Here is a 72,089-nt window from a genome sequence, read left to right as displayed (position 1 = left end):
TAAAAAGTGTAAAACAAGTTTAATTGGTGTTTGCAAAGAAAAGTTAAGTGTAAACCAGTTGGGCACATCTCAGAGACACAATAATGTCAGAACAGTTTTAGCAAGACTGCAGCCCTCAAAGTGAGACGTTTTAAACTAATTTCACACTGAATGAGGTTTTCTTCTTCTTAGTTTCTTGGTAACAGTGGAATGAAACTATGAGATTAGATTCAATCTGCTAAACTTGTAAAGGAGACAGCTTTTCCCACTATAAGTGGATAGCGCGGTTGCTGTTTGAGATTGCTTGGTATACGATGTTAGTTGACACAAACCACAATGTAGTTGCAGTGATAAGCAGTAAACGATAACTGAAGTATACTCGTACTTAAAAACTTTAAAACCTTAGTGATATGGTGGCGTATTCTTAGATACCATGGAGCGAAAATAACCTAAGTAACTATAGACCATGGACCTAAAGTTAAAGCCTCCTACACTCGATTTAGCATGCTGGACGTTCGGCTAGTTAACTAGCACGATCCTAGCGGCTCGTCTAGCATGTTCAAACATGTATGTGCCCCAATGTAGCTCGGCATGGCAGCACCACACAGCCTAGCAACATGCCGGCAAGTTGGATCTTGTGTGGTTAACCGACCTGCCGCTAACTGACTTTAATGTTCACTCAATTGACGCGAGAGTTGCGCTCTGCATTTTTGTGCAACAGTGGTTTGATTGGAATTTGCATCGTATCGTATTGTTTTGTATTGCAACGTAGATAAGATGTCTTTTAATGATCATAAACAATTATAGCCTGAATTTATTGAACTTTACAGAGAACATCGTACAATGTAGACCATTACAACAAATCACAAAGTTTATTTTCCTTTTTCTTCAGATACAGAAGACCAGCAACACAAATAGCAAAACTCACCTCGATATCCATTGTACATGTGAAAAAGCACGAGGTCACAGGCTCGATAATTGTGGCAGGCTGGGGGGTAGCTTGCACGATCGTGTGTGGGAGCCTTCATATGCACGTCTGAGGCTGAAACTACACAAGTGTCACTTGTCTTGGGACAGTTGGCACCTCCTGAGGTTATAATAGTAAAGAAAGTGTTTGATCAAGTATGTCAAGACACAAATATGTCAACTCTGTATAAATGGGTACCCCCATATTCAAACCGGAAGATTTTCTAAGAATTTGAACAGATCAGTTTGGAAGGGCCTAGGCTATGTTTTCTGCAACCCTCATTGAAACATTTTTGGTTGTATTGTTCTCTATTCACGCATATACCTTCTGTGTATCTGCAAACTGTGAGACTTCTGAATACGATAACGTATAAAAGATTCATTCATTTAATTCAGACTCTCTTCAGTTTATCATATATATCATTGCGATGATTTGGTATGTATTGATACGGAAATTATCGAAAGGTTTTCCACCTTTATACTTAATGATAAGGATATAAAAAAAACTAACTATTTGGTTAGTTCACTGAATTTGTTTAGTCTATCAACCTTGGTTTATAATTTGAAGTTAGTGATATTATGTTGGTAAAGATGAATCACTACACTAGACCTAAGCACTGTAAATTCAATTTAGAAGAGTTTTAGAACCATTTGAATTATAGAACCGTAAGAGAATTCCCTCAGGCCTGAAGGAGTGGGTTGACAAACGTATTCTAAACTATTATTGTAGATATTGTGTTATAAAAAGTTTATCATCCCCCCTCGAATATTTCTGGTTTGCTGTTTAAGAGGATAAAGAAGGTAGATCCTAGCCAACTATCGATAGTTGAGTTGAGCCTTACTATGGACAATACCTAATTACACAGATCTTCATGTAAACGTATCAAACTAAAAAACCCCAAATATTGTGAGTAAATATATAACTAAGGACATACTCAGTTTTATCCCAGAGACTATTTACCCTCGGTGTAACTGGATTTTATGTTATATTGACAAACGAGATTTTGTTCTCAACTCATGATGCAAAGAATAGTTCATAACTTATCATAAAAATACTGTCGTTACTTTATGGATTTGAATGACACAGAGGTAATTTAATAACAGCAGTGTTTAATAATAGTCATCTTTTATAAATTCAAAAGCTAAGTTAAGTATTCACCTAACAAAAATTTCGAAAAAATCGTTAAATAAGGCTAAAGTTCCAGTAGAAACTCGTCTAAAAGACAGCGCAGACAATTTAATTGATCTCAACAACGCAAACATTGGCGTGAAGTAATAACCGATCTGATAGCGCGCAATGTTGTGTCGCGTTGGAAATGTGGAAACAAGTATTGCTTCTGCTATTGCTCTCATCCCGAGACGGGCAAACTTTTGTTGTAGTTTCTTCAACAAGTTTTAATTGCAATAATGTCGAGTTTGTCACCAAGGCAGAAGTGGTTCTTACAGTTTCATTATTAAATTATTTCCAAGATTAAAAATTGTATAAAAAACATTTTTTGGAAAATCTTTCTGTTTTTAATTTGACAGTATGCGTTTTTATAGATGGCAGGGAAAATTCTACTGTCTTTTATGTAAATTTGAAGTAACTAATATTTAAATGTATGATAAAAAAATCTATGTAAATTAACGATAGAATGCCATTATGTAAAGTTATATTAAAAGAATATTGTTTACGTAGAACAAGGTCTCGTTTGCAAGTTAGATTAAGTACCTATATTCGTAATTTATTCTTTTACAGACGCCATAACTTCATATATACATATATACATATAAACAATATAATAATATTCTCTAAATAACGCCAGTTACCTATCAAGATGTAACTATAGAATTCGGTATTGTTATGGTATACAGTACTAAACCACGTGACCTTTTGTTGCTTAAGGAACCTCTTTAACGAAATACTGCAAAAAGAAGCAACGCGAATATAACGTATAACTATGGTATAAAACAAGTTTTTTTTACATTTTATACTACCTTCAAAAATTGAGTGGCATCGATATCTAAATAAAGTTCTATCACATTAATTTTTTTTTAACTTTTTAGTTTCTTTATTTTACTTCTAACATTTTTATAGGATTTTGAAGTCGAATCATTTTTATTTTGATATTTGTATAAATAGACCAACTGACGTTGCTACTAAACAGCTAATTGTTGATATCTGGGAATCATATAAAAATTTCAAATCACAACTTAAGACATTTAAAATTTTTAATTATGTAAAAATTTCAAATGTGCTCTATTTTATCTTTAAACTGTAACCTTCTTTCTTAAATTTTGAAAAGTGAAGCTGTCATAGGTAGAGCTCTGAAATCTGAGGTCACACCTATACGTAGAGACCCAAAATAGATGGAAACAGCAAGTACCTTCTTCACGTAATGTTGAAAGTAGTTATCATGTCGTTGTGGCTATAATCTTGAACCTTGAACGCAATAAAAACAACAGGGTCTATAATTAATGGTCCAAACCGTGAGTTATAGCTTGAGCTCATATCACAGCCAGGCGGCGATAAGACGTTCTGAACGTACTTGTAAGTGACACGGACTGTACGGCGACTGGCTGTACTCCCTCACTAAGTGAGTTGGACTATTGAGGCTACCCTCTACACGGTACAGGGAACTGATGGTTCGTCCGTCTTCCTGTACTTAGTGTCGCATTACTGCATAGTTACTTCAAGCAATATCAGAGATACAGCTGTACCGATCATCTTCTTTTGCAGTATGGGCTTTCTAGCAGAAGGTGAAATCGAGCAAAATTTCAACTTTTACATTGAAACACTCTTTCCACCAATTGCTCGCGGTTTTCCAGCCATTTTGATTATATTTTGTGTTCAGTAACAAAGTCATACGGATGAGTCAAATTTCTTTATTATGAGAAATATTACACAACTTTTTTATTTAATTGTGTTTATCAATGTATTGAACTGTAGAGAGTAGTATTTATTTTATAATATTATACAATAGTAAAAACATCAAATATGGTAATTTACAATAGCACTGTTAAATGTTACTGCACTACAAATAATCATCTTTATTTCGTACCATATTTATAAATGAGACACATTAGGTTTTTATATGAAAAATAGAATTATTTTACAATTGTAAAGAATTTGAACATTAAATTTTTAGCAAAGACCATAATTTTGGACTTAACGAGAAAAAAATTGTAATTTAATCTGTATATATATATATATATATATATATATATTTATAAGAACGTATTTTATAAATTTTAATATGAATAAATACTTTTTTAATTTGTTGGTTTAATTTGGAATCACCCAATATAAGATATTGGCTTTTTGTTGCTTTTAAAACATTCAATTTACTTGATATTAACTTATTTAAAACTATTGAAACAGAACAGTGTTAAAGCAAAGTTGAAAACTCAGTTGGAGTGCTAAACAATACAATGTAGACCAGCCTGTAAGAGTACGTATGCTTTATAACTGATAGAAATAATTTTATATTTTGTCGTATTCACATTTCACAGAGCGAGACCGAGTACAACCATTTTAAAGTTTCGCCAGTGGTTAATATTCAGTTTTCAACTTCTGTCAAAAAGTCGGGGTTCTCCCATCGTTGAAAAAAGGCAACTTTTACAATATAACCACCATTGGGCTTGTGGATTTATGCTGCTTTTACAAATATGGGATTCCTGCTGATTCCAATTTTTTTTTAGATTCACTGCCTTAATTATGTCGCATAAAGATTTTATGCTGTCTTGGTAATGTTAAAAATATAAAACCTACGTACTTGGTGTATGTTTTAAAAAAGGACAAAGCTTTCATAAATGTTAAGCTGTGGCTGTATTAATATTCCCAGTTTCCCAAGTCCTATGTATTTCCAGTCACTGCTTAACAAAGATAAATATAGTGTACACATTCTAATAGTTTGGACGTATAAATCCATTCCTCCACTTTTACGAACCTAAATTATCTTTGCTCTGAGTGATCTAGAACAGTTTTGTTCTAAAGATGCTACAAAAATAGCCTATTATGAGATAGTAAACATTCCTTTTGGAAGAAAATTGTGGTTTGGCTGCGCATAATTGTAATTTTAAAGAGCATTTCGTGTCGAAAAGAAGGCAGTCAGAAGTACTGCAAATTTAAAATTAATTGAGTCATGCAGATAACTCTTCATAAGTCGGAATTACTGACTTTGCCTTCCCTGTATCTCCTGGCGGTGTCCCTGTATTGTCGACACAAATGTGAGTTGATATAGGACAGTGACGTCGTAGATAGAGTAGGGAATTAAGGACAACTTGAGAATTCAGTCTCACACAACTGCCCCTTTTGAACAACTTCCCGCTCAATTTGATGTCAAAGTGATCAACTGTCTATGTTGGGAAGGGGAGGGGGGATTTATCAAAGAATTGGCAACAGAGAAACGTTTCAAAAACAGTTTAAAGTTTATTTTAGCGTGGATGCGTTTTATTTAATTGACGGTACATGCCAAATCTCTACGATTAATACTACGATTATATTTTTTTTAACTCTGTTGTCGAAAGAAAGAAATCTAATTTTATTTGTTTAAATTAATGAAATTAATTTATCTTAAACTATTGAACATAGTTCTCAAAATAAACATTCATAATCATATTATACATAGACTACACTATACGACCGTCGAATTCAAAACAATTGAAAATATTGTCTATTGCAATAAAGAAAATTTAAACTTAAGGTTTTATAACCTCCACGACATCATACTGGTATTTACGTATATTTTTTAATACATAAAGAGGCAAAATCTTTGTTTCAACCAGAACGAGATCGGGTTTATATATTTAGTTATTACCAAAATGTAATTAAATAGACTAGGTTATACCTTGTTACATTTAATAGAAGAAAACAAAAAATTAATAAATACGTAGCATTGACAACAGGCAGATTTATTTGAATCGGCTGTAGATCATTTATACAGCGAACAATTTTGGGATACACTCATACAAATATTTAAATAGTACTGTTATTTTGTGTTAGTATATATCTAAAAACCAGTAATACTCAAGGAGAGTCTGGATATGTTAATGCAATTATTTAAATAGTACTTTTCTTATGGGTTAATCTATACGTAAAAACCAGTAATACTCTAGGAAAGCTTGCCACACCAATAATATGAGTCAGTTTCTATCTACTGCAGGATAACTAAAAAATAATTATTTTGCCTCGTAAATGGATTTTTATAAATTTTTAGTGCATTAAAAATTATATTATTTTCGCTCTTTTTAAAAATGTCAAGCGCGCTGGGTCCCTGATTCTTGCACAAAGAGTTTAGAAGTTGCGCAAAACATAAAATTGCACAATGTATGTGCATTGCGCAAGACTTGTTATACTTACCATATAAGGCGAGAGACTGGGGAAAATATGTAGTATGCGAACGTCATCAAAAACAAAAAAGTTTAGCACTCACAGTCATATGTTTGAATTATTCATACGAGTATTTTACATTTTACGAGTCCATAGCCATATATATTGATTTGGTCTTTACTTGAGTGTTATGAGACCTGAAGAAGATAATAGATTCCAACCTCCGAAACGTAGTGGTCTTCTTTTAACGATGGAATCAAAATCCTGTTATGCGTTCAAATTCTCCATTATTTTTTAAATAGAATGCAGTATTCTACAACTTTCAAAACGTAAAAAAACACGGTGTTCGCGTTATAATGCTTTGCCGAATGTAACGATTTCACTTATGTCTTACTTGATACCAAATTTGTATGGTACACAAGGCACCAAATTATAAACCATCTTTTCAAAGCATAAAATACGGCCATGAAATAAAAAGTAAATGGGCAGTTTGGGCAACACTAAGGTACGATATCCTGATCTCTCGGATATAACCCATTACCTCGCAAACAGCTCTGCTAGATGACGTCTGCATAGAGATGACTTCAAAACAGGACATAAATATTCATACGCCATTCTGTCATTACTTCTACCTGAGATATGCTTAAAAGGCATTGCTCTTGTGAATATATGGTACTACTGTATAAACTACTACATTAAACATAGGCATACACCTTTCGCCTTTTTTTTGAAAAAAATAACAAATTATGATTTATTAAATATAACTGTATTAGATTGTTGAAGACATTATTTGAATGATATATAAACACAAAAATTTAACCGAATTAGCAGCTATCCGAGAGTTAAATGGGGTGGTCGGTGTGATGGATATCGACATGATGCTGCAGATATTTCCTCATCTTCGATGACCTTTTACATTTACCAAAAAAATAGACAATAACAAACTTCTTCTATTTAAAAATATATCCGCTTCAACTTTTAAGTACTGATACTATTCATATACCTTTCTGCAAAAAAACATTTTATTTATTTTCAAAATCTATAATAGATCATCTTCATTGAAAATATCTCCAAATAATTTTAAAACAATACAAAATTACTCCAAGTTTTAATCTGAAATATATTATTGCAGCTAAGTTTTTATTGGCATTAAAATTTAAAAACTTTATAGACGGGGAAAAGTCGCAGAACATCACTTACATTGTTTGTCACTTTGTACTGGAACTCGTCCAGTTTATAACCTCTAGTCCTTCTTCAGTTCTTATTCTTAAGAACTCCTGATATGTGTACAGTTTCAACTTGACATTGATCCCAAAATATGTACCGCATGCACTAATATATTCAGCACCTTTTTCAGGTATATTTGCTAGTTTTCATAGTTCATCTCTTGCACAAGTCGACTACCTGTCGGTATATGACTAGCTTACACGTAAAGAAATCAAAGAACGAATTTGTAAAAAACAAATTAGATCGTTTGTATAAATTATACTAATAATAAGAATGGTTAAATTTTAAAAGGAAGAACTAGAAGTTTTAGCCAAGTATCTATTAATTTCATGTAAGAATAAAATTATTTAAAGGAACTTATTAAAATGACTCGTAATAAACAATATTATAATTGTCCTAAGCGCACTTCAAAGATTTTTTTGACAAATTGATAAGGACGGTAGACGACCAGAAGAACTTATTTTATCGGTTTAAGATATTTTTATCACGGCAGATAAAAATATTGAAAAGTTTAAAAACTAAATAAGTACATTTTAGGAGCTTTTATCTTATTGGATTTCAATAATTAATTTGAATACACATTTAAAAACCAGAAAGTATTTCTAATTTTTAGGTAAAAAATTAAATAAATATTTAATTGTATTTAATTTTCATAATTTTTGTTCTTCTTTATAAATATCGTTTCGTAACGTGCGAGGAATTTTTTTTTTAGAATTTATTTCAATACTTTTAATTTAGAAAAAAAGAACGGTGTACAGTTTAATGTATATGATTTATTATGGCCGATCTTTATTCTTGTTGATATTTTAAACATGCTTTATGTTCCTTTAATTTTGTAAACTTCCTTTTTGTTTGAGCAAATTACATTTGTAAAAATTAATACGATAAATCCCAGATTTTTTATCATCCCTTAGTTTATTTATTGGACATATCATCGTTTAATTTTATAATTCAGAAAAAAAATAATATTGGCATGTTTTTGAAATTTTTGTAGTTATAATTTTGTAGGATACACATATTTATCCATTTTTCAGGTTCTTTACATTTGGTATGATGGAGTAGTTTTAAATTCTTTTCAATAATTCTTTTATCATATCATTAATATTTAAGCTTAGTAACCATTAAATAATGCAATATCTTTAATGTTCCTCTATTATTTATTATACATTATTTGTTGATAAAGAAGTACCTAATACCCAATTAATTAAACTGTAACAAGCTCTTTTTTGTGAAGGGTGATACAATGAATCACATGGATGAATCTGACTTTTTTTGTAGATTTTCTGTATATATCAAATTTAAATTGGCTAGTTCAATTTATAATTTGTGCTCTATTCGATATATAATTAATAAATCTAGAAATGTGAGTTGATTATTACGTTCTATTTCATAAGTGAAATGTTTAGAAAATAGTAAAGTGAGTTAAGAGAAGTAATAATAACGAAGATTTTTTTTCTTGGCGAAAAATGTTATGTAAATATTGTTTCTAGATTCTTGGAAAAATCTACTGTTTCTTTTGCATGGATTTAAAATTTAATGAGTGATTCATTGAAATATACCACTCAGTGGTGTGACATAATTTATTAATTTCTGTACTTCATGATTTGTCTTTCTATTTGTCTGCAGGACATTTATAGAATGAAATAAGACTAACAGATTTGAAATATTTAAAGCAGCATTCGCGAAGCCTGTTACTTGACACTTTGTATGTTTATTTCTAAATCTGAAATACGACGGATTTAGAAGATGAATATTAAACATTAACTGTCAGAACCTAATACATTGTTTAAACAAATTTTGTAGAAAAACTTTAAAACATAAATATTACGATAATATTTGTATAATAAGGGCAAACAATCGAAACAAAAACAAACTATTTATATTGCTATTTATGTGTTATTATTTTGAAAAGCAAATTTTCTTATGTACTTCTCAGTTAATGGTAGAAGTATGTAGTTACAATCTCTGTAGGAATCTTCAAATTTTAAAACCAAGTAAATAAATATCATTAAGGATTGCATATACATTCTGAATATTTTGTTTCTATAATGTCATTAAGAGTTTCATGGTACAATAAATAGCTAGTTAATTGCTATTCTTAGGTTAGGGGTGCATTTCAATGTTTAGTCCACTTTAACAGAAGACAGGATTCTAAATGCACGATAGCATTATATAAATGCTGGCTTAGATCATAACGTAGCACTGACTTAATAAAATGGATGTGATGAGCAACTTATATTTTGTTAAACAAAAGACTAAACCACTCATCAACCGAGCCGCCATATTGTGCAAAGTTACCAACTTTGTTCTGTTAAAAGTGGTTCTGCAGTAACTTTTAAAAATTAAAATTTCATAGGAATCAAAGTTTATTCCTCACATCATCTCGTGAATATAATAACACCTCTATTTAATATATTAGTCCAGCTAGTTTGATTTTATATTTACTGAAGGGTAATAAGTTACTGTACCTAGATATACAATTTTACTTTTAATGAAGTCACCCTGTTTTATTCTGATTAAAAATAAACTCATGAAACTTTCAAAGTTTGCTTCTATATTAATGTTAGTTTTGAAGGTGTAGTAAATAGTCATAAATTCCTTTAAAGGAAGAGTATCATCGTTTAAATTCGTGACCATTTCAAACTCTATTGTTCTAGATATCTAAATAGGCTGGGCACGCCACAATGTGCAATACCTGTTAGTTACCCTGGTACTTTGTGTTTACAGACGATTTTGTGCATCTTGTTAAGTACTTTTATGTAAAAGATTATTATATTTGGCATGGACATAAATATTATTTCTTTTGTTGGAGATATACGTATGACAAAGAATAATACATATTTTATATAAGAATAAAGTAATATTAAGAGATTTTTGGAATGAAGAATATGAATGATAAAGAATGATGTATTTACCATATTTATATATGTTATTTACACATAAGTGAACCGAATTTACTCTTTAACTGTCACTAGTTCTGTCTTTAACACTTGAAAACCTAATTTTAGCAATAATATTGGGTGTTTATAATTCAATTGTGGTAATAATAATTAATTTGTTACATATTATTAAAATTTATTCATTACATATTTGTTGAATATGGTAAAAATACAAAAATCCTTTTCAAAATAAAGAATTAGAAGCCATATTCACTTAAAAATAGTTTAAATGTCAAAGAAAATATACAGATGGTCCACAAAGTTGTCACAAACGTCCTCAAAGTACATTGCTGCTTAGAACCAAAAGCTAACGACTTTGTAGCATATGTGTGACACAGTTGATTAATTCTTGAATTAAAAACAAAAATGTATTATATTTTTTCTGTAATTTATGTCTTATTTATCTTTAAAAATAATTATTTTCTTGATTTATAAAATTTAGGAATGTAGTTTCATTATTTTAAAGTTCATTTATAAATGGATCTTGTGTTAAAAAATACAAAATTTATGTTTGTACTATTCATAACGAAAACAAGCTATTATTCACTGCATGTTTACTTGCAGCTTGTTTCTAACGAGGATATTGTATCTACAGCCCCAGAAAAGAAGCCGGAGGTACATTAAAGGGAGGCACTTGTTACAAGTGCTCAACCAAAGTTTACTTCTGACCGATAGTTCACTTCAGCTTGAGTTCCCTGAATAGAGCACTCAGAGTTTCAGAGCGTTTCCAACTTTTACAATATCGTTGCAGTGGTTTCAGGCTTATTGCAGGTAGCGTTGACAGGTTCATTTGTCGAAAACAGTCTGAAACTTATCATTTGTGTTTCGTAATCGTGATGGTTTTTTTATTGCAAAGCGGTTCTTTTTTACTCTGCACCTCACAATTTATGAGTTTTAGTAAAATGTTTACAATTATGTTAAAGTTAAGTAGCATTCTTGGAACTGTTTCAAAAAAGTAATATCTTGTAATTAATGAAAAAAATATATGAGTAGTATTATATGCGTTCTTTCATAACAATCTCAAAAATTTGTTTATTAAATTTTTAGCATTTTGCTGATTCCTAGGAGAAAATAGCTAAAATTAAGATTTCTAAACGGCTCATTTATTGAATTTCGCATGAAATACAGAAACTGTCCTTGAAACATATAGATTAGTAACTTTTATACTGAAGGAAATGCATGCAAAATTTTCAACCTTATCTAATGAATAATATAGTACAGGAAGAAAACCATTGATTTGTGGCGTACTGAACACAATCCCATTGAATTTTAAAATTACGTTATTGGTAAAAATAACACTAACAAAATTAAAGAAAAATTTCTACAAAAGTTTATTATTAAATAATAAATTAAATTACATATTCCAAAATCATGTATTTTAAAATGAAATCAACCTGTCTGTGAATTGTATTTTTTTACTTTGTGCTATAGACATGAATAGATTTCAAACTACACTACTTTTTAATCGATTAATTTTCATAAAATAATATTTTATAAAGCCTAATGTAATTACTTGTAGTAATGTGGTGGTAGCTATTAATTAGTATTTAAAGCAAATGAAAAATTACCTAATAAAATAATTATTTTGTCATATAGCCCCTCGACCTTTCACTATTTGTGGTGACAACAGAACATAATTATGCAGGATGTAAAATTTCATTCTAATGTATAAAAAATAAATAAATATGTGTTTCAAAACAAATTAAAAAGGCATTCTTAAAACAAGATATTGTGAAGAAAACAATATTAACATGACACCGGTGAAAATATTGTTATTCCTGCTAGTGTTTTCCTTAGTAACATTGAGCTCTGCCAATAACTTTCTATTAAAACAGTTAAAAGGGTTGGGAAATAAGTAAATTTAAAACTTAAGTAACATTTTAGTAATTCCTATTACTATTAAAAATAATAACAAAGGATAGACATTCGTAACTGTCAGCCAACTCTTTAGGCGTGAAGAAATGTCCTCTTTTTAATAGGATATCACCAGTAACGAACCTATGCAGGTCTCAGAGAGGAAGATTTCAAATATTTTTGAAGATATTCTATTCACAACTAAGGCGTTTAGACTATCTCCCCCTTGTGCAAGGGAATACGCGTTTGTAAGAGGTGCACTCAACACGTGTTGTAGTAGCTTGAGTGTACGTCAACACCTCAACGTAATTGGCTCATTTTACGCTATGAGGGGAAAGCGGTAGCTACTTTTTTTATTTAAATGCTCTTATAATAAACACTAGTATTACTACTAGTAAAGATGCATCTGTATGACATAGACTCATATGTAAAATATTTGAGTATATTAGGACACTTCTGAGAACTATCCTAATAATATTACATATACGAAAGTGACTTTGTTGGTTTGTTTTGCTTGCGCGTAAACTATTCAACCGATTGTACTGAAAGTTTACGTGGACTCTCTTAAGGGTATCTAGCGTGAACATAGGACTATTCTTATTTAAAAAAAAATCCCTCCGAGTTACGCACATTAATCTCTAAATTAGCGTAAATTCCCATCTTGGTTTGCACGGATACCCTGTACGGATACATTGTATGGATACACTGCACGGATACATTGTATGGATACACTGCACGGATACATTTTATGCATACACTGCACGGATACATTGTATGGATACACTGTATGGATACATGTACGGATACGCTGTACAGATACAGTGCATGGAAGACTGTAGGATATACCTTAAGGATACACTGCACAGATACATTGTATGGATATACAGATAACAAAGTACAAAGTAAGAGGGAGTTCTCTCAGCATATCTATTGAATACAGTGTATCGGTACTATCTATCCATATAGTGTATCTGTTAAGTGTATCCATACAGTGTATCAGTACAGTGTATCTATGCAGTGTATCCGTGCAGTGTATCCGTACAGTGTATCCATACAGTTTACCGTGCAGTGTGTCCCTACAGTACATCCGTGCAGTGTATCCGTGCAGTTGTATCCATACAGTGTGTATGCATAAGGTATATCCTACAGTCTTCTATGCAGTGTATCTGTGCAGTGTATCCACACAGTGTGTACTTTACATTATTGTAGAATCTCAATTTAGTCATGTATATAACCAATTAATATCTTTTACTAATGCTTATTATAATAATATTACTTTTCCATCGCATACATATTACATAACATATTACATGTTGTACTGGGTGGGCAAGTCCCTGCACCATTATTAATTGTTTATGAACCTGAGGGATGCAAAATTTAACAAGTTTATTTGCTTGTAATTTATTTTATTTGTAGTACTATAGTTCTATGAAGTGTCCTAATTTACTTTATGCTTCATATCTATTGTATGTCATACAGTTGCATTTTTATAACTAGTAACACAGGAGTTTAATTATTAGAGAGATCAAATAAAAAAAGTAGCTATCGCTCTCGCCTCATAGCATAAGAGGAGCCAATGACGTTGAAGTGTTGACCTGCACTCTAGCTACTACAACACGTGTTGAGTGCATTTTCTACACGCTTGTCCCCCCTCACACATGGGGGTGAGAGTCTAAACGTGTTCTCCACAATTGTTAAAAATATTCCTGTCTAAAACCTGCATTAATTCGTTACTAACAATATCCAATTGAAAGCACGACAGTTTCTCACACCTAAGGAGGTGACCGACAGTTATTTTTATAAATTGTTATTATTTTTCAAAGTATAGTAACAGCTAAAACTGTTCTTACATTTGCAATATATATATATATATATATATATATATATATATATATATATATATATATATACTAGTGGCTTTACTCTCTTTAAATGTACAGTCCTTCAGATAACTTTGGTGGTAATAGCAAGTATTGTTTAAAACTAAATTATTTTTTGTAAGACCAGGATTTTAATCAACATGTAAATGAAGAGATTAATTGAACTGAAATAAATTTTGTGGATGTTAAATGTATAAATTGATGTAATTTTATGTACATGTTTATTTTGATGGTATTTCACCATGTTAAACTAGTAGTAGGTAGAAGGAATAGACTGGCATAATAACCTAGTAACGGCCTGGACTCCTTCATTCACTGGTGCAGTTGCATTAGAAAGTCCCAGTATTATAGACGATAGAAGGAACTGAGTTTGCTTTGTATGGATTATGCCGCGATGAACCAATTACATACAACACGAGAAAATAACGAAAACAAGTATGGATTAGTGATATTAATATTTGGATATGAAGACCATATTTTTGCTCCGTTTTGCAGAAATAGAGCATTGAATCCATTTTTACAACAGTCTTCTCGTAATGTACGTAAGTAACGGGCAGAGTGAATACGGTTGGGAATTTATTACAGAATCTTAAACTTAAAACAGTGTTATTTTGTTTATTCTCATGTAGGCGATATGTTATATATTTGTTTCTAGTATAAAGTATTAGCTATTATCCTATATGTTTTACAACTTGGTTTGTTATTTTACAATGAGATATTTGATTTCATTCAGTAACTATATGTAAGTTTAGATTCAAATACAACCTTCACAGAGTTCTGGACGATGCCGCAGCCAGAGGGAGGACTAACAGAAGTGATTTGTCAATGACAGATACACAGACAGACAGACAGACACTGTCACTTGACATTGACTGATAACCTCACTGACTTTGGAGTTACATCTGAAATGCTTTTGATTTTATTATTATTTTCATATGAATCGAAATCCAATATTTTCATTTATTCAGTTACATTTATTGATTCATATAGTATTCTATATTATACTTGATTGTTAAAATATTTAAATTTCTCGGAAAATTAGTATTATTATTTGTATATATATTCTATATTTTGTTATAAGGCTCATTTATTTGTTACATAGTTAATATTTGACAGGAGTAATTCAACATTAAACATATTTTAATGCGTGGAATTTTAAAGAACTTAACGCATTTACTTTTCATAAAGTACTCACTTCTAAGAAATACCATTATTTTCTTTTCGTGGTGAAGCTCAATTTTGCGCGATAGACATGGCAATGTTTGAGTCTGAATGCGTTCTAAGATACACAATCTTTGTTGCGTTGTTACTAAATCTAGCAGTGCAGTATGCTTACAATTATGTTAAAAACTACATAAAAAAACGAATTATTTACTAAAGGAGCAAATCTAACTAACATACAGTATGTAGAAAACAGTTAATCATAAAAACACGTTATGTCAAGTTTGAAAAAAATATTGAAAGGAAACACTTAACATTTCTTACAATATTTACCACTTATTTGCAGGCAATTGAATAGGCAATGGTAATTTTTTTAGAACATTAATTGCACTTTTAAAGTATACCTCTACAAAACCAAAGACCTTGAGTACCCATCGATAGTAGTACCATCGAAAGTACTCGTAGTACCATCGATAGTAGTACTATCGAAAGTACTCGTAGTACCATCGATAGAAGTACCATCGAAAGTACTCGTAGTACCATCGATAGTAGTACCATCGAAAGTACTCGTAGTACAATCGATAGTAGTACCATCGAAAGTGAAAGTACTCGTAGTATCATCGATAGAAGTATTATCGACACAAGCTGCAAAAACATTTTTAATCTGCCACTGTTCTCATGTGAGATAAAATTATTTACGAGTGTTCAAGGTTTTCAATTGATTGCGGCCTTCACGCTAACCATCTAGTATATACTATATGTTATAGAGTTCTCATGGTCTCATAAGGTGCAGAATCAGCTGCACTACGATGTTTAGACATGATCATAATACTGTGGGGCACAGCCCAGCAAGCATGTCACAGTTGAGATGTATCCACTAATATTGCTCCTGGCTTGTGCAAGCGTGCCTATAAAGTGTCTGGCTTATTACGCGTTGACGGATTTAGTTGAAAAATTACCGTTAGAATTGTTATAAAAATTACAAAATTTATTATACAATTTACAATATCTATTAACTATATTAGTCTAATTTTACTTTTACAATTAACAGGGGCCTTTTGTTAATATTACAGCAAATCTAACTATAAATAAATGCTTCCCTTATTTACCCTCTTTGTATGTTCAAATTTTGGTATCTGTAGGTTTAGAGATATTAACTCTTATTATAAAGTATACAAAATGTTGCCTTGCTGCTAAACGACAAATATCTTGACCTATCTTTGTAAGACATTTTTTTGGAATAATGAGTACTGTTAGGCACATAGCTTTGTGGCACTCTTTTGTGAACACCCGGTATATATTACAATGTATGATACAATTATGCATTCTTATAATATGTTGAACTAGTCATGCAACATATACTGCAAACTCACGCCTCCTTAGCTACATGTTAAGTCATATGAAGTTTAGAAGTTATTGAAAGGTATAATAGACTTGTATGTGACAAAATGTTACTTATTTACAGCTGTTAGGTTATTTGGCGTCCTAATTTATATTCCGTTAAAATTAAAATTACACCTAGATTTTTATAACACTAACTATGTATATATGTACACAACTACAGTTCACTTACCAAAAACGAAATCTAAATCCAGGACAACAGTTTACCCTCATAGAAATAACAACCAGAAGAGAAGCAGACTAAGCCGAAGTCCGCAGATTACAAGAGAGGCCGCGGCTCACCCGCCGGGGTCGTTGCTGTCTCATTACACTCTCTTTAATCACGTCTCCGCAAGGTTTCGTCAAAGATATTTTTCAATTTCCTTCTGCCATTGAAAATACTCTAAAGCCTCTTAAGTGACTCATTAGTATTATATTTCGCGACTTGCAGAGGTCGTGTGGACACGTAGGTGAATCTGAAGCTCAACCCACATGACAAAATAAAATATACACTGAGCAATCTTTTGGCAATTACATAAACTTACTCCCGTAAAAGTATTAAATAATTGAGCTTTAAATGCATCTTTATAATTAAAAATGTTAAAACGATCGAAATTGGCACTTTATGACTGGAAGGTTGATGCGTTTTGATGTCATTGGGTTTGCTTACGTTTTTGTCTTGCCTACAACTTAAAAAATGTGTGAATCCCAAATTCTTGTATAATATTATTATCAAAATGATCTGAGGCATCGCTTGAGCAGTATTATTTTCGTGAAACGGAAATAAACTAGAGGTTTTATCAATCTTACACTCGTTGCTTATTCTAATATATAGTATCCATACAGATATGCTGTACCCATACTAGATAGATGGTAATGTCAATCTTACCATATGCAAGCTAGAGTTTAAATTTATCTTCTCAAATTTTAAACTCTGCGTAAAAACACTTTTTTACTTTTACTGTGTAAGGCAATTGATGTGTTTCTGCTGTGTTTTGAGTAGCATTAAAGTACCTTTTGATGACCGAACATGGGAATATAAGTAACGATGTAATCTCAGATAAATTTGAATACAATTTTATATTATAAATGTTAAAGTGCCTTTTGCTTTCACGCGTAGACTATTCAACAGATTGTACTGAAATTTTTTCATGGAGTCCATGTTATAAATATAAGCCTATTTTTGTTTCAAAAATCTCCCTGGGCTACGAACCACATAAATTTACTATACTATTGAAAATCATATATTGGTCTAAACTTACGAAATATTAATTCTAAAAGCCTGTTCTGTAATTTAATCAAATTTTCTGTGTAAACATTGATTTATGACGACACAACCATGATATGTTTAATTAATTTAACGATAAAACTAAGTTGGCATACTTTAAAATACATCGCCTTATGGAAGGCATAAATTTGATGAAATATTTTAAATACATTTCCAGTATGTGGTTTTGATGGGGATTTGCGTTTCCCCCCTATTATAGCATTATTCGTTCTCATAATATACGTTAAGGACACCTTAGCTGACTTCTGAAACTTGGAGTCATGTTCGTTTGAATAAAGCTCAAAACGAAATCATTACATCGTTTCGATATCAGAGACAACTAAGCCACACAATATAGTGTAATCTAGGTCAACAGGTATTCTTACTGTATCATGTTGTGTTCTAGGTTGTTGTAGGTATGATCTCTAAACACGGAGGAGCAACCGAGTTTTCTACACATAACACAATTTTGCACCTGATAAGACAATGAGAATACCACTTGACCTAGATTACACTATATTTTGTAGTCTAGTTGTCACTGACATCAAAATAATGTAACAAGTTCGATTTGAGTTTTTTGTTTTTGATATCTTCAGATGAACATGACTCCAGGTTCCAGGAGTAAAGTCTGTAATAGAGTCATATTCCAGACGCTGCACAAACAGGAAGGTGAACTCAAGCTTAACTCAACATTCACATGGAATTAACCCTTTCCCCCTACAGCCATGTTACGTAAATAGACACAGTTTGAATTAATAAGTTACTCCAATTAAAAACAGGTTCTAGCAAAGAACTGTTATGAAACAGGAATTTATTTTAAAGTAAAATAAAAATAATTCGCTTAGACAATAAATCTGAAACAAATTTTTAAGGAGAGAACAATTCTAGCAATGTAAACATAGAATAATGAAATAAAATCATAAGCTGAACTCAGTAATGGTTTAATAAAGGTTTGAAATATGAGAGTACTTTAGCAAGTGCCAAAACGCTGTGTTTGCTTCTTTACGTTGTGTCGCTCTATTTGTCTACAGAATTACAGCATTGTTTCTCTAAACATATTTCCTATATAGCAAACGTAATTTAAAATGTTGAACAATGGAAATCCTTCTCAAAAATCTAATAAGTTTTTAATTTTTATACATTATTTAGAATTAATGTTATTATTAGATTTAAGATTTGGTTGAAAAATACTACAACTTGAAACTCTGACTAAAATATTTTATGTCCGTATAAGTAATAAAATTGCAATTCCATTGATTTATATAAAGAATTTTGAAAAAAAAATATATATATATATATATGTATATTTCTTCAACCGGGGCTCGAATTCTGGTCTCTCTCAGATCTACACATTTTGAATGATTTGTGATTTCTCTTATTTGCCGCCATATTGATTTTACCGTGACGGTCACAATTTACTTATAGTTATTGTTCAGATGTCAGTTATTGGTTGCTGCAAAAATACGGATCATGGTCAGAATATTTTAGTTAAGTTAATACTAATTGTGCTTTGTTAAATGCACGTTCCGAAGATAAAGTACGTTGAATTAGCATACAATATATTTGTTGTGATTCCTAACATAAGTAATTTTAACCTAAATTTTAAGGTTAATTATCCACCTGAGGAAGAGATTAGATTTAAGACCTTGAAACGTAACGTTTTTTTATCATTTAGCTATGGCAAATGTCCAGAAAATCATGAAATGAAATGAAATGAAATGAAATGAAATGAAAAATGCCTTTATTTACAGAGGCGAAGTTAGGACTTAAAAGTCCTCTCTACCACTTAACCTCCAAAAAAAAAAAACAAGCAAAGTAAAATATTATCATACCTATTACAACATTGTAATTGACACTTAAACTAAATCACTTTAATAATTAATTACATATTGGATGTAACATAATAATGTATATATATAAATTATAATTAAAATTAACCATTTAGATTAAAATCTAACATAAATCTCTTTACAGGCAACTAATAAAACTATCCTATCCTAATCAGCTTTCATTCCCCATCCACGCATCTCACATACAGTTACCACAAGTGTGACCACAAGAACCACCAACCGTCACTCCCGCCGAGTCCGCAGCAGAAAGGCCCGAACCTCCGCCCCAAAGCGATCACGCTTGTCAATAGTTCTGATGTTGTCTGGGAGAGCGTTCCACAATCGACATGCGGAAACAGTGAAAGATTTATTATATAAGGTTGTCCTATGAATTGGAGTTGATAATAAAGATGCACCCCTACGAGTTCTACGTGCACTAATATCAGACATAAAAACGAAACTTTGGGCCAAATAACTTGGACAACCATTGTGGATTAGTGCGTGCAACAGACTAAGTACATGAAGATCTCTAAGTTCTTTGGATTTTAATAGGGATAATTGCTCAAAGTAAGGAGATACGTGATCATCACGTCGTAAGTTGAAAAATAAACCGAATACAATAATTCTGTGCACGCTGAATTTTACTAGAAAGGTCAACAGTCATGTCATTGATCACCACGTCACAGTAATTGAAGTGAGGTAAAACTAGAGTTTTCACCAACATCACTCTAACATCCAACGGCAAGTATTGTGCAAATCGCTTGAGGCCATGTATACAGGCAAAAACCCTATTACAAATTTGTGACACCTGATCAGCCCATCCCAGGTTTTTGTTGATAGTTATTCCCAGGTTTTTTACTTTTTCATTGTAAACTATTTCTTTATTGTTCAGTATCAGTCTTGGAGCAGTATTAATGTCAATTTTAGTAATAAGCCTTTTATAGCCTATTAAAATACAGTTAGTCTTGGTTTCATTAAGTTTCAGTCCATGTCTGCAAGTCCAGTAAGCTATTGAATCAATATCAGAGTTCATTACCTGTACACAAGTGTCCATCTCATTAGGTGAAAAGTGGCGGTAAATTTGTAAATCGTCAGCGTACAGATGGAACTTTGAGTGTCGGATGCTAGTAGTTATGTCATCATGTTAACTTTTATGACATAATTAAAAATTTTATTTAAATATGCATTGAGTCACGTAAACGACACAAGATCATAGCCAGTGTAATATTTTTTTATATTATTGAAGCTTTCCTAAACTGTATAAATCAATCCACTATCAAATGATACTCAAGCAAAATACAAATTAAAAAATAAATTATCCAAAAAAGCCTTGAGTCGGGGTGACTATTTGAATTGTTAATATAAAGATTTTTTATCAGTCATATCTTTGAGGATAACACAATCGCACTGAAAATAACTGAAACTTGCCTGATGGTGAAATGATGGATTTCGAAAAGCCTAGTCATAAAAATGAAAGTATTATTGGGAATGCGTTTAACTTCTAGTTCGTAAGGATACCATCTAGGATATTCTGATCTTGATGGATCAGATTAAAATATTTCATAAACCTTATAGTCTATTTGCCGAGATCCAACGCTCAATGTGCAAGCACACAAACTGGTTTTTATTGAAATCTGAGGAGGAGCTTCTTCTGAGAAAGAAATAAATTGCCAGCCACGCTACGCAACCAAATGGAAGTCTTAATAAGAGGGAATAGAAAGCGTAAAGAATAAGAAATCATACTTTTTTCTTCAAATATTATTTTTTCAGTGTCAAAACTTTAAAACTGACTGTCAGAAACGTTTAATAATAGACATAATAATTCAGACAACGCGATAAAAAGAATGAAAGTTCTAAATGGTCTATTTATGACTATTGGGTGCTGAATTTATATTTATTTATTTAGGTGATGGTTAGTCTTGGAATGCATTATCACTTCATACGTTTAACCTATTTAATTTTTCCCATTTTATCCTTTACAAAACTAACACATTTGATAAAATGAATACCATGATACGAAATATCAATTACACATAAAGTTTGTACACTTCTAAATAAACACTTTTTTAAGCACAGTAAGCAGGGGTATACAAGATTTAAAAATAATCCTTACCTATCATTATAAAAACAAAACAATTAACATGGTCAGTCAAAGCTATTGTACAAAGACATGTACATCTTGAATGAATCTCAGATGGCAATGCAAACGGACAATCTTCATTGATAACAATCTCAAATACAACTTTACATAAGGCAAATGCTGGATACAATTTAGTTAAAAAAAGTATTTGCATATTAATAAATGTAGTTGTAGTAGTATTTATGTAGTTATAATATAATATAGTATATACATATGTATTTATGTAGTTAGTTTATAAGTATATAGTTTATTAATAATATTTCCACCAAAAGAAACAATATTTATTAGGCCTACAACAAAAACAAAGTTTACGACATTATTTTGTTTTATTTTGTTAAGAAATCATAAGTTAGGAGCGTAATTGGAAATATGGCTTTGGGTAACATTTGGTATACGTTTTATCGTTATTTTTCGGAATTAAAGCTATTAAGAAGGCGGTTATATTTGTTTTTTTACTCATTTAAACGACTTTAAAGTTTAATAATAATACAAAAAAGTTACATAAAATAATAACAATAAGTGTTTAATGAGATTCAGATGAATACATTGAACAAATGCGTTCTTAACTCTACACGAGTTTGGTGAGTAAAATATTATATATATTTTTTTGCTGTGTTGGAAATTTGGGTTAGAATTCTTATTTGAACTTGGTAAGGTCAATTTTACTTTAACTAATAATAACTCGGATCTAGCTTGTATAAATAATAATAACTCAGTGTTTCAGACTAGTCATCCCTTCAACAATACAGAAAAGGCAATCAAGTAATTGGAAGTCATAGAGCGTCTATGATCTAGTGAATTACTAACTTACCTCATATTGATCTACCACCTACTGTATAGTGGATACCCAGTAACAAATCCTCGCGTGTATTTCATATTGTGATTCAATATTTCAAAATTGAATGTAAATAAATAATACATAAAACTGACAGAATAACATCCCGAAGACAAGTAAAAACAGGGATACAGAGTTGGACCGAAGCCCTTGATCCCTCCTCCACTCTCGGGACATATCTTAGACTTATATGGCAGGTCACTTTCCTTTCACTATATTTTGTTTTTCTCCCAGTTTTTCTTCTTCTGGTTATTACATTTTCCTCATACTGAAACTATTTTCCAGTCTATAATAATGCCTAAAAGCTGGTAATTATTACTTATAATTGACATATATTAGAAAAAATTATTTTGACTTGTCCAACTTGATATTTTAAATTTATGTAAACTTTTGAGATCATTTAAATTCTTGATTATTAAAAAAATCTATTTTCTCTCTCTCTCTCATTCTCAATACACAAATCTTGTTTTCCTTGTTTGATAATATAGTACTTGTTCGATCGCCTGTGTTTTGACCCAGTGCTAAGATCTATTATTATAAGTTAAACTATATCTTCTGCGTTTTTCCTTAAAGTATCCATTAATACTGATAAATTGTATCGTATAGACAGCAATCTATTATTTCACTCTATTTCTTAATCTGACACATGAGACGTAGTGTATGTCTCTTTCCGTTTCGTATTACTTTCCAATCCTTTCCACCTATCCACTATACTCTCCTAGATTCTTACTCTCTCCCTTATCTATTTCTACTTCTCTGTCTTTTTTTATCCTTTCTTCTTTCAAATAGTGTAACCAAATATCACACACTATTAATACTTAAACAGTACAATGTTACATTAAAAAAACACTTGGCACTATTTTTGGATATTTCACTAATTTTGATTTTTTTCCAGTTTCTCTCGATATCTCATAAATGAAATATTATCAAATCTAGTGGCCATGCAGCACGTATAATCGTATGAAGTGTTCATACATCCTTTATTAACTTTCAACAGTTATTTTTCTCACAAACACCTTTAAACTGTCCATTTCGCATGCAACATAACAATCGAAATTCTCTCCTTTCCTGTTAAGTATTCTAAGGAGCGTGTTTAATCTTAACTTGGTATTATTATTTCACTTATAAAACAAGCATTAGCATTTATACTATTATTTCCTACAACAGAAAATCACCCTATTTTCTTAAAAACATTTCCTTCCATCTCTTTACCTTTTTTATATTCCGAAGGCTCTATCACACCTTTACAAACCACTTTTGCTCACAAAATACTTTTCACTAGAAAAGTAACATTTTAATACAAGCTCTTGATATTTAAACGGCAAGACAGAGGAATAATGGAATACAATGTTTTATTATATATGAATATTATAACAGGGTTCTTTTTAGACAACATTTTTTATCATTTCCATCCCTTAATAATTTACTGCTCTTAACTTTTACTCCTTCCCGCAAAATCTATAATAGTGCTGTTGAATATAAATGAAATGTATATTCTTATGAAAAAATATGGAGTTCATATGAGAAAATTCTGAACTAAAAAAGAAAAGGGAAGGAACTAGTGCAAGAAGAATGAACTAGAAGTAATGACCTATAAACTCTCGAAGGGTTAGATAAACGTTCTACCGGGAAGAGGAAAACGAACAAAGTAGTAAAAACGAAACTGAGCAAAAGGAGAGTGGCTGGAAGTTTAAGATTTACTCCAAATATGGAAAAGTAACTAAAGGCTTCGTTCTAACACTTGAATCTGTCGTTTTATTTGTTTTAAGAAATTTGTTCTACTTACTTGTTTCATGAAATACTTATAAAAATTCTACATGGCATATTTACTTAAATTCAAGATGTTGGATCATTAGTTGGATTAACTATAATAGTGACGTAAGTCATCATATAGCACTAGAAACAATTTTTACAGTTTTATTTTTGTATGGATATTAAAACAAAAGTTTTTGTTATGTAAACCTTTTATTATGACTACTAAGGTTAAGTATAGTTCTGGATATACAAACGCCACATGGAGCCATATTTCGGATCGAGGTTCAAATTAAAGTCTCCGAAAAAATAAAGAAAGAATAACACTTTCGGTACGAGACACAGTTGGTTTATTTTATGTATAATGTAGACTATACTTATAAGAAAAGTAAAATATAAACAGGATTTGTCTTATGTAAGGCTGTACTTGAGTTTGTTAGCATTGCAGATTGGCCGTTTGCATCGAATCAGACGTCTGGAATTTAGTAAAGATGTATATGCCTTAGTTCAATATCTCCGTCTGCCCGCATGCTATTGTTTTGTATTCTTTAGATGGTGCATGTGGTTATCGGTTGGGGCTAATTTCATGGTATCAAACCTAATATTTTGTTATGCAGGATATTAAAAATGTATCAATCGACAAGATATAGCACATATTCAAAGTAGTCATATTAGATTATGCTCTAGTCAAGGTCCACGGAAGTAACTAAAATATAATTAAATGTATTTTAATTAGGTTATTATATTATTATTTAAATCATGAATTAAATTAGGGGTTGTATTATGTATTTATGTTTTTTGCAAATTATGATATGTTTCAATTAAATATAAATAAAGAGAATGTAGATATTTTACATATATCATGCTTTTCCTAATTGTCGTAATCTAACTGTCGTAAGTACTGTGTAAAATACATACTAATATCATCCGAATTTCTTTCCAAGTACATTTCTTTTGAATGGAACAAACAATAAAAAAAAATTTGATTAAATACTTAAAATAATTTAGTTGGCGTAACAATAGCTTTTTCAATTGTCCCTTACCCAGGGAAGGTATTGTGTAAAGGACTGTGTTATAATATGAAATAAATAAATATGTACACTAACTTTAGGATATGGAAATTGAAATAAAAAGTAACCCACTTTTAAGTTAGCTTATATATGTATTCAATCTATTTAGTAGAATATACAATGTCCAGAAGCTGAGGACTTTTGAAAAAGACTTTATTTTTAACAAATCCCTGAACTGATAAGTCAAAAAAGTGTTAGATCACATGGTCTCGAGGGTCAATCAGTTCTAAAGTTCTAACTTACCTTCCTATACACTGCCAGAGTACGTTACTGAGAAGTCATGTCGCTAAGTTCCTCCTAAAATCCTACTCGCGAACAAAAACCTGATCACCTAGCGGGGCACATTCTGACTACTAGTCGAGAACCAGATAGTTGCGGCGATACAGTCACCTAGCGGGGCATATTCCGACTACTAGTCGAGAACCAGATAGTTGCGGCGATACAGTCACCTAGCGGGGCACATTCCGACTACTAGTCGAGAACCAGATAGTTGCGGTGATACAGTCGCCTAGCGGGGCACATTCCGACTACTAGTCGAGAACCAGATAGTTGCGGCGATACAGTCACCTAGCGGGGCATATTCCGACTACTAGTCGAGAACCAGATAGTTGCGGTGATACAGTCGCCTAGCGGGGCACATTCCGACTACTAGTCGAGAACCATATATTTGCGGCGATACAGTCACCTAGCGGGGCACATTCCGACTACTAGTCGAGAACCAGATAGTTGTGGCGATACAGTCACCTAGCGGGGCACATTCCGACTACTAGTCGAGAACCAGATAGTTGCGGCGATACAGTCGCCTAGCGGGGCACATTCCGACTACTAGTCGAGAACCAGATAGTTGCGGCGATACAGTCGCCTAGCGGGGCACATTCCGACTACTAGTCGAGAACCAGATAGTTGCGGCGATACAGTCGCCTAGCGGGGCACATTCCGACTACTAGTCGAGAACCAGATAGTTGCGGCGATACAGTCGCCTAGCGGGGCACATTCCGACTACTAGTCGAGAACCAGATAGTTGCGGCGATACAGTCGCCTAGCGGGGCACATTCCGACTACTAGTCGAGAACCAGATAGTTGCGGCGACTCATTCGCCTAGCGTAGCCGGCCCATTTTTACACGTAATAATACATAGTGTAAATGTATAAGAGCTTTATAATTAAAATGTCACATTTTGTTCTTGATTGCTTGTCTACCTTATAAAGGTAGGTATGACAGCTGAACGCTGAAACTTATACAAGTATACAAGTGATTGCTCTTAGTAAAGGAACTATATCTTTCTCTAGTTACTCAAAATACAGTACTTTAAATAGTCACTCAATTTGGAAAAAACGTTTTTATACAGTCCATGACTATAAAAAAATTAGAAAAAAAATTGGGTATTTAAATTAGAGATTGTTGATATGAAAATATTTATAAAACAGATGTAATCTAACAAAATTATAGTTAGGTGATCCATCACTTGAAATATCCTTGAGTGTTTATTACAGTAGGTTTAGAGAGTGGAAGTGATGTCGTGATCATTACTTATTGTTCTAATCACAGTCATTCCAAGCACATTCAGTAATTGTACCTGTTTCCTTTTGGGTATTACGTAAATTATCTTATTATTTTTGGAATAATGATGTAGTCATATCAAAATACGTAACAAGACCTTTAAACTGTTAATTCGACAGCTCAAGTGATAAAAATAAGAAACGCCTGTTTATTTTATTCAAAATTGTTATAGTTATATAATTATTATTTTGCTTAGACCAAACTAATATATTTGAAGATAATTTAAGGTTAAGTTTTTTTTTTATCTACTTACAATCTTTCATACAAAATGTTTATACTGTATTGTCAAGATTGTAACATATATTTGAAGTGACAGTCTGTAAAATTTTTCTACAATAACAAAAAAAAATAAATCAATGAGTCTATCTTCACTCGAGTTTGAAATCACAATTTTACTAATATACAATGTAAATTTTAGAAATAAAATTAAAATTATATGATGTAAAAATAACTAATAGTAACATGCTTTGTTTCGAAAGAGAGAGAGAGAGAGAGAGAGAGAGAGAGAGAGAGATAGAACAAAAAAATTACGTTAGATTTCTGATTTGTTACGTATTAGACAATTAATAAACCTATTTACGGTTACAAAAAAATAATTATTTGGTATGTTTTAAATAAAGACATGAACAAAAAATTATTAATGTTATATCCAAAGCTGTGTTGTACCCAAAAATACAGTATCCAGGTATATGAAGCTGCAGTGTTTTTATCGGAACTACCCACTCTCCTGAGAACAACGATAAGGCAGCAGCGCTACAACAAATTGCGGCTTCACGCCTCACTGTACTTAGCCTCATGAGAAGGAAAATGTGGATAGTTTGTCATCTGCTCCCAATTGCTTCTAAACGCCTATTGTAGCATGTAAACCTCACAGCACGTTTTGTATATTTAGTTAAAAATAAAATAAGAATTAAAGTGCTGTCTTCTCATTTTTTCTTAATTAGTAAGTACTATTTAAGAAAACAATGAGAAGAAGACATTCGCCTGGGAAACTTTTACACTTCGTTGAAGATAATTACAATTGTAGAAAGCTATACGCTATTTTCCATATCAAGCAGTTTTCACCGTCTATTATGTTTAAATAATTATACCTAATATGTTATATTTTGACCAACATAAAAAAATAAATCATCTTAAAAGAAAAACTGTTTTTTCCGTGCAGAAACGCTCTTTTAGTTTCAAATGCACAATATTAAACGTGTATCATCGCTTTGAATATATTTTAACACGTGACCCATTTCAGCAAATAATGAATATTCTAATTTTTACCTCTCAGATCTTTAAAATATAACACCAATTTTTCGTTACTCCATCGGTATTGCTCTAAAATGTAAATATCTTAAAGTATAAAGCCATCTCCTTCATGAAACATTTAATTTCTTAATGTAACTTTACTAATCCCTCCCTTTTCTTGCCGACAGAACACTTGACTTAGTTCTAATTGCCTGTCAGAGTTAATGTTAACTGTCCTTCGCCAGAAAGGGAGAAAATTACTAATCAGGAGATATTTTTCATTTTTTCAAAGAAAATTGTAAATTTATTGTTTTAAATGTAGCTTGTTTCATTTATGAAAGATTCTTATTATGAAAATTGATTTACTAGCAGTGTATATCCTTACTGTTTGATGTAACTTAACATTTCCTTAACAGCGTCTTAACTAAATATAAATTAACACTAACCCATGGTGCAGCGCTGTTTGACTTCAGTCACAAATACATTTACCTTTATAAATACTACGACTATGTTTACTTTTAAGCGTTTCTTTGTTTGATGGAAAATGTATTTCCTTACTAAGGAAATAATTTTAAATATTGAGCATTTTTGTAAACAAATGCTTTGATTACAAGTTAGGTAATACATTACTAAAGTGAATTGCTTAAAAAGTTAAACGATGAAGGAATAAATATGTTACATTTTGTAATTTTATCTTGATATCTTTAGAGTAGTGTCTAAATTTTTAAGGACTGCAACTTTCATGTTTAAACGTTTCAATTGTTTGATTGTATATTTATTCTGTTTTCATACCGGGATTTACTTTTATAAACACCAGAGATCGATCGATTATTACAGAAAATTAAGTTATTAGTGTTGCCATAAAACCGCTTGGTATTCACCTAAACCCTGTAGCCTTGGAACCAGCAGGTCAGGTGTTCGATTTTCATGGAGGATAATAGAGCGTGTTCAAACAGGCTTGGACCATTCCGTCAAAAACTGTTAGCAAATAAAAGTGTCATTGGCTCAGAAAGAACTCCAATATAAAAAGGAATAAAAGAAAATCACCCAAGCATCAGTTGGCTTATTCCTGTCACGAATTATGTGATTCCTTATTTCCACCTGTTTAAGAAAATAAAGTGTGGTTAATGCCGTTGGGTTTCTTTTAAAAATACTTCTAGTTGCCGAGCTTACCCATCTTGTATGACTCGACAACCCAATTCACCATAAAACTACTAGCTCAGATAACAATTCATCTTAATATGTGATAAATGTTATATTTAAAGGTTAGGACACGATTTGAACATTATACCCAGTGCAATAATTGCAATAATTGTGCAATAAAAAGTGCAATGTCGTCCTTCTTAACCATTTGGCCTCCTTAACGCTCGATGACCTTAACTCATTCATGAATATATGTTGGACTTATTAGCTCTATAAACCTGCTATGAAAATAAAGAGTCTTTTCAGGAGTATCACTTAATAGTAAATCACACTAATAACCATGTTTCTAGTACATACATTTTGACCAGGGAATTGTAAAATACGTACGATTTTATGAGAAAACTTTTTAAATAATTTTGTCATATACAGTAATTTACATATTATATTCATACAGATATGAAATGGACTTATTGTATAAACATGAGTGAATTATTTTTCCTACGATAGTTAAAATATCAACCTGAATGTTGTAGACTGATTTCCTGTGGTGAATATTTTTCATAATCTCATAATTAGCCACTCTGAACGAACTATTAGCCTTCTCTCCATTAAAGGCTGAAGTGTAACTCCGAGCAGACGTTATTACAATGACGTCATCTCAGAAAGTAATAATGGTTCAGCTTCTTGAGTGCCGAACAATTAGTTAGATTAAAAGATCAAGTTTTAATTCAATTATTGTCCTACAACTCAAACTGTAAGTACCAAAAAGAAAATTCGTTGTTCAAAATCAATAAAACACTAATTAACTATGCAACTATCGTTAGCAATAATCCTTGAAATGTTTTGGATCAGTTTTCTAAACAATTCTCAACACTGGTGAACTGTAGCTAAATTCAGAATTCAAATTCAATCAATCCTTCATAACAAAGCTACGTTATGTGTAGAAAACTCGGTTGCTCCACTGTGCTTAGAGATCGTGTCTATCACAATGTAGTGCACTCAAATTGTGTACCTGATGAGACTGACACATCACCTATTTAGAAATGTCATTACCTAAACAATGTAAAGGCATTTTCGTAGCCGACTTTCTTCGGGTATCTTCAGACACACGACTCCAGATTCCTGGAGTCAAGTCTGAGGCAGCGTCAGATACCAGACGCTCCAATAAAAGGAAGGTGAACTGGAGCTAAATTCAACATTCAAATTATACGAACCCTTCCTAACATAGTTACGTTATGTGCACTCCCAACAGTAAAGTTTCAGAAACCTTGTACTCTAAAGCAACCCTTTGATGTTCAATATGTACTTAAAATCTAATAAATAAGCTTCAGCCGTACTGTGGTACACCAGTTCATTATACTGCTTTATTTTAACAAAGCACATCAGGTTTATATAATGCTGCAACTTGCAACTAAGTTTTAATCATAATACAGCCATAGTGATTCAATGCAGATGTCGAATGTAACCATTTTACCTTCGCCTCAATGCATTGAATTGACCCTTTCAACACAGTAAACTTATGTGTAGATGACTTGGTTGTTCCTCATTGCTTTAACATAGTTTCTAAAACATCCACTCAATTGTTCACCTGATGAGACAATGAGAATATTTATTTTGTATTCTAGGTGTCTCTGATGTCAAAACGTTGCAAAGAGTCCGTTTTAAACGTCTTCGGCGTCAGCCTTGAGACTGGACATATTATCAAACCCAATTAACGAAGTATTAGTTTTAAGTATGTGTTATATCTGGTAATTAAATATTATACTCACTTATGTTTTATATTTTTTGGTTTTATCTCCCATTTTTCTAAACATATAACAAATATGGTAGCCCTGAGGACAATATACTGTGCCCTGGTACGCCAGATTCTGGAATATGGATCGACTGTTTGGAATCCACACCAAAAGTACCTTTGTGATGATCTTGAACGAGTTCAGCGTCGTTTCATCCGTTTGGTGGGTGTCAGAAATGGATACCAATACCAACAAGTACCAATTGATGATATGTACGCCAGACTTAAACTGGAACATCTTGATACTCGCAGGACTGTAGCCGACTTAGTGGTTCTCCATAAGTTGGTGAACGGTGAGATGGTTTGCCCGGACGTCCTTCAACTCCTCAATTTCAAGACACCATCCAGCACTCGTTCCAATGACCTCTTCATCAGGCAACACTATGGCACAAACTATGCAGCAAACAGCACGGTGGCTCGCCTGCAGAGGGCCGGCAACAACCTGCCTATAACTGTCGACCTGTTCCATGATGGCGTGAGATCATTGAAGTGGAAAGTGAAAGGTGCAGTGCTGCCAACGTAAATGCCTCCACTTAATGTCTATGTTTGTTCATTTTCTCGGTTTATTGTATGTCATAGTTTGTCTATTTACCATTGTTATTTTTACTGTCTGCTGTTTTGAAACACTGTTACGAATATCCCTGTTATATTATTTTATAGTTTATTATGTTTTTTCTGTTGTTACTGTTATTAAGTTATTTCTGTTATTATGTTATTTCTATTGTTATAGTTTATTTATTGTTGCGTTCTTTCATTATGGTATTGTTATAGTTTTTAAAACATTTAAATACGTTTTTATTCTAGCATATATCATGCCTTGCATTAGAGTATTATGTAATATTTCCTTTCAGTCATTCACATGTTTTTGTTGAGGTAATTTTTTGGTTTAGGTTAAGTTGTAATTATTGATCTTGAATTATGGATCTTGAATGTAAAAATGGAGTATGTCCGTTGGAAATAAATAAATAAATAAATAAAATATAGATTATGTTTGGAGCAGAGTTACCAGCATGTCTCACAACGAAGACTGCAAGAGTATGTTGGGGTTGATGGGGGTGAATGAGGAGGAAACGTCCCTCCCCACTGGAGGTAATTGTCTGTCAAATTCAATTCCCGGTGCTGACACCAATTTGTGAGGACATAACGAGTCACTGTGACTGGAATACCACAGAATCCAGCTTTATACACTGGCCAATGGCGCAGTGTAGTGGGTACGGCGGTTATCGCAAGATAACCAGATCAAGCAACGCCGAGCGTCGCTGCTGCTTGGACAGGTGACCGCTGAGCTATCCTGTCCTTGCAAGCGGCCCGCTTGCCCGGCCATTGGTGGTGGTTCGGAAGTCACCTTTAAGCCGTTGGTCCCCAGGTTAAGTGTTAGAGAGGGCTTCTTAGCCCTAACTTCGCCTGGTAAAATAAGACATTCTTTACTTTTACTTTTTATATTTCACCGCAATAATTCTTGTACATTTGTACTGAACTTTTACCAAGGTGGTGTATTTCAATGAGATGTAAAGCATGTAACAGTAGAGATTTTCATAGCAAGGTGTTTTCAATATAATTAAGTTTCTTGATAGGTAGACATATAATATTTTGTTATGAACCATACTTCTTACAAATTTAAGTAGGTAATATTTTTGGTCTGAGGGATTTGTATTACATTTAAACGTGCAGAAGCTATGAGAACTGTAAGACTTTTCAGAACCGTAACCGGTTTGTCAGAGTTGTTTGCAGTTTAGGCTATCACAACTTGTTTGCAACGAGAACAGCTATTAGAGGACACTTCTCTATGCAGAAAATTGAGACCTGTATGAGAATGGCTGTTGAAGACAGTGTTCTACATGAAGCTGATAAATTGTAGTGCATTGACATGTACTTCTGCAAGAATTCATTCTTTACAATCATGACTGTACAAGATCAACGGTGCAAACAGCACCACTCTACTCTTGTCGCGTATTGTAAAAGAAGGTGGATGTATTTACGTTCACTGCACACATCCTGCCGGTTTTTGCTAGAAGGTTCAGCAGTTGTCCACTAAAAATTGATCTTTATTCCTGACCTATTAGAGTTTCTTGAAATTAATCCTAATTGTGATTCAATTCGTTATTTTGCTCTCCAAAACTAATCATTTAAGCATTGCAATGGAGACAACATTTCCCCATGAACAATTACCCTATCTAGTGATTTAGACTATAGGCACTAATTTGTCAGACGACTAATTAACTTGCTCGCGTCAATTCAAACTGCCTGACCTACTAACTAAGGAGTTGTAATAGCTTGATTGACAGTCCGATTTACATCCCTCATCGTCTTCCAGACGTCAGTACTGAATTTGGGAATTTATAAAAGACTTGCTTCTTTTAGTAGCAACATAATTATTGATATGCATTTTGGTATAACAATCTTTTAACGATAATTCAAAAGTTAATTAACATATTACCACTTGTATATCGATAAGAATACTCATGCCTTGCATTTCAATTGGAACAACACAGTCAGTAAAGGCAACAGAAGCATATAAAGACTAAAGTAAAGAGATGTGTTTACAGAATATTCTTTTCAATTAGCTTTACTAAGTGATTTTTAACTTTATAACCCACAAAGTGTTGTTTAATAACTATCTTAGTTTCTTAGAAGCTGCAATATGAAACGTGGCGAGGTCTTTGGCGTCATATTTCCTCGCCTTTTTGCTTAATTTTAACAATGTTCAAATTTCTCGTGAAATTTACATGATTAGAGTTACTCCAAAATTGTATATGCTATGTGGTTTGAATAGTGGTTTAAAATGTTTCTATTGAATAATTTCGTTAGTATATAATGCATTGTTTTCTATGGGCCTTGTATATTTAAATTTTCCTATAAATAAAATATAAAATAAAATATATTTTATAATAAATAAAACTGTAACTTACTGACCATTATTTCAAGGAGATACTGATAACAATATGCCAGTAAAACTTTCTTAATTAAGATAATAGAATCTCAGACATTGAATATCAAAATATTAACTGGTTTACAAGTGGATCTATTTAAAGTTTGTTATTCACGATGGATGATTTGAAAGGATAAACGGATTATAATTATTTTACATTTTGTATGTTACAAACATACATATACTATGTTTCAAGGATTTAAACATATTTTATGGTATGTCCATCCTTTTCCTGAGGTGTAAAAAAATTCTAAGTCGTAATATAAATCTAAGAAGTTTTGATTCGTGAAAAGGATACGTTTTCATCCTCGTAGTGTAGTGTTATATATTTAAAAAAAAATATCCGAAACAAAGTTATTCTTAGTATATGAGTATTTAAATGTATTGAACTGAAACCATAGCATATTGTTTGAGTGAGGAAAAAAGTGATAAGGATCAAATATTGAAACATTTCTTTAAAGCTCATTTTATCGTAGTTATGTACTATATAAACTAAACTATTTAATATATTAAATAGTGTTTTGTATATCTCATAACAATTTTATTTTTAATAATCTTTAACTCGCTATAAATAAAACTATTGTCAAAAATATTACTGTTTACTTTGCGAGTGATAACATTACTGACAAAAATATTGACATTACTAATTGGGTTCTCCAGTATTCTCTTCGTTCTACTAAATATACTTATAAACTAATAAATCTTTGTAAACGTTTTTTAATTTACTGGTTTTATTTTAATAGCTTCATTTTGGAAACTTGTGAAATATTAAATAAATAATATTATTGTTATCATAATAATACAACTTTTCGTCAATCATACATTCAAGTATAATATACTAATTTAACAAAATTTTTAAATATTTTGTTGATACAATAAGTTCAAGGATCCACTTTATATTTGTTTAAAGGAATTTTGTGGTAAGAGCTAACCAAGGTGTTACTGGCTCTTTGGCAGTTGTGCCGTTACATTGGTGGTCTGGACACGTGAAGCTGCCGAATTTATTTTATATCTGCTGAATTGTGTTCTCTGACTTCCCGTCAGACTTCTTGTGACGGAGCTGGAAACTGTTTGTGATTATCACCAATACGCGATAAGACTATTTATAGATTTTCTGCTCACATCTTGTTTCTTTCTAGTTTGTCACTGTTAAATTCTTATGCTTAGTGCATACTGTTTATGGATAATCGGTTATTGAGCCAACTGGAATTTGACAATACAGTGAGTTATTTTGTTGTTCTGACGCACTCCAATAGAGCGAAAATCTATTTCTATAAATCTGTCCATTTTTAGGTGTTCATTATTTTTCTTATTTGTGTGTTCAAAAGTTGGAATATGTTATAAGGTTACTATTCCACTAAATAAATATTTACTACTTTAATAAAAGCCTTTCTCCATATTTTTTTTATTTCTGGAGAAAATTGACGCTATATGGCATATTGTCTAATTATAAGCATTCCATAGGTAATCAGTAAGACTTCCAAATTGATCAACATATTAGCTCATCCGAATCAAATTTGTTCAATTACTTTGAGGTGATTATTCTTTTATACTGTCATGTGTTTTACCACAGAAGAGTGTAACTGAGAGAAGAGACTGGCTGTGACCTTGAAGCAGGACACAGAAACCGTTGTGATCAAAATATTTGGATATGTCCTTACGTTAAATAACTTTGGACAGAATTGGAAAATATAATTTTAAAGTCGTATAAAAAATATTTTGTAGGTACGAGTATATAAATTTCCTAATTATTTATTATTGGTTTGTAATGAATTATGTCATTATATTAGATTTTGAAGTAGCATTAAATAGCAAAGTTCATGTCAGCGTGGATTTAATGTTGGATACTTTACACATTAAGTCTACATTGTCATTAAGTATTACAGTCTCAGTTCATGTTTCTTGGCAAGACAAGACAAGAGTCTCTTTTATTTTTAATCCGTTATTTAAGACAAAATATCATGTTTTGAATAAATGTGTAGAAACGTTACCGTTCTTAAAACTTGGAGACACTGCATATTGATTCGTAATGTGGTTGTAAAATTTACAGCATGTTCTACCATGTTACAGCTTAAGAAAAAAAGCTATTAACATGACGATTTTGTAAATATTTTTTACAGTTTACAAGGAATAATAAAATAATAATAATGAAATTTAGCTATTAAAAGTATACTGCTTTAATATACACTTTATTGAGTCTTTTAAAGTAATTAATTATGTAAATAATGTTTAGACGCAGTTTGAACTAAAAGTACTAGTTGTTAAGCTTTCTTAAAGTTTTCAATTATTAAGTAAATAGGATATAATTATTAGGTTCTCTGCTTATCCCTGCCAGTACTACCACACTGGGAGACTATGGACTAAAAAAAATAAAGAAATAGCCCCAAATTGAAAATAAATTCAAACTAAGCGACTTTCGTTAAGAATGTATGCATGTTGCTCTGAGCAGCGTTTAGAGAAGACTATCAACGCAGAGGCTAACACTGCAGAAGAGCAGAGGAAGCCTTGCAGGAAGCTGGCATTGAAAATAAATGTGACCGCGCAGATATTGTTGACAAAATAAATATCAACGTAGCAGAAAATTCCGACTCAAGTAGCAGTGAGGCAGAAAGCGAAGATGAAGTGGATTCTGAGTATTACCTCGTGAGAGCGAGTAAGAGTAGATATTTGTTAAAGTTGGGATACTTACACGTTACTCACTTTTGTACCGCATTTAATTTGAAATTGAAATTTCACAGTTCATTTCTGGGATACTTTGTTTAATTCTATTTAATTCTTTCCTTTATTCATTAATTATTATTTTATATTTATTACGTTTATAATTTGTTCTTCAAAAATTTTAATGTCAATTTAAATTTGAAATGTTTCTTTTAATTTACAATTTAATCAATAAAAAATTCCAAAAATATGAATACAAATAAAAGTGTTAGTACATAATAAGATCATATTTTTATCATATTGCATGTTCTTGACCTTATTTTGTGTTTAATGGTGTTTCCTGCGTCTGATTGATAACTAATCAATAGTAAACCAAATCAATTGATGTTACTTTTATTCTTTTTATATTGGTATCCTACATTTTTCTAAGAGCTTTACTAAACCATAAAACTAAATATACTTATGTATCATAGCAATTTAACATATTATTAAAACACTTTAATTCAGTATAAGGCTTATAACATTACATTTATATTTACAGAAAATTATTTGTCCAGAATTTATTTGTTAAACTATACACCGAGTAAATTATAAAACCGTGTACATACCACAACTAGTATTAATTTACTTGTAACATTTAGCTGTAATTAGGAGCTAAACCATTTAAACCAACTGCATAACATAGTCAAAATACATTTATGGGATTTATGGAGTAAAATATAGGTATTACATTTTAATAATGTTAACAATGAATGCAATATCAACACATTTCAAAGATTTGATATACAACCAATGAAAAGACGTTTCATGTGATAAGATTGTTTGAAAACATAAAATACTAAGCATAATAATTTTGTACCCTATTATTTATTTATTTGTGAACATAAAAACCACAGGATGATTATCGTCATTGAGAACTGACAATTATGAGTAAAATAGTATTAACCCAAAACCTAACTTTTTATTGTATTAAATTAAGCGTTTATTTTAACTTTATATTATTGTTTTAAATTTAATAACGCTTGTAGTTCTGAAAGTAGGAAACAACTTCTGCAATACAGTCGTACTGGAAATGTATACAACTGATTGGTATATATTCTCTCTGATAAACCAGCAATGGTCTGAACTTATCTCACATAGCTAGAGATGTGAAATAAAAGCTTAGTAAACTTAGGTTTTATTTATTGAGGAAATAACCTGGTTATTGGGGACAATAATTTACAGCAGTGACCATGTATAGATAAAAAGTACTGATAATAGCGATTGGCGTGCCATTGCTTCATCCTGATCTTCTCTACTTATCTTTTTTCATCCTCACTTCATTCAGTGGGTCTCTACTTCGTACCATTCTTCCTATAGATACAACTTCGTACTTATAAGCACCATCTACAATTTTCCTCTCTACACAAACTTACTAACAATTTTGAAAGGAGTAATACACGATATAATAGAAGTTTAGTATGATGAAAATCCCTTAAATGCAAACACAAATACCAAGAACTCGTATTAAAAATAGCAGTTTTACTCGAGTTTATTTTAGTACCTACATACTAATTTTACTGTGGTGGTGACTCGAACTAAAAATACTTCTTAACTTCCTAAACCTTCAATAAGAACCTGAACAATAACACATGCATCTTTAAATAAATGGACACTGTTATAATAAGTACCTTGAACATGTCTATCCCCGACTCAAAATTATTATAGTCTCAATAATATTACATAAAAAGTGCTTTCACTAAGTACTGAGTACCCAGTATGGCCTAAAATAGGCCTGGAATAGTTGGAGTTATTAATTTAAATGTTATGGCGTTTTGCAGAGAAAGGTTTTCTATTTCATTGGTACTCTTAAAAAAAACTGTTTCACTCTCCTACTTCAGAAAAAATTACTCTTTAAACTTAAAGTCTAATTATTCTGGAGTGAATGAGGACATGGAGTATCATTCATTGACTCTTTCTTATTTTCAGGAGTGTACATTATGTCATTTAAAAAGAATATGAACATGACGTACTCGATGTTGAATAGGAAATTAATTAACCCCTAAGCCAAGAGGAATTGTTAGGTTTTTATATTTTTTATTATTAATTGATTTATATTAATGTATTAAGAACTATATACAAAAAGGAAACAGGAATATTGACCATAATCGTCAGCTTAGTGAAATAGAAATAACTTAAAAATGAAAATATAGTGCTCAGACATATTATTATTATATCATTATTTTATAAAATATAAATAGATTTAAAATATCACTCACTGTACATGTAACAAGTAATAAAGAACATGGAGGTTAATTTTTACGCTTATATTTAAAAAGACTGTGAAACGTGACTGTGACTAAACTATACCAATAAACAGACATTACTTGAGGCGGCATTTCCTGAGTTCTACCACCGCATAAAGTTATGCCACCTTGAAGGCGTCGAGGTGTTGTCACGTAGCAGACTTTGTACTAAACGCAATGACGTCTTCACAATATTTTTAGCATAGGAGTTATTTTAACTTGTGAAACATTATTTTACTACAATAATAGAAAGCATCTGTAGCAATTACTAGCATAGTTGTATTTTCCTAAAGTAACTAATTTACCTTAGTGTTTTGATTAATGATTTTATTTTACAGCCAGCAACATAAGCAAAAGAAATTAAGGAAAAGTACAGAAATAGAAAATGAGAATTATGAAGGGAAGACATTACTGCTCTCAGTAAGTTTCAAAATCTTTTAAACGGTGTTTCTTGGTTCCTAGCAGAGATTTATTTGGGATAAAGTTCAAATGTCTGTATAATCAAAGTGGTGATCTCATGAACAGCAGAATGAGATGACCTTGGCAATATCTTTGCACCCTGACTGTACCTGAAAAATGTTGTTAATAGTTTCAATGAGACTTCAAGACATTTTCAGAAGGATTTAAGTGTTAACATACAAAAGCCTATTTAACAAAGCAAAATCAGTTACTGCATGTGTTGGGTTGCTTCACTGGTGACCTAATACTAGCCAAGACTATAATTATTTTCAGCATGAAGTCTTGGTTTAGACGACTCTGCTTGATCAGCTTCTGAAAACCTTTTTACACCTTTATCAAAGCACCGAGGCACAACAGCCTGATCCGTTTTATTGTATGTTACTTCGAGAGTGTCTGAACAATATCGAATCCTCTATTATAAACTGTGACTTAATTTTAAGGCCAGGGAGGTATCACATTACGCCATATCCTGCACACGGTATCTGCTGGAAGTAAGTTTTGCAGCATTTTTCATGAGAAAATATTTCTATAAAGCTTTATCCAAGATATGAATCTGGAAACGGCGTTTTAGATCTTCAAACAAATGAGAATTAAATCATTTTAAAAACTTAATCTTTTAAAAAGGTATATAAAGGTTATTATAATGTTTATTTAGCTATTAAATTCGCCTTAATTAGTTTATTGCGTTCGACGATTTACCTTTTACTAAATTAATTTAATTACAAATTCCAGAATTATTAAATGCCAAATTTTCCTAAAACTCGTATTATTCTTCTGCATTTAGTAGATAAAAATCACCCTCAACTGAACTACCACTTTTTGTGGAATTGCAACCTTTCGTAATAAAAAATAAGGAGTAATTGAGTTACTTTATCTTACCTTTTTCATGATCCAAGAAAATACAAAAGCAGTTTCACCTTTTTCTTATGAGACTTATTTTGTCGAGGCTGTTTCCAACGTCAATGATAATTATAACTAAACGGTAAAATGTCTGCATCAATGCTTCATTTTCTTCACTAGTATTACAGTCAGTGAAATTCTGTGAATATTCTATAGAATTATAAGACGTCTTTACATGTACGGAAAAAATATTCCGATTAATCACAAATTGGAGTTGGTTTGCGGCTATAGACCTTGTGGGCTTCAGTATAGAAGTTATAGTGTGCTGGGAACCGAGGCTGACTTTTTACTCAAGCCTTCAGTATGTCTTTACAACCTCAACAACACTTTGAACACTAATAAATATAATTTATGTATACAATACATTTTCCCGAAATATCCATTTTCGTATCTATATTCTTCATGTGTGTTAGAATAATGATTAACTTTTGTTGAATAAATTACTTAATTTTATAATGTAAATCATTGATGGCTAATTATGAGGTAAAGTATTGCGTATGTGTGTCAAGTGAAATATACGAGAATTAAAAATAACTAGGCCACACATTTTGCGATTCATTTTTATTTATAAAAATATGAAGGGAGTAAAAAATAGGATAAAATATAAACCCCATATATTTCAAACATACTGTATATATTATGATGGAGCACTAAGTCATAAAAGTCCAAGTGTTGCAGAAGTGTTGAAAAAGTAATGAAAAGTAACAAAGAAACTTTCAGTGACAATTTATAAGGAAATCGGAATAGGATAAAATTACAGGGAAACATTCACCTGTTATTCAATGTCAAATTAATCAAATATAATAACGTATATTATATTATAAATAATAATAATAATATAATTTTTATATGATTAATAATAATAATAAATAAGGTTTCAATTTATTTAGTTGAATCAGAGAGAAATTCTGAAACACATCTTCGCGTGTGTTTTAAACATCTAAGTGTATAAAAATAAAACTCGCCTTCGGCTCGCTAGGGGCTACGCCCCCAGGCCCCCCAAAGTAAACGCTTGCAAATTCGGGGATAAGCGGAATTCGGTGACTGGTTAAGTCCGGACATTAAGTAAATGACAAGGGATTTAAAAATTGACCTTTTTCATAGATTTTTTTCCGGATTCGTAAAAACTTTTGACTTTGAGGGCATTTTGCGGTTAAACCGTTAGAGATACGACAAAAAGTGACTGGACTTTCTTGTTGGAAATTTAATTTTGTCTTTCGATTGTGCCCTCAGATCTGATCTACGACCTATGGTTAGCCAGAAATGAGCTCGGAGAAAAGTCTGCACGGGTCAGCTATCTTGAATTGTTTAGTATAAACATAATAAAAACCGACCTCAAGGCAGTATTTTAAGTCGAACAGGGGTTTTAATATCACCAGGAGACTATCTAGTCAAGGCGAGAAATTCCCTGGGTGGGTGATTAATGTTAAGGAGGTTAAGACAAGAGGGGATTTAATTTCGTCAGGATATTGTCTGGTCATATGAACAAATTCCCAGGGGGGGTTAACGTTACCGGGGGATAAGTCTCCAGGGGGTTATCTGGTCATAACCAGGATCTTCCCAGGGGGGGGGTTAAGAGATTTGGTGACTGGTAAAATTCGGACATGAGGTCATGGCAGGAAATTCCCTGGGGGGGTTTAATGTTACCAGGGGGGTTAACACATCAGGGGGTTGAATGTACAGGAGGTTATCAGGTCATACCAGGAAATCCCCGGGGGGGGGGTTAATATTACCGGGGGTTAATGACACACTTGGGCCTTTTTTAGAGGGTATTGTGTCTGTGAACATAATAAATATTCCTCTGTCCCTATCTACTATTGACGCTTAGCTAACGCTCAGCCAACTCCCGAAGTCACTGAACCTTTTCTGTAGATCACGTGATTTCCTAAATCCCGTTTAAAATTTGTTTTTGAGTTACGACCAACCGTTTAGCCGCTATCAAGCCCGGAATGTAAATTTTTAAGGCGAAAATGTCCAATATTTTCACTTAATCGCGTTTTTGCGGTCAAACTAAGGGAAATATAGTAAAAAGTCACTGGACCTTTTTTTGTAGGTCATCTTATTTCCTAAATAAAATGTTAGTCTTATTTTGACCTCCGACCAATGGTTTCGCCGCTATCGACCCCAAAAACAAAAGTTTCGCGTAAAAGTTACAACAAAATTGTACATAATCACGTTTTTTTCGGCCAAACCAATCGAGATAGGGCAAAAGATTACTGGACCTTTTCTGTAGATCGCGCAATTTGCTAATTTGATGGGTCAATCAGATTTGAGCTACGACCAACGGTTCGGCCGCTATCGGGCTTGAAACATTATTTTTATCGAAAAAATCTCTGGAATTTCAAATGTTCGAGCGTTTTGTCGCTTAACCATGGAAGATAGAGCAAAAAGTCATTAGACCTTTTTTGTAGTTCACTTCATTCCTGACCCTGAATTTTCCGTCAGATCCGAGCTAGCTCCAACGGTTCGCCCGCTATCGGGCTTACAAAAAATGCCTGCAGGGGTGAAGAATGCGCGATTTTTTGGGAATTTTTTTGAGGGGTTGAAAATGAAGAATTCTCACTTTTCGGGATTTTCCTGGTGGTTACACGTGGAAAGCTATCTGTGTACCAAATTTCAAGTCTCTAACTCATCTGGAAGTAGGTTAGAATTAGTATACGTGAGTGAGTGAGTGAGTCAGTCAGTCAGTTACACATGCGGTTGTATATATATTAGAAACAATATGTAATTGTATAACCCAATTTATAAAGTATTAAATGATAAACATGTATATGTAATAATTTCGATGGAAACTAAAAAGTATAAAAAATCGTTTTGAGATTTGATTTTATTGGATGGAAAGTAATTTGGGTTTAATTTGAATTAATTTGAGTTTTAAAAATTACAGTGTGTAGCTCACCAAGTAATTTTATTATAAAACATTAAACTTGCGCTATGAGCTAAGAATAATAGTTTGGAGGTTATGTCTGGAGGCCATGCCCAAGCTCCACGTGTCTTCTAACCGAACAAAAGTTATCGATAGCGAGTCCGTGACTTGTCTGTGATGTCACAGCTATTTCAGTCTCCACAAACGTGCGTCAAATGGTTTTCATCAAGGCAAACAAAATAAAAACTGATGTAGGGTTCGAATAATCTATTACATTTACCATCAAAATTTTGGAGGACTGTGCAAGGGCAAAATGTGAATTCTTCAGCAATATCCGTTTCGTCTATGTTCCAAAATTGACGTACTCGCACTACAAGAACTGGAATTAAAAATTGTATTAATTCATTTTAGAAAAAAAATCCCCGACCATAAATGTGTAGGCCAGTGAGTGATGATAGATTTTTAGCAAATACTAGCAGTTACCCGCCCCTTCGCACACAATTTGTTAGACTTTCCACATATATGACCAATGCCGGATCCAGTGAATTGTATTTCCGACGCCAATATTGAGCTTTCCTTTATTTCATGATCAAGAAAATATGTGAAAAGTGTATATTTATTTATGACCATTGTAAGTTAGTATTTTTGTTCCATAGTTCATTATGCCTTCCTGAAAATACATACACTGATCTGAGAAACCTACTTCTGTTAAAAGACAATTAATTTTCTATAAATTTATAGTCTTAAATATAGTTAATGTTTGTTACCGTAACTTTATCTGTTATATCTAATGTTTAAAATTTGCTAGAAATGTACAGTTACAAGTATATTTGTATTAAAACTTTTAATTTTCTCTAGATATTTTCTTACTCTATGCTCAACAGTGGTTGAAGAAAATATTGAAATAAGTACTGTTTTTATTATCAAGCTTACTCTATACTTTCACACTGCAAATTTACACAAGTTGAAAATAGTGGGTAAATTAATTAAACATAAATAATTAAATATCATTATATACGGTTGTGAATTTACTAAATAATGTTTTTTACAATGTTCTTTGATTACATTGAACATGCTCTTTCAATTAAATTTCACAACTTTAGAGACCAAGGTCAGTTTTTCGCTTGCTTACAGACTAGTGGGGTGTAGCCCGGAGGGATCTTCAAAAATAGAATATAACTATATTCATATCAGGAATCTTAGTTGTCTTTTGTCAGAAGTAAACTTCTTTGTCCTGTGCATTTATATATATTTTTTTGATCGTGAAACCATGCAAAATAAACTATAAAACAAAAAATAGAAAATCATAGTAAATTACAATAGCCATAAATATACACTTTTGACAGATTTTCAAAATTGGCAACGTAAATACAATACACGTTCAAAGGCGCGGGTGACTGGTAGGTTTTATATGTGTAATAGGGTAGCGAATTTCCAATCTTTTAGAACTGTTTGTCAAGTTGCTAGTAAGAAATATTTGAGTTTTTGAACAAGTACATCTGTATAAACGATTTTTTTACACGACACTACACGTTATATAATTAGTATCGATCGCGACAGTTAACACGAGAACCAAAAGCAAATATTTTAGTAAAACATTTGATGAATCATAATTAGTGAAAATGAAAACATTAAACACGCATAGACTGGAGGGAGGGCGAACGGATTAAATATCACCAGCAACATCCTTTATTTATGGAACTGAAATTGGCTTCCCAATATAATACATGCGGTAATAAAAGATAATATCAACACATATTAATCACAATTCACATGTCTCTTCCACACTACAAATAACCTAATTTCACAATGTCAATTGTTAGTACATGCGTGTTGTGCTTAGAATAAAGCATGTACCGTTATTTAGTTTTACTTCATATAGTACATATTTTCGCAACCCAGTTACTTGTTAGTATAAGGTACATCCGATGTTCTTAGAACTAAATTCTTTGAGGATTGATAACCTAATTGGCACGCGTATTAATTATTTCTCTCGGGAACTTTGTAGCTGCCGAACCTTCTTGAGTTCAAGCCCAATGCTGTAGACTTCCACTCTACTAATATTCCCCTTTTTCGACTACAGCTGCATTGTCGAGCCAAGAATGCTGACGCCCGCGTTTGTGAGACAAGTTCATAGTGAAGGGAAGTTGTTTTTAAAGTTTTAATGATTATTAATTTCGAAGGTACAATGCCCAGAACATTGGAATATGTAGGCCCATCCCATGGTTTCATATTTTAGTTCATTCATACTCTATTTGGCAGCAACGTGGCAATACCTTATTTAATTTTACCAACTAGATGTGGTGCTTTTTTGTTTATGTGCCAATACGTAAGTTAAATTAAACTTCAAATTTCGAGTATTCATTACTACGACCTCAGCGGTATCGAACCCCATGAGTATTGTCCATTCGGTACAAGCATTACGGTTGGATCGACTATACCTTACGAAGTAATTAGAAAAAAAAGAAAGAAGCACGACTGAAAAGCACGCTTTCAAACGTTGCACGATTTTCTTTGTGTCTCAGTCTGCCAGATAATGTTAATGTTATGTATAATTGTCTAGTTTTGATTCTTTGGAAATTTTAAACGTTCACAAGCTTAGTATACAAAAATAATATAAAAGTAAGTACCTTAAATTTCTTAAAATTAAAATGTAAAGTAAACAAGTAAAGAATCCATGCTCTTCTACACTACAAATTGGTTTTTTCATGCACTGTCTATTCTATAGCGTTCTAGAACATATTTATTTATAAAGAAATATTTTACAGATGATAAATTCGGGTTTAATATAACTGTTATGGTTTCAGATATGTAGTCTTAGATACAGTTTGATAAGCTTTTCACGCATTAAACATATTAGTATTTAATCCAGATATTTAATCATAGAAAAACCTTTTTACGAAGCATAAACTACATATATTATGAATGTAAAAATTAACAAATCATTATTTTTTGCGGACTAAATCTTTAAAGAACAAAGAGTACTGTTCTTAAATGCCGATTTATATTATTTATGAGTAATTAAAAATACAATGTTTGTACGTATATTTATACCCACGTGAATTTATGGTAATTGTGGACTTTAATTTCATGTCAATTATAGTTCTATATTGCAGTCTATGTTACAATATTTTGTCTTTAACGTTAATCTAAAGAAATATCAATATCTTAACAATTTTCATAAATTATTTTTTTGTTATAAGCACTGTATGTTACATATTGCTCTTATGGTCATATATTGAGGAAGCATTAATTAAGGTTATCGGTTTGGATATTCTTCATCTCATCACATATCCGTATTTAATAAGTTATATGACGCCTTCAAATAAGTTATATGGATTGATGTAATCAAGTAATGTAATCTACATCAATTACACTCACCATTCATAAACGCTTAGCACTCAGTGTCTGGCGGTGTCTAGCACAATTGCATTAAGTTTTAAGGAAAATTTAAGTATACTAGACTTATATTATACTTTTGACGTGTTTTGTAATCAGTATGTGGTCTCTAAAAGCAGTAAACATTGTGTATTTACAATTAATTTATTGCAGTTGAGTCGATTTTAGTCATTACATAGTATTATGCAGCTATTTACATGTATTATGTTTTAAATCATTTCGAACAATATATAAGCACACGGAATCGACTTATGATATTACGGTGTGGTAGTTTTGTAACTGTAACTGTGACCAGAAGTAGGCCATGTAACACACCACGGTTAGTGAGGGCTGCAATATCTACATTTCAATGTAACGTATTTACATTTCCATTAAGGGCATGATGTGGCTTGAATCTGGCAGGCGTCGCATTATCATATATAAGTAATTCCTTAAAAATAACTTTCTCTGTTTGATGTTTCGATGCAAGACGATTTTTATTGGGAGAGATTTATCAATATTGTTGCATTGTTTGTATATAATACATTCCATACTGGCTGATATGAATTCAATGTTTTGTGCTATGTAAAATATGTTACTTTAAATTCAGCGATGAGTTTATAAAATGTTTAATAATTAAAATAAGCATTGTAGAAAGAATAGAAGAAAGTAAGGGAATATTATATATATTTTTAGAACGCCTTCCTTAGTAGTCAGTTTTCTATACGGTTCAGTGCCTTCGTCACTAATCTCGAAGTCCTTAATTTTATCTTTGATTGTATTAGTTGCACAATTAATACAATAAAAGCTCTTATCTTATCTCTGTGGATGTCGCAGTTGAGTCAGGCTCAGGTTGCTTCTCTAGATGTTAAAATTACAATTGACATCTTATACCACTCTGCCATTCTAATACTTTGGCTGAGTGAATAGTGCAAAATGAATTTCTAGGATTCATGTCAAAGAGATTGACTCCAAAAAATTTTTAAACCTCTATTGCCTCAATCTTTATTTAGTTAGTGTCCACTCGAATATAAAAACTGGAGGGTTTTGAATAAAGGATACTTTTATTCATAACCCGAGAGATTCCTTAGAATATTAGAGCTGTTACAGTATAAAACCACCAAATGTTGCATTCCGCATTCGACCGCAGATGGTGCCAAATCTAGCTCTGTTTTTTTTTTGTGCGATCGTTCTTACCAATCCATGGTGGCATATTCGTTCTTACTGGTGTCCACACAGATTTCATTAGTTCCTCAATAAATATTCAATGGGGTATGTTGAAAATGATATATATATATATATATATCACAAATTAAGAAACGGTACAGCTTATTGACAAGAACTGATGAATACTGCTAAGCGAGTGAGCGCACTAACCACGATGGCGGTAATGCGTTACCTCTGGTAACACGTCCGATTGTTGATAGTCAATTTAGGAAAGCTATTGCATTTATAAGGTTCATCTTTCTCAAATTTTAGATCTACTGTATTCCTGTTGCTACACCGACAGATTATCTTTTTGCAATTCTCCATACAAATCAAAAGCTTATGGAAAATTGGAGAAATAATCTCCAGGACTATTCCAAACCTTATAAAAGTTCTGACACTTTACTACTAATGCATTAAGAATAAGATTTTATTTTAAGAACAACTCGATAGTTTTCACAAAAACTTAAGGGCAGAGTGTTTCCGAAGCAGTAAACATAGTGAATAGAGTAAAGAGATTGGCTGAAACAAATACTTGTTGTTTGTACACCTGTGCGTCCACTCCTCGACTGTATTGCCTATTTATTTTATAGGCGTTTCCTACAGCTGTATTTCTCATGCACAGTACATACAAATAAAACTATACTGCATAGAAATTATTGATATATATGCTGTGGTAAGAAAGACTTATTTGTCGAGTTTTAACAGTTTTATTACTTTCCAGAGTTTTCAAACACTTTGCATGGGTTACTAATCTTTATTGCAATATAATTAATATCAATTGTAACAATGTTATCTTTCTCTATAATTTTATAGTAGTAATATGAATTTTATTTCCATCGTCTGCAGATACTATAGTTGAATATACTTCTTTATTTGGCTGTTTTTGCAATCGATACGGAATTAAACAATAATATAAACATGGCATGTGATAAACCATAATATAAATACAATTATACTAAGTTAATTATATTTATAAGTTATTGATCTGGTGTCATATTTAGTAATTCTTATACACTTCACTGTCGTACTGTGATAGAACAACAGACGTGTGTGTTTAACACAAAACGAGTGGAGTTTGTTAGGCTAAGATAAGTGAGGCGATGATTTCAATAGGACTAATTAGAATTCATTGCCGTTCACCTGTAATTTCGTTTCTAACCCCTTTAATAGCTGAAGGGTGTCAGCAGTCTGTGATTTTACCAGCGTACGTGCCTTGAATCAGCGTAGGACCGTGTTTGCCGACTGCAAGTGAGTTTGTCAACTTGTTTTTACTGCAGAAGCTACGTAATAAAGCGTAATTATTGTTTAAGATTGTATACGTGACTGCCATTAGTTGTTGTGATACAAGCCAATGATTTCCTAGTTAACCAAAATACTTTTTCTTTTTGTGCTGATTTAAAAAGCTATTGCATTTGATTACTTATCATTAAGAAATAAAAAAATGAAGTCGGTACATTATAATCTCGAAGTTTATTTTTCGACAATGAAAGGATTGTGAATTAAACACGATTTTTCTGGACATTATTGTCATCGATTCAGTGAACTGATTTTTGGTGTCACTGAATGATGGCAAATGTCCGGATAAAATCCTGTTTCCTTCATACTTTCGAATATACATCACGTCATACGATGAATATTGCAAAAAATAGTCCGTTTAATATAAATTCTACGTAAAACGCTGCGTGTTCATTTAAATGTAGCTTGTAGCTTATAGCTCATTTAAATCTATTAATACAATGAACAGGCGTATACTGCCGTATAGCCCGATTTCTCCCCGAGGAATTTCGTAACGAGACCGGTTCAAGGTTAGTATGTTAGGAACTGTTGAAGCGACAATATGTTTCGTGAAAAAATGTCAATCCACTCTCCCACTAAGTGCGAAATACATGGTTGCATCCGTTATGTTGTTTGGGAGAGAGAAACTCCGGTTATGGTTTATAAGAAGGTAAAAACTGCATTTGTTTAAAAAGCTATGAATCGTACTTTCAAGTAATGTCGTGAGTTGAAAAAAAGTCGTACGTTTGTACATGATGGACAGCAGGTGGAAGTCTTACAGTTGTGACTGAAGTTATATATAACATTGAAATAACTATCACAGAAACCCTCGGACATCGGGAAAAGTCCGCGAAGTAAGTCCCAAAATCGTTAACAGACAAACACAAGTTGAATCGAATGAGTTTTTGATACGCTACAAACTCCATAGTAAAAATCTTCTCGGCTCTATCCTTTGAAATTATGCATTTTTAAATCCTCTACCGGAGTTTTTCTTTTCTAAACGAGATAACACATGAAGCCTTGTAAAAAAACTCTCATATTAATAAAATCCCTCCTGCTGTGATTTCCAGAGTATTTTCTGGCTATGCCTAGTATTAACAATTTTCATGACTTATTTCCAGTTTAATAACTTTACTTACTACATTGCAACAAGATGAAGGGTTGAAACCTTATATAAGGCTTTAATATTAAAAAAAGAAAGAAAAACTTTAAATCACTTTGCCTAAAGTAATAAAAGCAAAGGTCCTATTATAAAAAAAACTGTTGTTTAAATTATGAAAGTTTAATTTCGTGCCTTCCAATTAAGGAATTTCCATTCAAGAAAGTAAAAGATTAAATCTCTCTTCACTAAAAAATCTTTGCAATATGTCTTAGACAATGTCAGGTAATATGGTGGAGAATTATTTAAGATTTTGATTTAATTTTATGTGTCACATTTCTTAACAGTTTAGAAAGGGTTTACCCAATTCTTTCTACTTTGTTTATTATTGTTGCTACTTCGATTGTTACTCGCGTACAAATTTTTAATATGGCATTGCAATTTTGTTAGACACTTCAAATGTCGATCTCTGTAAGTAGTAGTAAATACCACAATCAATAAAATTGTAACGGTAGATAACATTTGTTTCCTCGGTCTGACTCGATGTGACTCACATGTGCGCGAAGTTAGTGGCACGTTTCCAATAAGTAGCACAAGTAAACAACACTCGTGTGAAACGCGTATTAGCCATCTGTCTCTCGACTTTGCTGATGGCGCTGTACGAGTATGTGTGTGTTCGATTCTGATACAAGACAAACATGCAAACAAAACTTAAGTCGAAACAAGGTATTTATACGAAAACAAACACCTGATTCACAAAAAATAATTTTAAAACTGAGTTATATACGTAAAAATCTGGTAGTTTTTATTATTTTGGTTTTTTAAAATCCTTGATGCCCAATTATAGAAACGTAAAGAATAATTTTTCTAAATCTCTAGCTACTAATTAAACTCTCCTGACTAATATTTGTGTAGTTTTTGTCTAAAAATAAGTTTATGGGTTATTCATGGTAGAAAAATATTAATAAATCAAATTTTATAAAAACATTTCTTTTATAATAAAGCATGACTTTCTCCATGTTTTAGAATGGTTTTGTGTCTTCAAAACTTGGTTGATATGTTTAAATACTTTGTAGTTTGTAAAAGGTTAATGCAAATGAGATTTATTTATTCAATTATTTTATTTTTATGAAATAAAGAATATGTGTGTGAATTGTTATAAAATTATGCTTTTGTCGTATTGGTTTGCCGCTAGCAATTAAAGAAATCTTCTGTATATATCTTTAAAACCTTGTAAAATGTGAGACCTCGTAAAGCTAATATTTCAAAAAGTTTATTAGAACATAGAGCCTACGCCTTTGATCAAATCTGTATTTAGTAATGAAATCTGTAGATATATATTTTGGCCATATAACTCATGTGTAATTATTACTGCTATTAAATTGCTTGTGCTTCGCATGATATGATAAATACCCGATATTTAAAATATTGTTGTTTCATGTATGATTCAGTGTATGAATAATCTTTTTTTAACACATTAAGTAATCTTCAATGAAAGAGTTAACTTATCCAATTATTTAAATTACTTTGATCTAGTTTATAAAAATTCAATGTAAATTATATTTGTAATGTTATTATTTTATTAATATAAACTTAAAAATAAGTGTCTGGATTATTGTAAAACCTTGGGTTTTTTGGTCTGCCTCTAGTAATTATTAAATATTATTGAGAAAATGTTCAACAAAGCCTTCTTTATATATCTTTAAAAACCTTGCATGAAGTGATACACCGTAAACTGAATATTGCAAAAAAGTTTGTTCGAACATAGAGGTTCGACTTTGATACAATCCGTATTTACTAAATCCGGTGATACATACTTGGAATTTATATTTATTTCCTGTGAGGTTCTATAGCTCTCCTACTACGTTATCTACACCTAATTAGATTTAATTTGTATTTATATAATACTCACTGCCATTAAATAGCTTGTAACTCATACTTGGAAACGGGAATATTCTAAAAAAAAATCTAAGTCAATTTTTTTATATTGAAAATTCGATTTTGAATACTGTATCGTACATACGTGTACCGTGTTATAAACATGTGACCTTTTACACATTTTTATTTTATAAATGATTTAATTGATTAATAATCTTTTTCAACACGATAAGGAAACTTTAATGATAGAGTTAACTCGTCAAATTATTTTACTTACTTTCATCCGTGTTATAGTTTCATACATTTTTATTAAAGTAAGTCATGTGTTCTTAGTTATATACCAATTTAATAATGAAGAGGAAGTAATGTGGTATATAGTGAGGTTTAATCCATTTCTGTTAATCCAGGACACATTGTAAACCATAATTTGTTAGTATATGTTGTAACGTATGGTACAAGAATCGTCTGCCATTGTTTCGGTTTCCAGGGAGTGCTGCAAGTTTAACTGACTTGCAACCTGTCGATAGGCTGAGAATAGGATCAACTCCCCCGGGAAATCAATAGTCAGTAACAATTCATGCCACTTTGGCGGCAAAAGCGAACTTCTTAGTTTGGACAAAGATTTAGGCAACTACTAGATCATGCCGTATTGTTCCGCTCACTTAACCCATAGACTGAACCCAAACACAGGAGCTTTCAGTACATAGGCAACATTTCCTGTCTTATCATAAAATATTCTTAAATCTTATAGCATGCGTATACTAAAGAATAAATTATTAATCCTACACACAAAATTTTCGGACATTCTCTGTCGTTATATGTTATAAGAATAGAAAATTCAATTTACTTTAGTACCGTAATGAGGGAATACGGCGAAACTATTACCCAGGTATAGAATAAAATATAACAGTTTATTTAACAGTACAATTTAACACACCAACAAAATTTTAACATTCCATTAAAAAGTTTATCTTGGTTGGAGATTATGCAGTACTTACAAATTTCAGGTAACATTTTATGTACAACATTTATTACGTTACTAATATATCAAGTATAAAAATATCCAAATACTACTTACATTCAGATATAACATACAAATCTGAAATAAAAATACATCTATAATATCATGCATACATGTAAGACATGTAAAATCAGGTTAGCTTCCTAATACCTTATATCAGGAATACTATACAAAAAGTTATATCTTTGCAAAGTTGTAACTTGAATTGAGTTTAATACATGGCTTGTTCAATTTCCTCTAAAAAATGCTCCTCCGGCGAAAATCCCATTATCGTCTAACGGTATATTTTACCCTCTAGCTCAAAATAGTTGTGTTAAGAGCATAGTTTCTTTATTACTGGGTTCGGAGGTTTAGTTCACCCATTTTTATTAGAAGTGTTGATGTCTGTTTGATCAAACTTTTCTGTATGTTGACACCTGAAGAAGGGTATAGAATCCAACCCTCAAGGCTTAGTCGTATATTCATGTAAAATATAATCGTGGTAAATCCTATTATTCTTATAAATCAATCACAGTCTACAAAAGAGTAAATAAATTAATATCTTATTGATTAATTCATATATATATATATATATATATATACATTTAGTATTGTTTGAGCATAGAATGGTTAATTGTACAGTAAAATAACTTATAACAGTTCTACATAGTTTCAAGCTTATTTTTAACGACAATATTTAATTTAAAAAATATTTGGTTTCCACCCAAATTTATTTACCCCTCCCAAAAAAACTTATCAGTCATATTTTTGGCCCACAGCAGAATTCTTAAAATAAAGTAAAAAATTGAGCGTAGCAGTAATCTCGAAATGTTATATGTTACTTTCTATTACGTCAAGATTGCACTGGTAAAGGAAAAACAAAACATTCTTAAATTTTACTTTTATGCTTATACCGAGGTAACTCCATTAAAAAGACGCATAATAGCAGAATAAAGGCACTGCCTCTCCACGTGGGCAAATAAAAGAATAGTAAAATATTTAATGCTCAGCAGTTGGCTGACTTGTATGTTTTGTGTTCCTTTGTTACAATATTTAAATGCATGTAACATGTGAATGACTGCATATACAAGAACATAAAGAGCATAGAACGTTGTTAACATGTAAAGAGCCTTTCTTCATGCACACATACTGTAAAGACTCCTTTACATTTTAATTTTACATGGAGAGCGCTGTTCCAAACTGAATTGAAGCTAGTTCTTGTTGTCAACATAATTATTTTCATTCCTTTTCGGTATTTTAAGAATGCTTTCAGAATCCATCTTAAAAAAGTAAATCTGAATAGAGAAATACTTAAATGCTCTGATTCAAGCTTGTTTTTATATTATTTTAATCTTTACGTGAATTTAGCCATGTGTCCTATGTAAGTACTTTATCAAAACAGTTTTTTTTAGTAATACCAAAGAACCTTAACACATTTAAATATCTTTTTTATATTTAATAAGAAATAAAGCATAAAACTCGTGAAAACTTTTCAGTATATTGCTACTAACTTTTATAATAAAAGATGCTCTGACTTATTGATTGATTAAACAACGCCCCAAAAAAATATTAAGAGATGATGAATGTAGTACAGGTTATATGTTGTGCCCTATTTGCTCACTAAGGAAGTATTTTTCTCTCTTAACTCAGAATTCCACTCTAGTGGGTTTTAAAGTTGCAAAAGTTCCTGAAAGAATTGTGATGCAAACAACCACATTGAAAGAGAATTGTTTCTTGTTTTTCATTTTTTCTGTCTGAACATTATAATATAAAAACACAGTAAGTGTTTACTTTATTTTAATTCTATATAGCATTATTGTCTTGTAAGCATAGAGTAAGGATAAAAAGCACTACTTTTTTACCAATTTCTGTAATCACTGTTGAGCACATAGTTTGTCTACATAATAAAATTTGAGGTTTTTAGTAAAAATATATTTGTAACTTTAAATCTTTCTGAATGTTAAGTATGCAGTGCTTGATAAGTATTGTAATATAGATATGAGAGTCACTTTCTTTAACCTTTACTAAAGACTTAAAGACTATTATAAAATCCACCTTCGTTGTTTTTTCACTGGTTTATGTTTTTCAATCTTGCGTTTGTATATATCTCCATGAGAGAGAAACGAAGGGAAATTCAACTATGGCACCAGCTACAACTTACACCGAAGCAATGGTTAGAAGTATACCTGTTTTGACATATTGTTTTGATAAGGGCAACAAGGCAAACAACCTAGGAAACAAATCTTGTTGAAAATATAATTAATTCGAACCAGAAGTGTTCATATATGAACAAGGCCTAAAGTTAGGCTCATTAGCTTATTTCGCACAACATCGGAAGCTGTTTACTAAGAATACTAACAAAAAATGTACCTAAAAGAAGCCTACTACTAGGTTACATAGAGCTAAGGGGCTACGCTTAAAACACTACTTAAAAGCTAAGGACTTCCATTTTAGGACCCCTTCACAATGGGTAAAATAGTTTAATTGCAATTTAAATTATTAGAGCTATTTAATCAAATATTGTAGAATATTGGAGAGAATTTTGAATTATTTATTTGTTTATAAAACTGTTTTACACTTCGACTTCAGAGTCACGAAGCGCTATTCAATTAATTAATATCTAAAAAATATTTGATAAGATATAAAAATATATCCTTCAGTGGCCATAACTTAAATATCAGGAGGGTTTAGGATGTCATTTAAAAATAATAAACCCATGGGAACTGCTAATCATAATATATATTTACTAGACCTCATTACAAGTAACGAATGAATACTGTTTGTTGCAATGGATAAAAACACAATAATTACAGAAACGCCAGTGGAAAGCAAATATTTTTGTGGCCGACAAATTAACAATTTGCAACACTACACGTTTACCAGTGTCATTCGTCTCTCATATTGTGTATCATTTTACTGGCAGACTAATTAGTTTAAAGTTTGATCAGTCTCGATGTTCGTGTATTACATTATGGTAATGCGACTGAAAATGAATACAGCCAAAGTTAGGGTCAAACAATCCTCATCTACAAACAATATATTGTATTTTGACAAACACTTTAATAAATATATGAAAAATTACAGCCTTTTGCAGTGTGGACGATAACGTAGGGATATCGTTTGTACCACTTCGGTTTCTTCTGTTTTGTACACAAAATGTAAATACTTTTAGAGGCATAAATATTATTTAGATATGTTGTATTCACTACATTTAATCCTTCCAAGGCTGACACATCGAGAAAGATCGATAAAATTTGCGTAGACTGCAAAAAGTCTAAAAAATAAAACGTAGCTATTGAAATAAAATAAATTATTGTTATTTCAACAAAGTTTTTACGTAGGAAAAATTGTCTTAAGGTATTTAATTGTTTATATTTCTGCCAACTTCCCTTATATTCAGAAAATATTATTATTTCTTCTTATGTAAAAGTGTATCAATGCAGAAATACGATTTAATAAGTTATAACTAGCAAATAAGACATTTTACATGTAAGGTCTTTACCGTTAGAAAAAAATAGATAAAAAATATTAAAACTTTAGATAAAGATTATGCCTTTATCTAGAACATTTGAGCTTAATTTTAAGTAATTAAAATTTCAATAACACCACAATAACAATGTTTGTACACTGGCCATACACTAGAACCAATACTAGTAATCCACGTGCAACGCCTACTGAATTACGTTCAAAGAAACGGGTAACTGCTACCAGCAAAAAAGAGATAATTTAGTCTAACTTTACTTTTAAAGACTGTTACAAAACCTAAATTAGTTGTGTTCTGACAAACGTAGAGTTCTCAGATCTGTGTATGTATATATATATTTTCTTATTCGTGAAAGAGGCAAAACAGCTATGGAACAACAAAATTTTAATATCAATATATATTACAATGACCATAAATATACACTTTTTAACGTAACTTTTTGGTCGTAGGAAGAAGGTAAACTCAACTTCAGAAAAATTATTGACGCATGTACCTACTAGTTACAACTTATATTAATATACTTCACTATGAAATGGTGACGTTTTTATCTGAAAAAATAATAAATCAACATTTATAATTTTAAGATAAAGGATTAAGGCTTACCAAATTTTAATATAAATTAATATAAACAATTTTCTAAAGTTCATAAACTTACACCAATTCCTGAACATTTAGGAACATCATGGAGACAAAAATACCACTTCAGTCATCACTAATTAAGCCTTAACCCGGTTAAAAAACAAAGGCGACATTCTTCGATGAAATAAATATAAAAATCATTACGAAAACGCCAGAGGCAAGTAAATATTGTTTTGGCTGACAAATTAACAATTAGCAAAGTTGGCCAATTACCAATGTCAAACGCTATTGTACAACATTTCAGTGTATCACTAACACTTCAGTGACATTATAATTTATTTCTCAGTTTAGAAACAAAGTTGTATTTCCAGTTCTTACAAGTTTTATATACGATTGTATGTTGGTTTTAAAACTATAGGTAATCTATACAGGCGAGACTGATTTATCAAATTGATTTTTAGTTTTCCAAGTAAGTAGGCTACGTACTTCATATTTACGTGGATATTATACACGTAGATCCGAATCTGCAGTCAAACGAATCTGCAGTATAATATTCCAAAATTTATCCTTGTTTACTTCGATTGCGCAGTAGTTAAAACCTTGACTATGAACGAGTTAAAAAGATGCTTCACAATTTCAATAATGATTTGTTAGTTAATTATTGTATTCCTAAACTATGTTAAATCCATAATACCAATATAATTTATGATTGCTATATACTTAAATTAAATTATTCTTCCTTAATTAAGTGTTCCATGTTATATCTTACAAACCTAACCATAATATTCTTCTCTTGACAATTTATCAATACAAATTGTATATGTCAGAGGTTTTTTAAAATGAAGCAATCACTGCAAAGGGGTAATATTATAGTCCCATACGTCCATTCCCAACACTTCACCTCCATTTACTAAGTAATTATTAAATTAAGTACGTATCAAATAAATCTGATTTGTGTCAAACTTACTGCCAAATTAATACATTTTTACAGTATTTCATCCCATTTTAAACATTAATTAAATAAGCCGTTTAAGAGAATCTTTGTAAGTTCCAATCATAGTCTGTTTTGTCAAGAAAACAATGCTTAACACTTACTGGAATAAACGCTTCATTGTATCCTACTGATAACTTCTGTACATGGTCACATACTGTGGCTCAAGACTGTAACGAAACATATGTAGCTCACCGTTGTAATAAGATACCTTATGTAGTTCAAGAGAGTTACAACACAAATAGAAGATATTTCATTGTTTTTTGTAATATCTCTGACACGTGTTATAGATTCGTAAATAGTTTTGGTACAGATTGAGATATCTCAATATTATACTAAACGTTTTCGTAATATCACAAACTGCACAAGAACTGGTGACAGAACCGCCACATTGTGTCGCGGAAACGTTTTGTCCATTGTGTTTCACGCAACACAACAGTCAGCACATATTCCCATTAACATGGACCGGACAAACCTACTGTGAGTTCTAAACGTTTTCGTAATATCACAGGCACAAAGAGCACCGTAACTAGTGACAGAACCGACACATTGTGACGCGTAAACGTTTTATTCCCATTGTGTTTTACACAACACAACAGTCGGCACATATACCCATTAACATGAATTGTGCAAACCTACTGTGAGTTCTAAAAGTTTTCGTAATATCACAGGCACAAAGAGCACAGTAACTAGTGACAGAACCGACACATTGTGACGCGTAAACGTTTTTATTCCCATTGTGTTTTACACAACACAAAAGTCAGCACATATACCCATCAACATGAATTGTGCAAACCTACTGTGAGTTCTAAACGTTTTCGTAATATCACAGGCACAAAGAGCACAGTAACTAGTGACAGAACCGACACATTGTGACGCGTAAACGTTTTATTCCCATTGTGTTTTACACAACACAACAGTCGGCACATATACCCATTAACATGGACCGGACAAACCTACTGTGAGAGAGAGAGAGAGAGAGAGAGAGAGAGAGAGAGAGAGAGAGAGAGAACAAAAAATTGCGTTCGATTTCTGATTGGTTACGTATTCCACAATTAATACAACAATTTACGGTAACGAAAAAATAATTATTTGGTATATTTTATATAAAGACATGACCAAAAAAGTATTAATACTCTATCCAAAGCTGTTTTGTACCCAAAAATACAGTATCCAAGTTTATGAAGCTGCAGTGTTTTATCGGAACTACCCACTCTCCTGAGAACAACGATAAGGCAGTAGCGCTACAACAAATTGCGGCTTCACGCCACACTGTACTTTGCCTCATGAGAAGGAAAATGTGGATAGTTTTTCATCTGCTCCCAATTGCTTCTAAACGTCTATTGTAGCATGTAAACCTCACAGCACGTTTTGTATATTTAGTTAGAAATAAAATAAGAATTAAAGTGCTGTCTTCTCATTTTTTCTTAATTAGTAAGTACTATTTAAGAAAACAATGAGAAGGAGACATTCACCTGGGAAACTTTTACACTTCGTTGGAGATAACTACAATTGTAGAAAGCTATACGCTATTTCCATATCAAGCAGTTTTCACCGTCTATTTGTTTAAATAATTATACCTAATATGTTATATTTTGACCAACATAAAAAAATAAATCATCTTAAAAGAAAAACTGTTTTTCCGTGCAGAAACGCTCTTTTAGTTTCAAATGCACAATATTAAACGTGTATCATCGCTTTGAATATATTTTAACACGTGACCCATTTCAGCAAATAATGAATATTCTAATGTTTAACTCTCAGATCTTTAAAATATAACACCAATTTTTCGTTACTCCATCGGTATTGCTCTAAAATGTAAATATCTTAAAGTATAAAGCCATCTCCTTCATGAAACATTTAATTTCTTAATGTGACTTTACTAATCCCTCCCTTTTCTTGCCGACAGAACACTTGAATTAGTTCTAATTGCCTGTCATAGTTAATGTTAACTGTCCTTCGCTAGAAGGGAAGATTATTACTAATCAGGAGATATTTTTAATTTGTTGAAAGACAATTGTATATTTATTGTTTTAAATGTAGCTTGTTTAGATTATAAAAAATTCTTATTATGAAATTGATTTACTAGCAGTGTATATTGTACACTGTTTGATGTAACTGAACATTTCATTAACAGCGTGTTAACTAAATCTAAATTATAACTAACCCATGGTGCAGCAGCGCCGTTTGACTTCACTCATTTTTTTCCTTTATAAATACTACGAGTAAGTTTACTTTTTTGCGTTCCCTTTGTTTTATGGAACATTTATTTCTTTGCTAAGAAAATCATTTTTAATGTTGAGAATTTTTGTAAACAAATGTTTTGATTAAAGGTTAGGTAATACAACACGAAAGTGAATTGCTTAAAAAGTTAAACAATGATTAAATAAATATGTTACCTTTTGTAATCTTATGTTGATATCTTTAGAGTAGTGTCTAAATTTTTAAGGACTGCATCTCTAATGTTTAAAAGTTTCAATTGTTTGATTATAATATAAATTCAGTTTTCATACCGGGATTTACTTTTATAAACACCAGAGATCGATTATTACAGACAATTAAGTTATTAGTGTTGCCACAAAACCGCTTGGTATTCATCTAAACCCTGTGGCCTTGGAACCAGGAGGTCAGGTGTTCGATTTTCAGGGAGGATAATAGAAATTGTTCAAACAGGCTTGGACTATTCCGTCAAAAACTGTTGGCAACTAAAAGTGTCATTGGTTCAGAAAGAACTCCATTACAAAAAGGAATAAAAGAAAACCACCCAAGAATCAGTTGGCTAAAGCCTGTCACGAATTATGTGATTCATTATTTCCACCTGTTGTAGAAAATAAAGTGTGGTTAATGCCGTTGGGGTTCTTTTAAACAGACTCCTAGTTGCCTAGCTTACCCATCTTGTATAACTCGAAAACCCAATTCACCATAAAACTAATAGCTCAGATAACAATATCCATCTTAATATACGTAAAATTTAAAGGTTAGGACACAATTTGAATATTGTACCCAGTGCAATAATTATATTCTCTTGTCCTTCTTACCCATTTGGCCTGCTTAACGCTCGATGACCTTAACTCCTTCATGACTATATGTTGGACTTTCGTAGCTCTGTAAACCTGCTATGAAAACAAAGATTCTTCTCAGGAGTATCACTTAGTGAATCACACTAATAACTATGTTTCTGATACATACATTTTGACCAGGGAATTGAAAAATACGTAAGATTTAATGATAAAACTATAAAAAACAAATGTCATATACAGTAATTTACGTAATACATGCATACAGATATGGAATGGACTTATTGTATAAACATGAGTGAATTATTTTTCCTACGCTAGTTAAAATATCAACCTGAATGTTTTAGAATGCTTTCCTGCGGTGATTATTTTCCATAATCTCATAATGAGCCACTCTGGCCGAACTATTAGCCTTCTCTCCATTAAAGGCTGAAGTGAAACTCCGAGCAGATGTTATTAAAATGACGTCATCTCAGAAAGTAATAATGGTTCAGCTTCTTGAAAACCAAACAATTAGTTAGATTAAAAAGATCAAATTTTAAGTCAATTATTTTCTTACAATTTAAACTGAATCAAGAAGAAATTTAGTTGTTCAAAATCAATAGAACACTTATTAACTATGCAATTATCGTTAGCAATAATCCTTGAAATGTTTTGGATCAGTTTTCCAAACAATTCTCAACACTGGTGAACTGTAGCTAAATTCAGAATTCAAATTCAATCAATCCTTCATAACACAGCTACGTTATGTGTAGAAGACTCAGTTGCTCCACTGTGCTTAGAGATCGTGTCTATCACAATGTAGTGCACTCAAATTGTGTACCTGATGAGACTGCCACATCACCTATTTATAAATGTCTCTGATGTCGAAAGAATGTAAAGGCTTCTTCGTAGCCGACTTTCTTCGGGTACCTTCAGAAATACATGACTCCAGATTCCTGGGGTCAAGTCTGAGACAACGTCAGATACCAGACGCTGAAATAAAAGGAAGGTGAACTGGAGCGAAATTCAACAATCAAATTAAATGAACCGTTCCTAACAAAGCTACGTTATGTGCACTTCCAACAGTTAAGTTTCAGAAACCTTGTACTCTAAAGCAAACCTTTGATGTTCAATATGTACTTAAAAATCACTATTAAATAAGCTTCAGCCGTACTGTGGTACACCAGTGCATTATACTGCTTTATTTTACCAAAGCACGTCAGGTTTATGTAATGCTTAGTGGCAACTAAGCTTTAGTCATAATACAGCTTTGGTGATTCAATGCAGATGTCGAATGTAACTCCATTTTATCTTCGTCTCAGTGCATTGAAATGACCCTTTCCAACACAGTTGACTTATGTGTAGATAACTTGGTTGTTCATCAGTGCTTAAACATAGTTTCTAAAACATCCATTCAACTGTTCACCTGATGAGATAATGAAAACATTGATTTTGTAGTCTAGGTGACTCTGATGTCAAAACGTTTGCAAAGAGACCGTTTTACACGTCTTTGTCGTCAGCCTTGAGACTGGACATATTATCAAACCAAAATATTTAAGAATTGGTTTTAAATATATCTTATATTTGGTAATTAAATATTATATTCACTTATGTTTTATATTTTTTAATATACTAAGATTATGTTTGGAGCAGAGTTACCAGCATGTCTCACAACAAAAGACTGCAAGAGTATGTTGGGGTTGATAGAGGCGAAGGATGATTAAACGTCCCTCCCACTGAAGGTAATTGTCTGTCAAATTCAATTCCCGGTGCTGGCACCAATTTGTGAGGACATAACGAGTCACTGTGACTGGAATACCAAAGAATTCTGCTTTATATTTCACCGCAATAATTCTTGTAGATTTGTATTTAAAGTTTATCAAGGTAGTGCATATTCAATATAATTAGGTTTCTAGATGAGTAAACATATCAGGTTATTTGATGAACCAAAAGCCTACTACCTCTTAAAAATTTAAGCAGACTTAGATTCTTGATTTGAGGAATTTTTAATACACTTGAACATGTACAATTTTGGAGAGATGTAAAACATGTAACAGTAGAGATTTTAATAAGAAGACCGTTTTCAATATAATTAAGTTTCTAGATAAGTAGACATATAATATTTTGTTATGAACCATACATCTTACAAATTTAAGTAGGGATATATATCTTTGGGCACGATATTTGTATTACATTTAAACGTGCAGAAGTTATGAGAACTGTAAGACTTTTTAGAATAAAACAGTTTTGTGAGAGTTATTTGCAGTTTAGGCTATCATAACTTGTTAGCACCGAGAACAGCTCTTAAAGGACACTTCTCTATGCAGAAACTTGAGACTTGTATGAGAATGGCTGAAGAAGCCAGTGTTGCGCATGAAGCTGATAAATTTTAGTGCATTGTCATGTACTTCTGCAATAGGTCATTCTTCACAATCATGCCTGTACAAGATCAACAGGTGCAAACAGCACCATTCTACTCTGGTCAAGTATTGTAAAAGAAGGTGAATGTATTTACGACATGTTCACTGCACACATACTGCCGGTTTTCGCTAGAAGGTTCAACAGTTGTCTACTAAAAATTGATCTTTAATCTTGACCTATTAAATTTTCTCAAAATTAATCCTATATATTATTTAATTAATTTTATTCTTATTTAAAACTAATCATTTAGCCAATGTAATAGAAGGCAACAATGTCCCATTAACAATTACCGTACCTAGTGATTTAGACTATTGGCACTGATCGTTAGAGGACTAATTAACTTGCTTGCATCAATTCCAAACAGTTTGACCTACTTACTAAGGAGTTGTAATAGCTTGATTGACATTCCGATTTACATCCCCTCATCGTCTTCCAGACGGCAGTACTGAATTGGGAAATTTAGAAAATACTTGATTCCTTCAGTAGTAACATAATTAATTATTGATGGAAACTTTGGTACCAAAATCTTTTAACTATAGTTCGAGTTTCAAAATTAACTAAAATTTTACCACGTATAACAATAACAATACTCATGCCTCACAGTTATAGGGAAAATAAAAATAAGTAAATAAGCACATAAAAATGTTAAGTTTGAATTATGTATTTACAGAAAATGTATTAAATTAGCCTTGTGATTTCTAATTGTTTAAACCATATAGTATTGTTCAATAACTATCTTATTTTCTTAAAAGCTGCAACAAGAAACATAGCCAGAACTTTGGCGTCATGATTCCTCGCCATTCTGTTCAATTTTATCAATGTTTAAATTCTTGTAAAATTTACATGATTTAGTGCGACGTTTCGAAATGTTATATGTGGGATTATACCCTAAAACTTTTGCATTAAATAATTTTGACAATATATTATATATTATGCATTGTTTTCAATGAGACTTGAATATTTAAATACACTTAACTTATTTTGTAAGAATAAATAACTCTATATCTTACTGACGATTATTTCAAGGAGATACTGGTAGCAGTATCCAAGTAATAGTTTCTTGATGAAGCTAATGGCCTATAAGATGGTGGATATCAAAATATAATCTTATTTATAATTGGATTTTTTTTAAAGATTGTTAATGATGTTAGATTATTTGAAATTATAAAGGGATTATAGCCGTTTTACATCGTTGTATGTTACAAAGATATATAAAACCGTATTTCTAGGAGTGAAGTTTACCCTTTTCCTTTTGGTATAAAAAATCTAAGTCGTTGTATAAATCTTAGAAGTTTAGATTCTTAAGAAAAAGAATACGTTTTAATCCTCGAAACGTAGTGTTATATAAGTATTTTTGTAAAAGATATCTGTAGCCCAGTTATTCTTAGTAATTTATTATTTAAATATATTGAAACTGAAACCATAGTATATTACTATAGTGCGGAAAAAATTGAATAATATGTTTAAATATAATTTTTATGCATTTACGTTAAAACAGGGATGAATGAAACTACATTTTTTATATATTAAACAATTATTTGTACAACACATAAACTTTTTATTTTTAATCATTTAAAACTCTTTCTAAACAAAAGTATTGTTATAAAGATTACTGTTCACTTTACCAATGATAGAATTAATGACAAACATACGCACGTTACTACTTGGGTTCTGTAGTATTCTGTTCAATCTACTAAATATATTTAAATGAACAAACTAATCAAATTCACTGGTTTAAATTAATATATTCATTCTGGAAATTATTAATATTAAATTAATAACTATTGGTATCATAATAATACAACTTTTCATCAATCATACTTTAAATACTAATATATTAATTTAACCTTTATTTTAAATATTTTGTTCATACAATTAGTTCAAGTATCCAATTTATACTTGTTTAAAGGAATTTTGTGGTATGAGTTATCCAAGGTGTTACTGGCTCTTTGGCAGCTCAGCCCTTACATTGGCGGTCTAGACACAAGAAGTTGCCGAGTTTATCTGATATCTGCTGAATCGTGTACTCTGACTACCCGTCTGACTCCTTGCGGCGGAGCTGGAAAATGTTTGTGGTTATCACCAATACGCGATAAGACTATTTATAGATTTCCTGCTCACGTCTTATCCCTTTCTAGCTTGTCAGTGTTGATTGCTTATGCTTAGTGCATACTGTTTAAGGCTTGTTCTTGAGCCAACTGGAATTGGACAACAGAATGAGTTATCGTGTTGTTGTGACGCACTTCAGTAGATCAAAAATCTATTTCTATAAATCTGTTTATTTTTAGGTGTTCATTATTTTTCTTGTTTCTGTGTTCAAAAGTTGGAATATGTTATAACCATTCTACTAAATACATATTTTACACTTCAATAAAACACTTTCTCCACATAATTTTTAATTTCTGGAGAAAATTGAAGCTATATGGCATACTGTCTAATTAGGAGTATTCAATAGGCAATCTTAAGGACTTCCAAATTGATCATCATATTAGCCCATCTGAATCAAATTTCTTCAATTACTTTGAGGTGATTCTTCTTTATTACTGTCATGTGTTTTACCACGGAAGAGTGTAATTGAGAAAAGAGACTGGCTGTGACCTTGAAGCAGGCAACAGGAACCGTTATGCTCAAAATATTTAGATCCGTCCTTACGTTGAATAACTTTGGACAGAATCGGGAAATACAATTTTAAAGTTGTATAAAAAAAGATTTTTCAGGAATATAAATTTCTTAATTATTGATTTGTAATGAATTATTTAGTTATATTAGATTTTGAAGAGGCATTAAATAGCAAAGTACATGTCAGCGTGGATTTAATGTTGGATACTTCACACATTAAGTATCATTAAGTATGCGTTTCTTGGCAAGACAAGACAAGAGGCTCTTTTATTTTTAGACCGTTATTTATGACAAACAAATCTCCTGTTATGAATAAACGTGTGGAAATGTTACCACTATCAACACTTGTAGACACTACAAACCGATTCGTAATATGGTTGTAAAATTTACAGCATTTTCTACCATGTTTACAAATTTAGAAAAGATTAACATGACGAGTATGTACAGTTTTTACAGTTTGGAAGGCATAATAAAATAAGAATTATAAAATTGAGCTATTTAACGTATAATGCTTAATTATGTATTTAATTATGTAACCAAATTTTTAGATGCAGTTTGAAGTAAAAACCTAGTTGATAAGCTTTCTTAAGTTCTCAATTAGTATATAAATAGGACATATAATTATTAGGTTCTCTGTTTATCCCTTAAAGTACTACCACACTGGGAGTCTATGGGCTAAAATAAAGAAAGAAGTAGCCCCAAATAGAGAATAAATACAAAATAAGCGACTTTCGTTAAGAATGTGTTCATGTTGATCTGAGTAGTGTCTAGAGAAGACTATCAACGCAGAGACTCTAACTGCAGAAGAGGCTACTTATTCTTGCAGGAAGCTGACATTGAAAATAAATGTGACCGCGCAGATATTGTTGACAAAATAATTATCACCGTAGCAGAAAATTCCGATTCAAGTAGCAGTGAGGCAGAAAGCGAAGATGAAGTGGATTCTGAGTATTACATCGTGAGAGCGAGTAAGAGCAGATATTTGTTAAAGTTGGGATACTTACACGTTACTCACTTTTGTCCCGCATTTCATTTGAAATTGAAATTTCACAGTTCATGTCTGGGATACTTTGTTTAGTTCTAGTTTATTCTTTTCTTTATTCTTTAATTATTATTTTTCATATTTATTACGTTTATACGTCTTCGAAAATTTTACAGTCAATTTCATTTTTTAAATTTTTCTTTTGATTTATAATTTAATCAATAAAAAATACAAACAATCTGAATACAAATAAAATAGTTAGTACATAATAAGATGATATTTTTATCATATTGCATGTTTATAGCCTAATTTTGTGTTTGATGGTGTTTCATTCGTCTGTTTGATAACTAATAAATAGTAAACCATATCAACTGATGTAACTTTTATTATTTTTATATTGGTATCCTAAATTTGTCTAAGAGCTTTACTAAACCTAAAATTAAATATACTTATGTATCATAGCAATGCAACATAGTATTAAAAACACTTTAATACGGTATAAGGATTATAGCATTAAATTTATAATTACAGAAAAGTATTTGTCCAGAATTTATTTGTTAAATTATACAACGTTTAAATTATAAAAACCGTGTGTACCGTTATTTTATAACTACTATCAATTTACTCGTAAAATTTAGCCGTTATTAGGAGCTAAACTATTTAAACCAATTGCATAAAATTGTCAAAATAAATTTATTTCGAAATTATAGAGGAGTTTTGGAGTAAAATATAGGTATTACGTTTTAATAATAAAAATGAATGTAATAGCATTATTCTTAGTATTTTATGGTTTAAGACCGTTTGAAAACATAAAATACCAAGAATAATAATTTTGTACGTCATTATTTATTTATTTATGAATATAAACACTACAGGATGGTTATCTTCCTAGAGGACTGACAAGTATGAGTAAAATAGGTCTGTATTGTCCGTAAACCTAACTTTTTATTGTATTAAATTAAGTATTTATTTTAACTTTATATTATTGTTTTAAATTTAATAACGTTTTTAGTTCTGAAAGTAGGAAACAACTTCTGTAATACCGACTGTACTGGAAATGTGTACGGCTGATTAGTAAATATCCTCTCTGATAAGCCAGCAATGGCTTGAACTTATCTGACTTAGCTAGAGATCTGATATAAAAGCTTAGTAAACTGGGGTTTAATTTATTGAGGAAATAGCCTCGTTTAGGAATTGGGCACAATACTTTTCAACAGTGACCTAGTGTAACAGTGTATAGATAAAAATGTACTGATAATAGCGATTGGCGTGCCATTATTTCATCCTGATCTTCTCTCCTTATCTTTTTTTCTATTCACTTCATTCAGTGGGTCTCTACTTCGTACCATTCTTCCCATTGATAAAACTTCGTACTTACAAGCACTACCCACAATTTTCCTCTCTACACAAACTTACTAACAATTTTGAAAGTAGTAATAGACGATATAATATAATTTTAGTATAATGAAAACCCCGTAAATGCAAACACGATCGCTAACACCTCGTATTAAAAAATAACAGTTTTACTCGAGTTTACTTTAGTACTTACATATTAATGTTACTGTGGTGGTTACTCTCTAACTAAAAATACTTCTTCACTCCCTAAACATTCAATAAGAGCCTGAACAATAACACACGAATCATTAAACAAAATTTCACTGTTATAATAAGTACCTTAAACATGTCTATCCCCGACTCAAAATTATCATAGTCTCAATAATATTACATTAAAAGTTCTTTCACTAAGTACTAACTACCCAGTATGGCATAACATAGGCTTGGAATAGTTTTCGTTATTAATTAAAATGTTATGGTATTTTGCAGAGGAAGGTTAGGAAACCTTCATTCATTGGTAATCATAAAAAAACTATTTCACTCTCCTGCTCCAGGACACAAAAACATTACTCTTAAACTTAAAGTCTAATTATTCTGGAGTAGATGATGACATGGAGTATCTTTCATGGATTCTTTCTTGTTTTCTTTAGTGTTCATTATGCCACTTAAAAAGAATATGAGCATGACGTACTTGATGTTGAATATGAAATAATCAACTCCTAAGCCACAATAATTTTTAGTTTTTTATATATTGATTATTAATGTACAGTATATATATATTATTGTATTAAGAACTTATATACAAAAAGGAAACAGGAATATTAACCACAATCGTCAACTAAGTAAAATAGAAATATCTTTCAAATAAAGATATATATTGCTCAGTTATATTATTATTATAGAATTATTTTATCAAATACAAATAAATTTAATATATCACTCAATGTACACGTAACAAGTTTAATAAAGGATATGGAGGTTAATTTTTTTTCTCGTAGGTTTGAAAAGACTGTGAAACGTGACTGTTACTTAACTATACCAATAAACAGACATTACTTGAGGCGGCATTTCCTGAGTTCTACCACCGCATAAAGTTATGCCACCTGAAGGCGTCAAGGTGTTGTCACGTAGCAGATTTTGTACTGAAAGCAATGTCTTCACAATATTTTTTAGCTTATAAGTTATTTCTACCGGTAAAACAGTAAATTTATCAAAAGGGTAGAAAACGTCTATTGAAATTACTAGTAAGATTGTGTTTTCATGAAGCAACTAACTAGACTTGGTGTTTTGATAAATGATTTCATTTTACAGCCAGCAACATACTCAAAAGAAAAGAGGGAAAAGTAAACAAATAGAAAATGTAAATCATAAAGGGAAGACATTACTGCCTTTAATAATATTTACAAATCTTTTAAACACTAGTTATCTGACTCCTACCATTAAATTAAATGACCGGTAAATTTTGACTAAAGTTTAAATATCTGTATCACCGTAGTCATTATTAGCGGAAATGATGTGACCCAGAAAATATCTTTGCACCGGAAATGATTTACATACTGTCAATTCTACACATTCTTAGAGGGATTTATGTGTTAATGTAATCCTACTTAATAAAGCAAAATCAGTTACTACACGTGTTGTGGTTAATTCACGGATGACCTACAAATAGGATAAAATATAAACCCATATATATCAAACATACTGTATATATGATGGAACACTAATGTAAGTCATAAACGTCACAGTGTTGCAGAAGTGTTGGAAAAGTAATGAAAAGTAACAAAGAAACTTTCAGTGACAATTTATAAGGAAATCGGAATAGGATCCAATTATAGGAAACATTTCCCTAATGTGGCGCGATCCTACCCGCATATTTATGGGAGAAGAAAATTCTTGGATTTGTTCGGTTCTTACCTATTTGAAATGTTATACATAAGTATTATTTTGCATTAATGTTATAGTATTCAATAATTGTGTACAATATTTTCTGGATTTTTCTTTATTGTCAAATTATCAAGTATAATAGTGTATATTATACTATAACAGTAACAATAATATAATTTTTATATTAATAATTATAATAATGATATAGGTTTTAATTTATTTAGTTGAATCAGAGAGAAATGCTGAAACACATCTTCGCGTGTGTCTTTAACATCTAAGTGTATGAAGATAATAACAATAGCTATTTGTATAACCGCAATTTATGATGTATTAAATTATATACATGTATACGTAATACTTTCGATGGAAACTAAAAAGTGTAACAAGTCCAACAGGTCGTTGTGAGATTTGATTTCATTGGATGGAAAGTTAATTTAGGTTTTAATTTTTAGTTTTTAAAATTACAGTTTGTAGCTCACCAATTAATTTTATTATAAAACATTAAATTTTCCTTATGAGCTAAGAAGAATAGTTTGGAGGTTATGTCAGGAGGCCAAGCACAAGCTCCACGTGTCTTCTAACCGAACAAAAGTTATCGATAGCCGGTCCGTGACTTGTCTGTGATCTCACAGTTATTTCAGTCTCCACAAACGTGCAGCAAATGGTTTTCATCTAGGCTAATAAAATAAAAAAGTAAGTGTAGAAATAAAATAATATACTACATTTTGTCCATCTAAATTTTGAAGGGCTGAGCAAGTCCAAAATGTGAGTTCTTCCGCAAAATCAGTTTCCGCCTGTGCTCCAAAATTGACATACTCGCACTACGAGAACTAAATTAAAAGTTGTATTAAATCATTTAAGATAAACAATTCCCGGCCATAAATGTGTTAGGTCAGTGAGTGATGATAGTTTTTTTACCAAATACTAGCAGTTACCCGCCTCTTCGCACACAAATTTTGCAGACTTTGCACATATATAAGCACTGATGGGTTCAAGTGAATTGTATTTCCGAAGCCAATGTTAAGCTTTTCTTGATGCCATGATCAAGAAAATATGTGAAAAGTGTATATTTATTTATGTCCATTGTAAGTTACTCCGGTTTTAGTATTTCTTTCTTCCATAGTTAATTTTGCCTTCCTGAAAATACGAGGAAGGTGCCTCGTATATACACTGATCTGAGCAGCCTACTCCTGTTAAAATACAACTAAGTTTCTGCAACAGTCTTAAATTTATAGTAACTTTATCTGTTATATCTAATGCCTAAAATTTGAAAGAAATTAACACTTACATTTGTATTAAAACTTTTAATTTTCTCTGGATATTTTCTTACTTTGTGCTCAACAGCGGTAGAAAAAATATTAAAATAAGTACTGTTTTTATTATCAAGCTTACTCTATGCTTTCACACTGTAAATGTAAACAAATTGAAAATAATGGTTAAATTAATTAAACATAAATATTTAAATTACATTATATATGGTTGTGCATTTACTAAACAATGTTTTTACAATGTCATTTGATTACATTTAACTTGCTCTTTTG

This window comes from Homalodisca vitripennis, chromosome 1 (genome assembly GCF_021130785.1).
Source record: "Homalodisca vitripennis isolate AUS2020 chromosome 1, UT_GWSS_2.1, whole genome shotgun sequence".
Classification (NCBI taxonomy): Eukaryota; Metazoa; Arthropoda; class Insecta; order Hemiptera; family Cicadellidae; genus Homalodisca; species Homalodisca vitripennis.
The sequence above is the reverse complement of the archived record's forward strand: the minus strand, read 5'-3'. Positions refer to the sequence as shown.